Here is a 68,014-nt window from a genome sequence, read left to right as displayed (position 1 = left end):
AAGATGAATTGTTTAAAATGATTTATTTTTCTTTTATTAAGCACCCAAACTTAACTTTCAAATTAGATTTTCTTTCTCTAAAAGTTCAATTTTCATTTTGAAAACTCAAATCATTTTTCAAAATTTGTTTGTTTTCAAATTCTAATTTTGCTTTCAAAAGAAAATCATTTTCTTTTTTAATTTAGAAATCATTTCTTATATTTGGAATTCATGGTCTCAATTCCAAAATCAATTCATCATATGCATCTTGTAACTCATCAAAAGAATATGGATTTAATTCACTTGAATTAGAAGATACCTTAGGCTCTTCAAGAGCCATTAAGCACACTACCTTTTAATTTGAGAGGAGGTTTGAACTTGATGGTTCTTCTTTCTTGTCACCATGAAGTTATTCAAGTTTATCCCATAACTCATTGGCATTTGAACATGAAGAAACTCTTTGTTGAAAACATTTTGATGTTTCGATATAACAAATTAAGTTAAATGAATTTTAAGATTTTATAAAAGATTTTCTAAGTATATTTGATGTAATTATTCGATATCAAATATTACTCCAAGTGTTTCAAAGTTCATTTTAATCCTTACTAAAGTGTAAAATTGTGTTTTATACTTAAACTATTTTTAAACAATTTTACAAAGTATTTCGAACCGTTTCAAAGCCAAGAAAAATCAGATTGTCTAGGGGGTACAGATTCCCACCTGCAGGTTTTTGGCTCTGAGAAAACAGAATGTCCAGGGGGTATAGATTCCCCCCAGGGGGTATCGATTCCCCTGTCTAATGGTCGAAATCAGATTGTAATTAGGGAACCAATTCCCTATGAGGGGGTACTTATTTCCCCCACGCTCCAAGCTGATTTATTAATTGATTATCATCCCCAAACGGCTCCAAAACATCCCCAACAGCTATATACGACTTCAAACACATTCCAAGCTATAAATACAAGTTAAGTACACTTGAAGAAACAAGATAACAACTATCCAAGCAATCACACACAAGAGAAAAGTTTTTCAATCTTATTTCATCTTTCTTTTGTAAATATTTTGTTCTTGTGAACTTAATCTTGTAAACACCTACCTTAGAGAGGTTTTCTTGTTTACATATTTTATCCTTTTGTAAAGGGGAAATGTTCTAGCTTAGCCCGTGTAAAATCTAGGGAAAGGTTCTAGTTTAGCCCGAAAAACTAGGGAGTTTGTAAGGTTACTCTTTATCCTCAAAAGAAAAAATAAATTAGTGAATTTGCTGGAAAATCCTTGGTGAGAGGCTAAGGTAGTGTACGTAGACTTTGGTTGAGAAAGTAGAACCACTATAAATCGCTGTGCAATTCTCTATCTTTCAATCTCCTTACTCCCTAAACACAAAACCGTTCCGACCCTTCTTTACAAACCATTCAGGTTGTCGATTCGAGCTTCCAAAAATCCCAACAATTGGTATCAGAGCCTAACTCGTTAAGAAGGTTTAACCACCTTGAGACGATCCTAGAAGAAGCTATACCAATTCCCGACACAACCGAGAAGATGGCTTCCACCTCCGACTCGTTCCACATGGAAGACTCCCTACCAAAGGACAAGCCTCCATACTTCAATGGAGACAACTATCGTCATTGGAAGAAATTAATGAAGGTATTCATCCAATCCAATGATCTTGATGCATGGGAGATAATCGAGAATGGCTACTCTTCTCCAAAGAAGAAGGAGAAGAAGCGGAGTGACAAAGAACGGAAGAAAGCTCAACTTATTGCCAAGGCCATGCACATGGTGTTGTGTGCATTTGGTCCTGAAATCTATGAAGGAGTTTCTTCATGTTCAAGTGCCAAGGAGCTTTGGAATAAGCTTGATGAAATCCATGGAAACAAGAAAGAAAAACCAACAAAGGTGGTGTCTCTAATGGCTCTTGAAGAGCCCGATGTATCTTCTAACTCAAATGAATTTAATTCATTTACTTTTGATGAGTTACAAGATGCTTATAATAGGTTGTATTTGGGATTTGAGACCATGAATTCCAAATATACAAAATTAATTTCAAAACTCAAAATTGAAAATAAATCGATTTTGAAAGCTAGAGTTGATTTTGAAAATCAAAATAAAATTTTGAAAAATGATTTAGAACTTTCAAAAATCAAAATAAATGATTTAGAAAAGAAAAATTTTGAGTTAGAAGTTAAGCTTGAAAGCTTAACAAAAGAAAAAGAATTAATTTCTAAAAATAATCTATTATGTTTAAAAATGGCAAAATGCTCACATTGTCATTATCATGGTCATTTGGAACATACTTGTCCTTTGAAGAAAGGAAAACGTTTTAAAATTAGGCAAGTTTGGCTCCGAAAGGAACAAGGGGCATTAAAACTAACGTCCAAGGATCCAAAGTAATTTGGATACCAAAATCTACTTAAATGTCTCTTGTAGGTTTGTGGAAGCAATTGTGATGAAAATGATTATATTCAATATGCTCTAGCCACACATGAAAAGGAATAGGTAACCTCTAAGCTTAATGTTTTTAATTTTAGTTATTTGGTTGCTCATTTGATTTTAAGCATGCATGAGTTTTGTTTTTAAATAATTATACATTATTTTTTTAATATCATGTATGTTAAAAAGGTTTTATGATGAACATTTTAATGCTTTAATGATTTTTTTTAATTTTTAGTTCATCATAAGGAATTTTGGTCAAAATTTGTTTTAATGCAAATGATATCTCTCTAACAATTGATATCAACTTTTCAAATGTTTTTATTTTATAAATTTTAAAATTTTTGACCTAAAATTAAATGTTTATGCATGTGGTTTAAATGAAAATGATATATCTCTAACAATTGATATCAAAATTTTCAAATGCATAACATTTTTGGAAAACTTTATGCATATGCACTTAATTTCAATAATTGATATTGCATAAAGTATTTTAGACTTGGATGTATTGAATTTCTTGTGCTACTAACATGTTTGTTATTCTTTGTTGAAATTCAATTTTGTTTAAGTGTCAAGATCTTAAAAGCATAATTTTATTTGGAATGCATTTATTGAGGGGGAGATTTGATTTTTCAAATGATTTTTAAAATGTCAAATTTACTACTTACTCTCCAAAGTTATTTTGAACTTTAAAGATTAGAGTCTTTTTTATTTAACAAAAAAGGGGAGAAGTGTTAAGGTGTTAAAGTGGAGAAGTGTTAAAGTAAGGGGGAGTAATTTCAACTTGATCTCAAAATCTTAAAATTACTCAAATGTTTTGTTATATCAAAAAGGGGGAGATTGTTGAAAACATTTTGATGTTTCGATATAACAAATTAAGTTAAATGAGTTTTAAGATTTTACAAAAGATTTTCTAAGTATATTCGATGTAATTATTCGAATATCAAAATAGTACTCCAAGTGTTTCAAAGTTCATTTTAATCCTTACTAAAGTGTAAAATTGTGTTTTATACTTAAACTATTTTTAAAACAATTTTACAAAGTATTTCGAACCGTTTCAAAGCCAAGAAAAATCAGATTGTCCAGGGGGTACAGATTCCCCTTGTAGGTTTTTGGATCCAAGAAAACAGAATGTCCAGGGGGTATAGATTCCCCCCCAGGGGGTACGATTCCTCCCCAGGGGGTACCGATTCCCTCTGTCTAACGGTCGAATCAGATTGTAATTAGGGAACCGATTCCCCCATGCTCCAAGTTGTTTTATTAATTGATTCTCATCCCCAAACGGCTCCAAAACATCCCCAACAACTATATACGACTTCAAACACATTCCAAGCTATAAATACAAGCTAAGGACACTTGAAGAAACAAGAGAACAACTATCCAAGCAATCAAACACAAGAGAAGAGTTTTTCAATCTTATTTCATCTTTCTCTTGTAAATGTTTTATTCTTGTGAGCTCGATCTTGTAAACACCTACCTTAGAGAGGTTTTCTTGTTTACATCTTTTTCCTTTTGTAAAAGCTAGGGAAAGGTTCGAGTTTAGCCGGAAAAACTAGGGAGTTTGTAAGGTTACTCTTTATCCTCAAAAGAATGAACAAATTAGTGAATTTGTTGAAAATCCTTGGTGAGGAGCTAAGGTAGTTGATGTAGACTTTGGTTGAGAAAGTCGAACCACTATAAATCACTGTGCAATTCTCTATCTTTCAATCTCCTTACTCCCTAAACACAAAACATTCCAACCCCTCTTTACAAACCATTCTGGTTGTCGATTCGAGCTTCCGAAAATCCCAACACTCTTTCATACTCATCAGGATCAGACGCACAAAATAAGATGTGCATGGCCATAGCATTTTGTTGAAATTTCTTATGTTCTTGGTCACTCCATTTCTTCATCTTCTTCGTTGGAGAAGAATAGCCATTCGTGACCATCTCCTATGCTCCAAGATCAATGGATTGAATGAATAGTTTCATTAAGTTCTTCCAATGAACATGGTTAACTCCATTGAATTATGGAGGATTATTGATCGGTTGGGAGTCCTCCATGTAGAATGAGCCAGAAGTGGAAGTCATTTTCTCGGTTGAATAGAAAATTGATAGAGCTATTCTAGGATCCTCACGAGGTTGTTAAACTATCGATTGTAAACCACTCAAATTGATCAATTGAAATACGCCATGAGGGGTTAATTGGCTTTGATAGAGTTTGGTGGAAACTTGAACGAAAAATATAACTTTTTGGCACAAATCTATTTATAATGGTTTTACTTTCTCAACTAAAGTCTACATCCACTACCTTATCTTTCCACCACTAAAGATTTCAACAAATTCACTAATTTGTTCTTACCTTTAAGGATAAGGTGTAATCTTAAAACTCTATCTTTTCAATTACTAAGATAGAACCACTCCCCTTTTTCAAGATTTCATTTGTGTAAACAAGAAGACCTCACTAGGTAGGAGTTTACAAGATTGAGATCACAAGAATAAAAACAAAAAATATGCAATTAAGCTCTATGCACTTATGTAAAAGAGAAAAATGCAGAAAACAAGAATAAAAATTATTTTCTTTTGATCTCTAAGCTTGGATAGGTGTAGTAACCTTCTTCAAGTGTCCTTGGGTTGTTTATATATGTTAGAATGAGTTGCTAGCGCTTATGACCATTGGGGGTGAATTTTGGTCGTTATAAGCATGAAAATCTGTAATTCTACACAGAGGTTTTGAAACCACCTGGGGGTTTCAAAATTGCCTTTAAAAAATTTGATTGTTGGAATAGGAGGTTTCAAAACCTGCAAGGGAGTTTCAAAACCATAAGCTAAATTTTGGTTACTACCTTAGGGGTTTCGGAACCACCTAAGGGGTTTCAAAACCAGACCCAAAATTGTCTAATTTCACCTATTAAAATATTAAAATCTTGAATTATTTTTGTAATGTTTGAGCAAACTCAATTAAGTCCAAAAACACTTTGCCCTTATTTGTTATATCAAAATATTGGTTCTACAGTTTTTCTTGTACAATTGTTTCCATTCATGTATAATACATGCAAATATACAATCGTAAACAATAAATTCAGTGCCTAATGTACATACATATGGAATATGCATGGGAAGTATTAAAATCCCATGCCCATCATGATAAAACTTCTTCCATCAATTTTGGACACTAATATTCAACTCTTGTTACCTATTCTTTTAAGTGATTGCCACACTAATTTTATTTTATCTAATTTTTGCAAAGAATTTTACAATTTTCTACAGCAACATCAGGGCGGGTTATCATATCAACGAAACATTAGTACACTACCCCTAGTAGCCATAATGGGAAGAAGTCGAATCATTTGAAATCACAAACCATACTCCACCCAACCATTTTTAGAGTTCAAATAGTAGTGGCAAAGAAGAAAATTGAAAATACCTCAAAGTCATAATCTCCGTACAAGTTGGGATCACTTGTGTTGCCTTAACGTGAGAACTTTAATAAAAATATTTAAGTTGACTCGAATAACTCAAATAAAAAAATCAATCTTTTTTAATCGAATTGGGTTTTTTCGCCCCTGATACCAATCTCCTATAACTATATATCTACAGTAAACATAAACCCATTCTCAACAGGCCAACACTTTAAACAAAATTTAGTAAACCCACAATCTTATTTTGAACAAAATGCAATTGCACCCACCCCCAATTATCTGTTCAAGGTCAACCATCTTTTTTACATTAATAATATGTTGTGTACAAAAACAAATTAGGTATGAGGATACTTAATGGATGGAGAGGGCTGGTAGGATAATTGATGTATAAAAATTTAAATTTTAATATATTTTTTATATTTTTATCTCTTAAAATGTTGTAAGTTCATCTTGTTTAAATCCTATAAGTTCAACGTTTATAATATTTCTTAACCGTTAACAACATACATATACCTTACAGATGTAGCTACTCAAACTTAGAAGCTAAAAAAACACAACACCATATTTAACAATTGAGACCATTTGAGAAGTTGAATTTATCTTACAATTATAAGTTCATCATCTAACATAAGTCATCTAACATAAAATAATATGTCCATCTTCAATCATAACATTTTTTCCTTGATACACAAACCAAATTACTTCTTTGGTTAAAGAAATTGTGTTGTTCTTAGAGGTCACTAATTCGAACATCAATAAATACAAATATGACTGAGCATTCATTATCAAATGACTAAAAATATTTAAAACAAATATTACTTTATAATCACATTAGTTTAATAAAAAAAATTTGCCTTTAATTTTGGTTGGGCCGTGAGCCCCTACGCCCATTCCACCGTTAGAATTTTAGGATAAATTAAAGGTTTAAGTGCGTATGAATTAAGATTGTGATTTGATGTGTATAACTTGAGGTTTGATATAATTTTATTTATTTATATTTTAAAATACATTTGATATTAAATATTAATAGAATTAACAAAATTATAATAAAAATTGAAAATGGTGTATGATAACAATTTTCTTTAGATGCATGTTAGAAGGACTGATGGGCTTTGAGATTTTTGTTGGATTTCTGGCAGCTTCTGATCAGATTTTAAGTGTGGTTCCAGTGGTTTGTCTCTGGATCTGTCATGAATGACTCTTATAAGATTGATTGGAAGAAATTACTTGCGGGTACAGTTGGGCAAGCTTTGGAGTTTTATCCTCTAATTGTTTGATAAGGGGTTTCGATTGTTCAGCCTCTTCCCAAGGCCTTGGAGCATGGGGTTTTAGGGTGGAAATTATACATGGTTGATCAGTTCATTGGATCGACGTCGAATTTTAATTTTATGCAACGAATCATATAATTACTTTGGAGGAGGAATTAAATGCTAAGTTCATCAAGAATTCTTCACTCTCCAAACCTCTGTGTCTCAGAAGAAGAAATCTAGAGGCAAGGCTAAGGATAAGAAGGCTCATGGGGGTTCTTTAAATAGGTTTGAGGTTTTAGCTAGTGTTGAGGGCATAGAGGGATCTAGGAAGGTTAGAGCTACTGCTCTTGGAGTGGCTACCCTTCTCACTGATATGAAAGTTAAAAAAAATGATCAAATTGATAATTGGCCATGTCTGGTACTATTATATAGGGAGTAGTGGGGTTGTTCATTCTTAATGAATATTTTTTTTGGAATGTAAGGGAGTTCAACAATCCTCTTAAGCAAGGTAGGGTGATGGATAGGATAAGCAAGTTAAATATGGAAATTGTGTGTTTGATGGAAACCAGAATTAGGAGTTTTAATATGGCTAGTTGTGTTTTTCAGTTTAATGAGGATTGGCATTGTTGTTCTAATTATGCAGCAGTAGACAATAGAAGGTTATGGATTTTTTGGAAAAAACATTTGAGTTTCAAGATTGTTCATGAAGTAGATCAAGAGATGACTATTGTTGGGGATGTTAGGGGTCGTAGGATTGTGATTACTGCTGCGTGTGGTAGTAATTCTGGGATAGTAAGAAGGGATCTATGGAAGTAACTTAATGAGTTTAAGGGTCTGGTAGGGAATTTCTCTTGGATTATTAGAGGTGATTTTGATATTGTCTCTTGTACTGATGAGAGTTTGGATTATGAGATTTTGGACCCTCATATTAATGCTGGCATGTTAGATTTTAAGAAGTGTTTAACTGATCTTGGGATTATAGATCACCCATTCCAAGGGCCTTTGTTCATATGGTCTAACAAGAAGAATAAGTCATTTTTAGCTTGAAAGTTGGATAGGGTTTTGGTTAATGAGCAATTATTAGTGGATTGGCCTAGTTATTGTATTGAGTTTCTGTTCAATGAGACTCAGACCATTTCCCTGGCTTAGTCAAGTTGTATGGGGATAACCATGCTAACAGATCTATGCCTTTTAAAATTTTTAATTACTAGACTACTCGTACAGACTATCAGCAGATTGTAAGAACTTCTTGGAAGAGGATATCGGGGGTAATGTTAGGGAACGTCTGTTTGACAAGATGAAAAGATTGAAGCCTAGCATAAAGAACTTAATGCTAGGCATTTTACTGACATTTCTAGCAAAGTAATCGAAAGAGTGAACAATTATATTTTGTTCAGATGTCGAATCTTTCTCATCCTGACATTAGGGATTTGGGGAAGGAGAATTTGGTTTAATCTAAGTTAAGGGTCCTTGAGGCTGCTGAGGCTTCCTTCTATAGGCAAAAAAACAAGATTCATTGGCTGAATGAAGGGGATAAATCTACTAGATTTTTTCATTTTACTTTCTTGGGGAAAAGAAAACAAAATACTATTAAGATGCTTCTTGATGATAGTGAGAAAAGGATTGAAGACTTTGATATCATATCCAATGAAATAATGAAATTATTTAATGCTCTCCTTAGGACTATGCATTCTAATGTTGATGGTTGTAAGGTTGATTAGTTAAAGGAGATTCTTGGTTATCATTTGCATGTTGATACTTAAAGTATGCTGGTTAGGGGAGGTATTTGATGATGAAATTATGGAGGCTACCTTCAAGCAAGGAAATGAGAAGGCCGCTCTCCCTGATTGATTTACTGTTTAGTTTTTTAAATCTTCTTGGGAGACTGTTAGAGAGGATTTCTTAGATGCCGTGAGACTGTTCTTTTAGGAAGGTGTGCTACTTCCTGCTTTTAATGCTACAATAATTGTACTTGTTCTTAAAGTCCCTAATGTTAGCAAGGCAAATGACAGCAGGCCAATTTCATGTTGTTCAATGGTGTACAAGACCATCACTAAGATTCTTGTTAATAGATTGACTAGTTTGTTCTATGGGATGATCTTCCCTAGCCAATCTGCTTTAATTAAAGGAAGGTATATCATTGATAATACCTTTCTCGCTCAAGAAATGATGAGAGGCTATGCTATGAAGTCTATATCTCCTAGGTGTACCATCAAGGTTGACTTGCAGAAGGCATTTGACTCCATTAGTTGGGAGTTTTTAATAAATGTTCTTGCTGCCCTTGGGTTACCTGAAAGTTTTAGGAGGTGGATTAAGGCTTGTTTCACTACTTCAAAGTTCTCTGTCATTTTTAATGGCAGTCTAGTTGGATATTTTAATGGTAAGAGGGGGTGAGACAGGATAACCCTCTGTCACCTTACTTATTTGTAATGGTGATGAATGTACTTTTCCACCTTTTGGATTTTACTGTGAAGGAAGGAATTTTTAAGTTCTATCCAAAGTGTAAGAGAGTTTTGCTAACTCATCTTTGTTTTGCTGATGACATGCTGATTTTCTGTAATACGTCTTTAGATTATGTCCTTGGTGTGAAAAGTGTCTTGGATGTATTTTATGATATGTTGGTCTTCAGTTAAATGCAACAAAAACTTAATTTTTTGCTTGTGGGGTGGATTCAAGGTGCTTGGAGGGTATTCAGGTTGTCACTGGTTTTAGTATGGGCGAGCTCCCTGTAAGGTATCTCGGGGTGCCCCCAGTTACCAGAAAGCTAAAAAAGAATGAATACCTTCCTTTTTGGATAAGATAAGAGGAAAATTGGGAGTTTGGTCTTACAGAAAGCTTAACTATGGAGGTAGACTACAACTGATCAAAATTATACTTTGTAGCATTTCTAATTACTTGTGAAGGCAATTGATTCTCCCTAAGGTTGTGATTAAGAGGATAGAGTAGCTATGCATGAGGTTCTTCTAGAAAGGGATCGATTCTCATACTAAAGGTACATGAGTTGGGTGGAGTCAAGTCTGCAGTTTGAAATTTGAAGGTGGTCGGGGCCAAGGACCTTGCTTGCTGGAAGCTTGTTGTTTGCAGCTTATTAAATACATCTTTTTTGGAGAGGGGTCTTTGTGGGTAGCCTGGATAAAGGAGTATGCTCTGAAGGTTCAGAGCTTCTGGGTTGTTACTTACCGAGTTCATCACAGTTGGATCTTGTACAAGTTGCTAAAGTTGAGGGGGATGCTGAGACTCTTTTTGTTGGGGTTGTTTACTTGAGTAAGGTTGATGGTCGGTGGATTTGGGATATTTGAAATTGTTCTATAATGCTTGAATTTGGAAATAAATGGCATAAAAGACCATATTAAATAAAATAGAAAAGTTGAAATGAATTCTAAAAGAATTCATCTTATGGTTAGATTTGGAATAGAATTTGGAAGGTTGTAAAATGTATAAGGGCTAAATCACAAAAATGGAAAAAGGTTGAGAACTTAAATGACAAATATGTAATTGTTTAAAATTTTAAAAATTATATTGGAATTGGATATTAAAATATTGATTTAATGTTGGAATGTTAATTTGGGTTAATTTGTAAGTTTGTTAAGGTTTGGTGACCAAAACATAAATAATAGAATGTTAAAATGTTAATTTTGCATAAATTGTGTGTGGAAATTAGTAATGAATCTAAGTATTAAAGTACTTAAAGTGTAAATAATATAATGGTAATTCTGATGATTAAATTATTAATTAGAAATGATTTGGAAATATGTATAAGTTAAAGGACCAAATTATAAATATGGAGAAATTATGGGATAAAATAAAAATTGAGTATAAGATGATATGTGAGTTTAAAGCAAATCATAGTGATAAATAATTTATCAGAGGAAATGGAAAGATTAAATTGGCAATCAGTTAAATTGTTTAGACTTAATACAAAAATGAATGTCTGAACTTGCCTCAAAAAACATTTTGATGCCTAAAGAATTTTTTACTAAAATTAGGTGCCTAATGTTTTCATTGGAGCACTTCTAGGTGCTTGGACCGTAACGGTTCTTAAATTTGATTGTTAAGTGACACATGTCTAACCCTGGTAATTTTAAGAATTTTTTTAAAATTAAAAATATATATTCTTTATTAAAAAAACCCAAAACCTATAGCGCAATAGCAACCTCTCCCCTTTCTCCCTTCCCCTTACATGGTAGTCGGTCGGTCATCCGTGATCGTCATTGGCATTGTCGTTAGAACTGGTGTAACACCCATTTCCCGTATACGTTTTTGTACACGAGTCATAGATGTCACATAACTTTTAAAACTTTTTTCTTTTAAAAGAAAACCAATAAATTTTTGTTTCTAATAATAAAACATGTTAATTTAATAATAAAATATTCATTAACTTTTATTATGTAAACAAATCTTAAATTTCAAACATTTTATATTTTTAACATCATCATAAGTCAAATACTTTTCATAGCATTATCATAATGCTATTACATGCTAGCTAATAATATCAAAAGTAGACTTATTTTTCGTACAGTTACTGATGAGGTGACCCTTCATTTACGATGTCGATTGCACTCCTTACTCAACTCGATAAGACCTACGTGTGAAATCAACAAACGTTAAGTATTTACTTAGTGAGGCAATACTAATAATGAGGTGAAATCAATACATAAGTATATCATAGTTATCAAAATACAAATTAATTATTGCAACTCATTATAAGTTTCGTGGTGTGCACACATAGTGCTGATACGATCATTTATAAACCTTATTATGAATTTTGTGAGTTCTAAACTTAGTGTCAATACTGTCGTTCATAAACTTATTATGAATTACGTAGGTTGCACACTTAGTGTCGATACGCTCATTCATAAACTTATTATGAATTCTGTGGGTTGCACACTTAGTGTCGATACGACCATTCATAAACTTATTATGAATTTCCTGGGTTGCACACTTAGTGTTGATACGGTCATTCATAAACTTATTATGAATTCCGTAGGTTGCACACTTAGTGTCGATACGGTCGTTCATAAACTTATTATGAATTCTGTGGGTTACACACTTATTGTCGATACGGTCATTCATAAACTTATTATGAATTTTGTGGTTTGTACAATTAGTGCCGATACCGTCGTTCATAAACTTATTATGAATTCTGTGGGTTGCATACTTAGTGTCGATACGGTTATTCATAAACTTATTATGAATTTCGTGGGTTGCATAATTAGTGTCGATACAGTCTTTTATAAACTTATCATGAATTCTATGGGTTGCACACTTAGTGCCGATACGGTCATTCATAAACTTATTATGAATTACGTGGGTTGCACATTGTGTCGATACATAAAAATGCAACATATTCATTAACCAACATGCAATTATAACTCTCATTGAACATAATAACTGCACTCACCTGATTTACCTCACTATTATGCACCGATGTAGTCTGACTACTCTGCGACTTTATCCTTCCCTTTCTGTTCGCCTGACTAGGGAGCTTGATTTTGATCTACACAAGCATACATAGTCACACATACAAATATGATGTTAGTATACTTACTAACATTTATCTAAAGTACTAATACTCAAAGGTTCTATTAAATTTTGAATTCTATTAAAATTCATCCTAACTTAAAAATTCTGACTAAATATTATCGGTACCCCTTCTATGGTACTGATACTTCTCTACTATGGTACCGATACTCCTTTCAGTATCGATAGCATTTTTACATTCTGGAATCCATAGTATCAATATATTCCTCTTAGTATCGATACCCCCATAGTAGTATCAATACTACTTATATCAATATCAAAATTGTTCTTCATTTCTCCTCGAATTTAACCTTATAGTATCGGTATTGTTCTTCCAGTACCGATACCGTTACCCAAATTTTTCATTTTTCATTTCGATTGTTAACCAAATTTCTCTTAAATCTCTTACTTTTATCACCAACTATACCATTAAACTCATTATCACTTAACCCAACTAACTTTCCTCCATTAATCTTCTCACAACATATAAAATCTCTAAAGAACACTCCAAACTAAAAATCACACTAATTTTTCATACATGTTTTTAATCACTTCAAAGGCTTCTAATCTCTTATTTACTTCTTTGACAAAGTCAAATTTACTTGTAAACTTCAATAAAAATTTATATTTCATCATATCACTTACAAACTCATTTTCTTAAATCTCAAATAATTCACTAATCACTTAGTTTTAATCATCATAGAACTTTTCTTAAGACTCTATAACACTTAAGGTTTTAAAACCAACCCATAAACTAAAGGGAAAACCAACTTGAAGAAATCTTACCTTTGGTTATGGGGAGAGTACAAGACAACATGGAAGAAGAGAATGAGAAGAAGAAAAGTAACTTAGCTTTCTCAACTTTTCCTCTTTTTTTCCTTCTTAAATATCCCTAATAAAAATGAATTTTAAATCCATTTCCTCTAAAGGACCAAATGCCCTTTCATTCTTTCATTCTTACTAATTGGTCTTAAATACAATTTTCTAAATAATTTCTTATACTTTACCATTTATTCAATTTAATCCTCTAAATTTTAAATCATTTCAATATAGTCACTGACCCGGTGTTTGGGGTATTACAAATCTCCCCTTAAGAAAATTCATCCTCGAATTTTAAGAAGTACCTGATACGAAGAGGTGTGGAAATTATTTCCTCATGTCCTCATCTATTTTCCAAGTAGTTTCTTCTACTTTATGGGTTTTCCAAAGCACTTTAACTAGAGGAATCTTCTTGTTACGCAGTTCTTTGCTTTCTAAAGCCAAGATCTACACTTGTTCTTCTTCGTATGTCAAATCTGATTGGACCTCTATTTCCTCTGGTGTGATAATGTGGGATGGATCTAATCGGTACTTTCTGAGCATCAACACATGAAAAACATTATGGATTTTATTCATATCGGGAGGCAAAGTTAATTGATAAGCTACTGGTCCAACCCTTTTTAAAATCTCATAATGTCCAATGAATCTCGGACTGAGTTTTCCTTTGCACCCAAACCGTAATACTTTCTTCCAGGGTGATACTTTCAGAAATACCTTATCTCCCACTTGATATTCAATCTATTTTCTCTTTATATCAGCATAAGATTTATGTCGATCAGAGGCTATCTTCAAATTATCTTGGATAATCTTCACTCTCTCTTCCATTTCATTCATCAAATCTGACTCAACTAAGTCTCAATCTTTTAGCTCAAACTAATTTAAGGGTGTTCTATACTTTCTCCCATGCAAGGCTTCATATGGAGCCATCTTAATACTCGATTGGACTGTTATTATAAGCAAATTCCACTAATGGAAAATATTTATCCCATGATCCTTTGAACTCAATCACACATGCCCTTAACATATCTTCCAATACATGAATAGTTAGTTCTAACTACCCATCTGTCTGTGGATGAAATGTTGTGCTGAAATTCAATCGAGTACTTAATGCCTCGTGCAAAGACTTCCAAAATCTTGAAGTAAAACTTTGGTCTAGGTTAGATATTATCGATACAGGTACTCCATGCAGCCAAATTATCTCTTTTATATACAACTCTACATATTTATCCATCGAGTAATCTACCCAAACTGGAATAAAATGAGATATCTTGGTCAATCTATCCACAATTACCCATATTGAGTCCTTTTTACTAGGTGTCAAAGGTAGCCCTGAAAAAATCCATTATAACTCGCTCTCACTTCCACTCAGGAATGGATATTGGATGTAGCAATCCAGAATGTACTTGATATTCACCTTTCACTTGCTAACATATCATAATACATCTTATTCCCGCCTGGGTGCATCGTCAAAGGACTATAATGTGCCTCGGAGAGAATATCTTTCCTTAATTCTTCATTATCTAGAATGCAAAGTCTTCCACGATAATATAAACATCCATCAGTTCTGATTTCGAAGTCTTTGGCCTCATCTTTTTCTACTTGCGCAATTTTAGTCAAACATTTTCCATCTTGTCCTTTGCATCTCTTTTACCCGATCCAAAAGCATCGGCTTTAAATTAAGCTAAGCAATTAAGGCACCATATTCCTTTAAAGACATACGTACATCCAAAGCTCGTAGAGCTGCCAAAGTCTTTCGGCTAAGTGCATCAGCTACCACATTCGCCTTCCTTGGATGATAATCGATGATCACATCATAATCTTTTAAAAGCTCGATTCATCTTCTGTGTCTCAAGTTCAATTCTTTCTGAGTCAACAAGTACTTTAGACTCTTGTGATCTGTAAAAATGTGGCACCGCTCACCATATAGGTAATGACGTTAAATCTTCAAAGTAAACACAACCACTGCCAATTCTAAGTCATGTGTTGGGTAATTTTTCTCATGAGTTTTTAGTTGTCTCGAGGCATAGGCCATAATTTTCCCTTCTTGCATAAGAACACATATCAATCCATTATGAGATTCATCACTAAAAACTACATAATCTTTACGCGACTCAGGTTGTACAAGCATTGGTGCCTCTGTTACAATCCTCATTAGCATTTCAAAACTTTCTTGGCATACATATTTTTCTCTCGAAGAGTCAGAAGAACATGAGCATTATGTTCCTCTTTCGACTTTGAATACACAAAAATATCATCAATAAATACCACCACAAATTGATTCAGATAAGGTTAGAATACTCGGTTCATTAAATCTATAAATGTTGTAGGATGATTTGTCAATCCGAATGGCATCACACAAATTCGTAATGTCTGTACCGAGTCCGAAAAGTTGTTTTTGAAATATCCTCCTCTTTAATCTTCAATTGGTGGTATCCTGACAGTAGGTCTATCTTAGAGAACATTAACGTGCCTTTCAGTTGATCGAACAAATCATCAATCCTCAGAAGATGATACTTATTCTTTATTGTTACTTTATTTAACTGACGATAATCTATACATAATCGCATAAATCCGTCATTCTTTCTTACAAAAATAACAGGTGTGCACCAAGGAGAAACATTAGGTCTGATAAATCCTTTATCGAGCAACTCCTGCAATTGGGCCTTTAATTCTATTAACTTCGTTCGAGCCATTCAATACGAGCCATAGAAATAGGTTCAATACTAGGGTAAACATCAATTTGAAATTCCACCTCACGATCTAGAAGTAAGCCCGGTAATTCTTCCAAAAAAACATCTGGAAACTCCCGAACTATTGGGATATCACCTAATCTTGCTTCCGATATTCGAGTGTCTATCACATTAGCCAGAAAAGCTATACACCCTTTCGATATCATTTTCTTTATAGTCATTGCTGATATCACACTGGTGGGTGATTTCATTTTTTCACCGATTATTATGACTTCTGAACCTTCCACATCCTTAAAAAATAATTGCTTCTTGTGATAATAAACCCATCCATGATTTGGAGACAACCAATCCATGCCCAAAATAATTTCAAATTCATCGAAAGGCAATTCCATCAAGTTTACTGGAAACACAATCCCTTGAATCTTTATCGGGCATTTTCTACATACCCGAGTTACCTTTGCACTATGACCCATAGGTTTTTTTCCTATCATACACTAAAGATTTGTTATAAAGGAATTTCTCTAGATCTAACCAACTTTGTACTAATATAAGAGTGTGTACAACCAGGATCAATCAAAACAAATACAGGTTCATCAAAAAGATGGAATGTACCTCTTAAAATCTTCGGGTCATCTCGATCCTCATTAGTTTTAATATTATAAATTCAGGCCACTCCTTGAGTCTCTTGTCGCTAGTTGGACTCCGATTGTCCCCCGAATATTCCTCTGTTTCTAATAGATGTTGCTACTGATCTCTCAGTTTGCACTGATCTATCTTCGGAGCTCTTTGGACAATTTCGAGCATAGTAACCAATTTCACCAAAATTAAAACAAGCACCATTGAGTAATCTACACACTCCACGATGAAATTTGTCACATTTCTGACATGAAATAGTTCTCTCCATATGCTCTACCAGAGCTAGCAGCCAAAGATGGTGATTGCTTATTCTTCAGAGAAATAGTAGCAGAACCATCTCTACTATTATATCGAGAACTCGAACCCTTGCCTCTCTTAGCATGAGGGAAAGTTGAAGACATTCCAACTCTTTTTCTCGTCTGTATACTCTGCTTCACTACTAGAGCCTCCTCTTGAGCTCTTTCAATGGCCTTAGCTTGGTTTATAACTTCTTGCAAGCTAGGCAAGTTTAAAGCCAACATCATCTTTTTTAGCTTTAGCCCCAAACCCTCAATGAACCAATCATATCGCGCTTTATCATTGAAAACCACCTGAGTATAAAAATGACAGCTTGTTGTACTCAGCCTCGTACTCATGTAATGGTCGATCGCCTTGTTTCAGATTAAGAAACTTCAGTAGCATTGCCCACATAAACTTCTCCTCGATTTACTTGTCCTTAAACCTGAAGCTCTGATACCAATAAATATAACACCTATTTTTCGTATACATTTCTGTAAACGAGTCACAAATGCCACATAACTTTTAAAATATTCTGTTTTTAAAAGAAAACCAGTAAATTTTTGTTTCTAATCATAAAACATGTTAATTTCATAATAAAACATTCATTAACTTTTAGTATGCAAACAAATCTTAAAGTTCAAACATTTTATATTTTTAACATCATCATCAGTCAAATACTTTTGAGAGCATTATCATAATTCTATTACATGCCAACTAATAATATCAAAAGTATACCTAGTTGTCGTACAGTTACTGATGAGGCGACCCTTGATTTGTGATGTAAATTGCACTCCTTACTCAGCTCGCTAAGATCTACGTGTGAAATCAACACACGTTAAGTATTTACTTAGGGAGGCAATACTAATAATGAGGTGAAATCAATACACAAGTATATCATAGTTATCAAAATACAAATTAATTATTGCAACTCATTATAAGTTTCGTGGGGTGCACACGTAGTACCGATACTATCCTTTATAAACCTTATTATGAATTATGTGGGTTGCACACTTACTGTCGATACGGGCATTCATAAACTTATTATGAATTCTGTGGGTTGCACACTTAGTGCTGATACGGTCATTCATAAACTTATTATGAATTTTGTGGGTTACACACTTAGTGTCGATACGGTCATTCATAAACTTATTATGAATTTCGTGGGTTGCACACTTAGAACCGATACGGTCATTCATAAACTTATTATGAATTTCGTGGGTTGCGCACTTAGTGTCGATACGGTCGTTCATAAACTTATTATGAATTCTGTGGGTTGCATACTTATTGTCAATACGGTCATTCATAAACTTATTATGATTTATGTGGGTTGCACACTTAGTGCTGATACAGTCGTTCATAAATTTATTATGAATTACGTGGGTTGCACACTTAGTGCCGCTACGATCATTCATAAACTTATTATGAATTTCGTGGGTTACACACTTAGTGTCGATACAGTCGTTCATAAACTTATCATGAATTATGTGGGTTGTACACTTAGTACCGATACGGTCATTCAGAAACTTATTATGAATTACGTGGGTTGCACACTTAGTGTTGATACATAAAAATGCAACATATACATTAACCAACATGCAATTACAACTCTCAATGTACATAATAATTGCACTCACCTGATTTTCCTCACTATTATACACCGATGTAGTCTGACTACTCTACGAATTTATCCTTGCCTTTCTTTTTGCTTGACTCGAGAGCTTGATTTCGATCTACACAAGCATCCATAGTCACACATACAAATATGATGTTAGTATACTTACTAACATTTATCTAAATTACTAATACTCAAAGGTACTATTAAATTTTGAATTTTATTAAAATTCATCCTAACTTTAAGTTTCTGACTAAATAGTATCAGTACCCCTCCTATGGTACCGATTCTTCTCTACTATGGTACCGATACTCTTTTCAGTATCGATACCATTTTTACATTCTTGAATCCGTAGTATCGATACTACTTGCATCAGTATCGATATTGTTCATTCTTTCTCCTCGAATTTAACCCTATAGAATCGGTACTGTTCTTTCAGTACCGATACCTTTACCCTGATTTTTCATTTTATTTTTTACCCAAATTTTGTTTAAATCTCTTACTTTTATCATCAACCATACCATTAAACTCATCATCACTTAACCCAACTAACTTTTCTCCTCCATTAATATTCTTATAGCATCTAAAATCTTCAAAGAACACTCCAAACTAAGAATCACACTAATTTTTCATACATGTTTTTAATGACTTCCAAGGCTTCTAATCTATTATTTAATTCTTTGGCAAGTCAAATTTACTTGTAAACTTCAATAAAAACACATATTTCATCATATCACTCAAAAAATCATTTTCTTAAATCTCAAATAATTCACTAATCACTTAGTTTTAATCATCCTAGAACTTTCCTTAAGCCTCTATATCACTTATGGTTTCAAAACCAGCCCATAAACTAAAGGAAAAACCAACTTGAAGAAATCTTACCTTTCGCTATGGGGAGAGCACGAGACAACAGGGAAGAAGATAATGAGAAGAAGAAAAATAACTTAGCTTTCTCAATTTTCCCCTTTTTTTCTTATTAAATATCCCTAATAAAAATGAATTTTAAATTCATTTCCTCTGAAGGACCAAAATGCCCTTTCATTCTTCCATTCTTACTAATTGGTCTTAAACACAATTTTCTAAATCATTTCTTATACTTTGCCATTTATTCAATTTAATCCTCTAAATTTTAAATCCTTTCAATATAGTCACTGACCCGATATTTGGGGTATTACAATCGACATCGACTCCCGATCAAATCGCCGTTGGCTTTTTGTCGTAAGCTGCCACCGTTTATCGTGGAGAAGCGTTCAAAGTTTCGTCGGATTTTAAGCCATTGTAGATGTTTTTCGTCGATTCTGGTCAATCTCGTCACCACCATTGGAACCACTATCCAAATCCGCTGAATACCCATCCTCGTCGTCACTCTGTCGGTTCTTCTCTGACGTTCCATCATGATAATAGGGTTGAAATAAGATATTTTATTATTTGAGTTTTTTTATAATTTCATTAAAAGTTTGGGGTTCTTTTGTAAATAAATTAAGTTTTTTATAAATTTTTCATGAAAAATAATATTTTTATAAAAAAAATTAAAAAATATTATGGTGGGCACCTAGAAATATAACTTAGAAAATATTAGACACCAATTTTTAGCGAAATTCTTTAGGTACCAAATCATTTTTTAGGTAAAGTTTAGGCACTTAATTTTTGTATTAAGGCACTTGTTTATAACATTTTTATATTATTTGAGAAAATGAAGAATTATTATGCAAAGGTTAAAAAGTTAATGTACGATACTGAAAATTATAGTTGAATGATAAAATGTTGGATGTGAATTAACGTAGAAATTTTTATTTTAGTATGAATACGGATTAAATATGTTACAGAAAAAATTCCAGGATTTGAGCCCTGAACCTGTCGCCGGACCAGCTGCCATAGTCGTCCGAAAGAATATCATAATCAACTTTAAATCAACAAAAGGTAAAATTATCTCTTAAGTCCTCTAGAAATGTATAAAAATCAAAATGAACCCATCTTCATCTTTTGGGCCATGACCATCCCAATACAGGGCTACTAATAATACCTCTAGTCTACTAGGCCTAAATGATCCTTTAATCAATTTTCAAAAAACAATTTTAATTGAATCACCCATACTTCAGTCTACACTTGGATGCGATCACGGAACTTGGGCCGTTATGGAAATAATAAACTTCCATGCAATATAGGCATGTAAACGAATACGAACGAGGATATCTTTATGTTCATTTGTTTAATTTTAATTGAAAAAACGAATGAACACGAATAATTAAACGAATAAAATTTCTTGTTCGTGTTCGTTCAACAAGAGATGTCTGTAGCAGTTTTTTCGTTAAAATGATAGATAAGCACAAATAAACGAATGAACATAATTGAACATAAACAAAGTAAACAAACATAAAATTAATTGTGTTTATATTTAAAAAGAATTTTTGTTTTCCAAATAACTTTAGGTTTATATTTAATTTAATTGATTTGAGTGTTTTTATTTCTATTTAAAATTACCTGAATTTTAAAATATTAATGGGTTTAGGTTAAAATTTATTAGTTCTTAATATTTTAAATAGTTTTAGGGATTAAACAAAATATAAACGAACGAATGTAAATGAATATAAACGAACGAATGTAAATGAATATAAACGAATGAATGTAAATGAACATAAAAGAACGGATTATCGAACGTTCACGAATATAAATGAGTGAACGAGTTCTTTATTTGTACTCGTTCATTTAATTAAGTGATCATAAAATATTGTTCATTTTCATTCGTTTAACAAATAAACGAATTTTCCATTGAACGTTTGATTCATTTACAGGACTAATACAATACTAATAGTTAAAATTTTGGATTGCATAAACCTAAGAAACGGTCTCAAAAGTAAAGAGAATACTTCTTAGGTGACTCAGATATGAGCAGTTTTATATGTAATTATTGTGTGTCTATTATCTATATTTGAAATCGATTATAAATTTATCTTTAGATAATTTTATATTCATCTAACTAAATATTATAGTTTCGTATCATTATTAAATAAATTAAATAATATATCAAATGATGTTACATTTTAATATTTATTATAAAATATAATTCATATCCCATGAACTAGATGTGATCTAAACCGATGGTATTATCAACCGATCACTAGGGATAGATGGACTAAGAGTGAGGTGAAGATATTTATCCCGTAAAAATTTTAAATTATTTAGATATTATTTTATATATTTTCAATTAATAATTTATTTTATCCCGTACATAAAATCATGGTCATCCCTAACATTCTCCCCGGCCAGAATTGGAACCATCATGATCGACCTCGCACCCCAAAGCACAAAAAGTAAAGCCAAGCCTAGTTTGAAAGTCGGGCAAACTATAAATTTAGCACCTAAATTATTAGTTTCGATCCATTTTAATACTTAAATTTTTTAATTTTTTAAAATCATACATAATGATTAATTTTCATTTCATTTTAATATCCGTCATTGAAAATTTAACTCATTTAGTACTTAAATTATAATTTTTGTTCCTTTTTAGTACCTAAATTTTTAGTTTTTTTTTTCAAAACTTAACATTAAATTTTGAACGGGATACTAAAATGAAAGAAAAATTAAAGTTTTTAACGATGGGATACTAAAATGAAACGTAAACTAAACGTTAGGTATGATTTTAACAAAATTAAAAGTTTAAGTATTAAAACGGATGAAAACTTATAGTTTAAATACTAAATGTGTAATTTACCCTTAAAAGTATTCAATTTTGATTCCAGCCATGTATCTACCTCTCATGATTCTAAATTATCACAGATTAAAAAGTCATTTTCTGTGGTCAAAGGAGGATGAAAATGCTATGGACAACTGACAGGTCACTGTGTAACATAAAACATTACAAGAAATTCAAAATGAATCCTTTTCATCGCTGTTGTGCTAAATCTACATGTACAGTGAAAAACTGCAAAATCTCTCTTCAGCTCGAACCATACAAAATGAAATACGACACGAAATGGGAAAACTGAGTCTCTTTTGTTGATGAACAATGAGTTCGATAAAATAAATACAATACGAACGAATTTGGAGCTATTACAAAGTATACAAACAGTACATGCCATATATTTTGTGTCAGATAGTACGTATTCTGATGAATATATTTGAAAGCTTTGACATGACATTTCATTGGAAATCTTTTAACCCTTTTTTGCACCCCCAAAACTCTTTCAAGTAAAGCTGCCACCAAGATCTCGTCTCCTTGTGTTCAAGTTTGGAGTGCCCAGTACTATTTGACACGCACACCAACAAGTCATGTATTAAATTATGTCGACCTATCGCATCATTAGCTTACCTCTTTTTTTTTTCTTTTTTCACGTACAGTCTCTTCCTATCTCTGATACCAAAATCACACAAGCAGAAGAAGAACATGACACAGACTACTCTTCTTCTCTCTCAAACACACTCATATATAATATGTATATATGATCAAATATAGATTCAGTTTCTGCATGTTTAAGTGCTGCTAAGTTGAACGCCTGCAGTCATTTATTTAAACGAAACACTGAATTCAGATGATATTTCTACATTTCCCTGCTTAGAATTACAGATGAGGAGTCTCTAGTAGTACCACCAAGCTGAAAGAAAACCCAGGAAACTAAACAAACGGAGGGGCTACAAACTACAATGGATCATAAAGGCTTATTGATATTTGTTACTGAGAGGATTCATTGTCTTGTTCGTTTTCGGAACCTGCTTCATCTTCTTCATCAAAGCAGTCAATCCCATATGCCGAATGCCCAGTCCCGAATGCTTTAATATGATCTTTGAGAGATCTCTTGTGCTTAAAATCAGACCCACAGCTACAATACCAGAGCTTCCCACAGTTTTTCTCGTGTGTTCTCAAATCACCTCGCACCGCAAAGCTCTTCCCGCATTTCCTGCACATGAAAGGCTTGATCCCATGCTTCCTCTTGTAATGCGTCTGAAGGGTTCTGAAATCTTTGAGCGGCTTCGACCGAGGATGGTCGATGTTGTTCCGACACCCAGGTACGCAACAATAGCAAGGCAGCCTCAGCATTGCCGTCGGTTGGGTTCCCCTTAGTGACTCTGGCCCTTTCCTATACTGAGATCCATGCCCCCACATATGCATCTATACATATTTTTTTTTTCAGAAAAAAAAGCAAAGCAAAAGTTGAATTCATCAAAGATCATGACAGGTCCCCTTTTTAAAGAAAAGCAAAAGGGTTCTGCAAATCATGGGTTCCATTGCAAGAATATTTGCTTGCATTAATGGTGCATGGAACAAAAACTTTCAGTCATAAGTCTAAACACAGCTTGCTGAAAACAATTTCAAATAAAGAACCATTTTTTTCTCAACAGGACTGATTAGGGTTCCATTCCTATTGTGTTTTTGGAGTGTATTTTCTCCGGCTATTATTGTATGCATTAAAAGAAGAGAAAACGAAATGGTAATTGTAACTTCATTAAAAAAGGGTTTTAGGGCTTTTTGATGAAGAATCATCTGATAATCCTTGGTGGAAACTGGGATACTTACAGTTCTAGGACATCAGCCAATGTGTGGAACACAAACTTCAAGGTACCAAAAAAAGCATAAATCTTGTGTTGTTCAATCACATAAAGAGAGTTAGTGATCTTATTCTCAAGTCGACCAGCTCTAGATTTTTTCTTCATTTTCAAATCCCAACATCCACAAATCATGCAAAGGTAAAGGGATGGACTAAATGAAAGATTGAAGAAAAAATGTATTCTATATTCAAAGTGTTGAAAGCAGAAAAAAAGGGAAATACTTCATTAAAGTATAAAAAAGAAGAAAAAGAGGAAAACCCTAAGGACCCATATGTTCCTATCTTATAATCATAACCAGGCATAGAATAAAAGTGAAGTGTTGAAATAAAAAAGAAGAAAACATAGGTTTTCTCCTTCAGGTGCTGAAAAATTCAAAAGTAGTGAAAACATTTAGGGGTTTCCCTTTCTATTTTCCCTTTAGATTTAAGGTTACCTGCATGTTGTTGTATCTGTTGAAGGTCTTGAAGCAAAGTGGGCATGAAAACTGAATAGGTCCAATTAGAATCTGGGATGGAGTTGGGATCCAATATTGACCCTTGTTGAGGCTATTCGATAGGTATTGCGAAGCATTAACAGTGTCATGATCTTCTTTCTCTGCGCCCGACTCCGAGTCTTGTTGAATATCAGCAGACGATGAGGTTGTAAATCTGGAGATCAAATCAGCAGCAGCAGCACAAGAAGTAGGGCTTGCAGGTGCGAGTCCCAAATGAAGAGCAACAGTGACGGTTTCTTCATCATTTCCATTTCTTTTCTCCACTTCCATGGAAGAACTCTCTTGTTGCTCTTCATAAAACCTTGTTGGAAGAAGAGGGAGAGCTTCTTTCAGTGGAGGGGAAGAAGGGTTCCCATGGAAGATCGTGTTGGAGCAGCCATTGTAGTAGTAGCCACTAACAGGAGCCAGTGGAGACGGACTCGAAGTGGATGGCGAGTGAAATAAAGGGTTGAAAGGGGTTAGATTGAACCAGCCATTGAAGTAATTGGAGTAAGGATCAGAATCAGACATGGTCGGGGAAAGGAGGAGGAGGAGATAAGGTTTTGTTTTTAGGCTGAGACGAGGGAAACCCAAAAGTTTATTTGGGGGGACTCAGTGAGATCACCAGAAAAAACCCAAAATTATAAGACTAAACAAAAAAGAAAAATAATGGAAGTGAATCTCCGTGTATTTCCAAAAAAATCACCGGTGATCGGTATATTTATCGATCTAACACCGGTCAGATTATATTTCCCGATCTAATACCCGTAGCAGTAAAGCGCACACTCCGAACTGCGCTATATATTGATTTGGCGTCACATGGAGTATAGCGTGCCCCATGTACTGCGCTATACGCTGACATGGTTTACACGTGTGTATAGCGCGCCCCCTGATCCGCGCTATACGCCACGTAGGGGTATAGCGCGGATCAGGGGCCGCGCTATACGCCACGTAGGGGTGAATTATATTTAACGCGGTCCCTGCTCCGCGCTATATCTTTTTATCTGAATAATTACATATAGTGCGGTGCAGGTACCGCGCCTTATATGGTTATAAATACACTCCTCCGCCGGTTAAATTTCTCACATCTCCTCACATCTCTCCTCTCAACTTATAAATTAATACAACAATTCCGTCAACGAGTAATAATTCTGGCAATCTTCTCATATTTGATTTAGAAGTTCGTGCGATTTTTTGTTATAAGGTAATTTTGTTATAATTTTTTAATTATACTTATTGTTTATTATCATTAGTTGAAAAAATATTATACTAATTATTTTCAATTAATTTTTATGTTTGTAAAATTGAAAAACGGGAGCATACGTCAAAATAGTTTGCGGCGCAGGTAATAATATAAAATTATATTATTTAAATTATTTACGTTGATGTGTAAAAAATTTATTGTGTTATATTTTCATTCATATATAATTTATTTAATCAGGTTTGTTTTAGTTATTTTTTTGCAGATATAATATTGCCGCACTTTTAAACTCAAAGAATGGTGCGACTTTCAGCTATTGTTTATTATGATGGTGAAATTCGAGAAGATGAAACCGGCGTTGTTTTCGTATCAAATGAGCGTGTTTAAATATCATTCAAGAGAAACATAACTGTTGAGGAGCTGATAACGAAGATTTCGAGGAAGATTCATGTTGAAAGTAGTAGAAGAATGTCGTCGTTGCAGTACAGATTTCCAACATCATTGTTGCCATTAACTAATACAGCGTTCAAACTTTCGAACAATGATGATATTCAAATGATGGTTGAAGCTCAAAGTAATTATTCAGACGCTGTTATTGAGATGTATGAACATTTTGTTCAAGTGCGTACTATTCGGGGTCAATCATTAAACTCCCACTATGGGCTGGCTGAACAAGTTGATCAAGTTGACAGCCCGACTACAGTAATGTGTAATGATTTTAATGCCATAATGGGAAGACATTCATCCACAACTCCTTACGATATGTACCGAGGTGGGTCCACGAACAATCCGTATGTCAACACCGCGTCCAGTTCAAGGGGAAGACATTCATTTGCAAATTTCTTTGACCTTAATATAGAGATGTCATCAACGCAACAATCTGTGCAGTTTCCATTTGACACGATGGCTTCAAGCTCCAGGGGGAGGCATTCGACTGCGAGCTTTTTCGATCTCAATGTCGATATGCCTTCTAGTTTAAGGGGAAGACATGCAAGTAGTAGGTTCTTCGACCTAAATGTGGAGCGCATGGAGGAACCATCATCTCCACCAAAAGAACCGCTTCGTGAGCCTGGTGCGGATGGTGCTGAGACTGGACTATTCATTCACCCAGAATCACCGTAATTCAACTCTGATGATGATGATGTAGATGAAGTTCCAGGAAATGTGACACAAACTGACCCTCCTGCACACATGTATGAAGCTGATTATGGTGCAATGTACATGCCATAATTTGTGGATATGCCACATCTCGGTGACTATGGATATTACTCATCAATAAATAATGGTGAGTTATCTTTAGGCATGGAGTTTTCAAGCAAAGAAGAAGCAATGATGGCTATAAAAAAATTACAATATCCGTAATTCTGTTCAGTCCAGAGTCAACCGATCGACGACAAAAAAATATGTATGCTACTGTGCCTGACTCGAAAACAGATGCAATTGGATGGTTCGCGTATCGAAAATGAAGAGGAAAAACAACATATGGGAACTAACAGTATACAACGGTCCTCACACATGTTGTGCTAGAGGGGTCAACCAAGATCATCCCAACTTGGACTCTGAAATGATATGCCAAGCCATCATGCCCATGGTAAAAGCAAGCTCTCATATAGCTGTTGCAGTGTTGATTTCAGCTATACAATCGCAGTATGGGTACACTGTCTCCTATAAAAAAGCTTGGTTGGCAAAACAAAAATGCCATTGTCAAACTTCATGGCGAATGGGATACATCTTACAACGAACTTCCAGGTTGGTTTAGGCTGGTGCGGACATTGAATCCTCGGACAATTGTGGACTTCGAAACCTCCTATGCATACCATAATGATCGAGTTCTTCGCGATCGAAGCCAATTCTACCGGGTTTTTTGGAGTTACCCACAGTGCGTTAATGCTGCCAAATACTGCAAGCCTGTGGTCCAGATCGACGAGACTTTTTTGTATGGAAAATACAAGCAAGTTTTATTATTGGCAGTTGTCCAAGATGGCAATCACAAACATTCTTCCCGTTACTTTTGCTCTTGTCGAAGGAGAATATACAGATTCTTGGGCTTTTTTCCTCCGAAATTTACGTGCACATGTTATCACGAGGGAAAACATTTGTGTCATTTCAGATCGCGGAGCTGGGATCAAAGCAGCAAAGTCTTTGGGTTCAATGTGGCAACCGCCCTTTGTCCAACATAGGTATTGTCTCCGACACATTGTTGTGAACTATCATGGAAGGTACAAGAAGAATGATGAGCGTCAATTAATTGTGTGCATGGGTAAGTGAAAGCAAGTTAGTAAGTTATACATTTTTTGATCATTTTAATTTTGCAAAGAAAGCAAGTTAGTGAGTTATACATTTTTTGATTAGGTTACGAACTACTTCCTCGAACGTTTGAATCAATGCTTCAAGATTTACGGGAGAAGAACGAGGAAGAATACGATTACATCAACTTCATCGATAAAGAAATATAGACGAACGCATATGATGGTGGATATCGATATGGACACATGACGACCAACTTGACTGAGGCAATCAATTCAACCTTAAAGGGTGCACGTCACTTACCTGTAGCGGTTTGGTAAAAATTATATATTTTCGTTTGGGGGAGCTTTTTGCGAAGCTCGGGGGACAAGCTCAAACTTGGATGCAAGGCGGTCATGTCTATCACCCTAGATTAGTTGTAGATCTACAGAAAAAAATTGATGCATCAAATGGAATGTCTGTAACAAGCTTCTCTAGAAGGCATGAAATGTTTCGTGTCACAGAGTTGCCGCGACCTCTTCAAGGGATGTAAGATGTGTCATTAAGAGTAAATCTAAGGGACAGAACATGCGACTGCGGGTTTTTTCAAGCTCTGAAGTATCCATGCTCTCATGTGATAGCAGCTTGCTCGCATACACGTCAAGACTATAACCATTTTGTGGATCTCGTATACCTACTATATGAAGTTTTTAAGGTATACGAATTTGAGTTTCCCCCCATAGGTAATGACAAAGACCCTGATAAAGTTCAAGATTAGCTTCCGATTGTACCAAATCTGAGTTTATTGAGGGAGTGTGGTTGTCCAAAATCCAATCGAATTCATTGTGATATGGATATTTGAGAAAGATCTAGACAAGACAGAAGATGTGGACATTGTAGAAACCCAGGACACACTAGAAAAACATGTCCACTTCTGTTGTCATCAAGTAACAATTGATGAGGAAATTATGTATTTGTTTATCAAATAATAATTTTTGTATTTTAATTTGCATTTACTTCAAGTTAATGTCATTCAATAATCACTGATGAAGATTAAAAAAACGAACACAATCATTAAATTTTATCAACCTAATAACAATTTGGTATTTAAATACAACAAACTTACAATAAGAATTAAATGGTAAATGATAACCAAATTACAATAACTGATATTAAATGGTAATAAACAAAATTAACTGAAATATATTAAAAAAAAGTCCAACAAATTTAACAAAATAAAGTAAGTATTAAATGAGAAATAATAAAAAATTACAATTAAACAAAATAAAGTAAATACAAATATAATAAAAAAATCTATCGATGATTGCATCGTGAATGTGTTCCGCAGGGCGGTGGTTGTCGGTCTCGAGGAGGATTTCTTCGTAACACTGGTTCTGACTCCTCGCTGTCATCATCATCGTCGTCGTCGTCGTCCTGAGCAGGCACATTAGGTTGATGAGGAGCTGATGACGATGAAGCACCTCCATAGAATAAGGACCCTGGAGGTGTATGACTGACTATCCCACCGGCCTGCGAAAACTGGGAAAACCCAGACATCGCTGAGTGTGAAAACTGTACAGGAGGTGTCTGTGCTGCGGCCATGGGTGATAAGGATGAACCTGCCAAATATCTAGCATATGAACCCCAAGTCGGATCTAAAAACATAGACCCATAATAGCCTCCAGGAGGTGTCATCTATGACGGTGGCGGCGACGGGGTCATAAAACCAGGTGAAGGCGGTGGCGGTGACATCTGGTAATGGAAAGGCGATAGTGGCATCATATATGGTTGCGGCATCATATATGGTTGTGGCATCATAAATGGCTGCAATGGCTGCTGTGAAGGTCCTGCTGGTGCAGCTGAGGATGAACCGGAAGCACTTGCTCTCCGTCCACGAGTCGGGGAACGATGGTGTTGTATTGGTGAACGTCTCTGTCGACGTCTTGGAAAGTTCTGCCCTCGTGCGTCCTCGGGAAGTAGAAACGGTTTCCCGTTACTGTTGAACCACTCATAATAATCCTCAGCATACATAAAGAATTCAGTAAAAATGGGTTCTTTACGTGGAAGGCGCCGATGTCGATTCTCCCACAACACGACCCACTCATGATGCCTCACCAGCCAATCTGTATATGTCTTGCCACGTCTATCTAAGCTATGCAACTCATCCATATTGCGAGGTGCTTCCGGAATTGGTTGAAAATAACCAAACTGCCGGAGCACGCGATCAGTAGAGTGCCACTCGACGGTCGCATAACAGATCAGTGGGACCATCGCCATCCAAACATCTGATGGACCCCTCAACTCAGGTGGGATCACCGCCCTCACATCATCAGTAGAATATGGCACCCATTCAAACTAAAACAAATAATATATAATTTTTATCAAAATAATAATCTAATTATATAACTATAATCTAAAATCGATTTTTAAACATTAAAATTCATACCTGTGTGCCAGCCTTTTGATCGATTAACACCCTAATTTTTTCTAAATCATCAGGTAGCTCCTGATGATTTTTCCTATCAGTAGACCACTTATTCAAGGAAAAAATTTATTATACGCTGTATAAAATTATTAATATACAAAATCAGTTTTATAATTACCTCAGAAGTAGTGGAAATACGAATGGGTTCTTCACAACGAGACATAAAAAGGGCAATCGATACCATGCCCAAGACTGCAGCAATAGGAGACATTCGTTGATAGCATTACGCCTGTAGTCAGTGGCTCCACACATCTCTCTGTACAACAAAGCCAAAACTGCCGAGCCCCAACTGAATGATCCGGCGAGATGAAAGTCGCTAAGATGTCGCAACCACATGCAGTGAACTAGGTTGCGTGATTTGTCCGACATCAACAACCCTCCTATCAACTGCAATATGTATGCCCGTGCATACATCTTAACCTCATCCTCAGAGGCGTCTACGCTAAACTCCCAAAAATTGGCATCTAACCAATTTAACGGTATCCTACCTCCGATAAAACTTTCCGGGACATGTCCTAGATTATCCCGACACAAAGTAGTCCAAGAACCGAAAGCTATCCCTGATATTACATCTCCATCCACCGGAAGCCCTAGGTGCATTGCAACATCCTCAAGCGTGATCGTGCACTCTCCGCACGGAAGATGGAATGTATGGGTCTCCGGCCTCCACCGCTCTACTAAGGTAGAAATAAGGTCTGGTTCTATCTTACAGTGACCCTGATATCTACCTATGTAACCAAATCCAGCCTCTACTAAATACGGCAAGACACGACTAGGTATCACTAACTTAAGATTCCTAATAAAAGGATCTAATACACGGTCCTTCTCCTAAAACTAAATAATTATAAAAATTAATTCTTAATCTAATAATCATGCATTAAATAAATCAACTAATTATTACTAATAATTTAAATTAAATTAAAACTTTAAAATGTTACCGTATCAGCAAAGTGTCGAGATATATGATTTCCATCCAAGCGAAGTAGACTGCCTTCCATTATATATCTACAAAAGAATTATATTAGTAAAATATTAAATAAAGTAAAATACTTAAATAAATTAAATACATAATATTAAAAATATTATAAAATATACCTTAAACAGAGAGTATTTAAGAGAAATTGAGAGAATTTGGTGTGATGAAAGTGATTGAGGATGGGAGTATTTATAGGGAGGATTGGGGTGTGAACGGGTGGGTAATTAAAGGTATAGCGTGCCCCCTGTACCGCACTATACCCCACGTGTTAGATAACCAGGTATAGCATGGCCCCTGATCCGCGCTATACCCTTACGTGGCATATAACGCGGATCAGGGGCCACGCTATACCCACGTGTAACCCATGTCAGCGTATAGCACGGGGCAGGGGCGCATTATACCCCACGTGGCACCAAATCAGCATATAGTGCGGGGCAGGGGGCGCGCTTTACTGCCACGGGTGTTAGATCGGGAAATATAATATGATCGGTGTTAGATCGGTAAATATACCGATCACCAGTGATTTTTCAGGAAAAACGCCGTGAATCTCGGAAGTAGAAAGAAGAAGATAAATGTTGAACTGGTAGTACTTACTGTGGGAAAAGTGCAAAGAAAAAATGGTAAGTACAAAATAGAGGTAAAAATTTAATGCTGGGGAAAGGAGTAAGGACAGTCAGTAATTGGTTTTATAGTTTTGTCTCCCCTTGTTACTCTCTATTAATCACTAATAGACACAATGTGCAAATTATTGTCTGCCTAGTCATTTTGTCATTTGCTCCACTATAAAATATTTCGTAATTTTTTCATTTCATAATTATTGTATGATGAAAACAGTTATTTAACCGACCATCAACATGTATTATTAATGTGATATTTTCATATATGTTAAATTAATGATATGATACACACAATATTATCACTTTAGACCACACCAACAACTATATATAAGAAAGAATCACGTCAGCAACATACATGAAATCAATTAACTTATAGTTAACTAACGATTTTCATTGAATATAAATTATTTTAATCAAAATTTAAATAGTAAAAACTAAAATACTCAATAAAATAAAACTAAAGTGATAATTCATATAAATCTTGGGTACTAGTTTCATCATCATGTCAACTTTTAAATGAGAATAATTTTGAAAGGTAAAATCTATTAGATGTATTCTATGTTAAATACATTGGCAGAATACAATAGAGATCAAAGGACCATGAATTTTAAAATTTAAACTCCTTAAATTTTTTATTTTGACATTCTTACATTATTTAAAATTATGTGTAAAGTACACAAATGGGCCCCAACTATAAGATATTGTTTTAATAAATCCATTGACTATTAAAAGTATAAAATGATCATTTGACTGTAGAATGTTGTTTTCTTGAGTCATTCGGCTATTGAAAGTTACAAAATTGTCACCCGGCTATTTATTATGTTACAAACTCATTCTTTTTCGCTAAAAAATTGACAGATGTTTGAGCTAAACGTCAACGTTATCGAAACGGTCCTCAAACCTTTTAGGGCTTTTTGGGGATCGATCCAACTTAATTTTTGGGAAAAGGTTGGATTTTAAAATAAATGTGAAAATAAATAAATTTGAAGTCACCATCGACCTTTGGGTTAGGTAGGTCGAATACATAATATACATTTTAAAATAATTTTAAGAAAAACAATTTTAAAAGATAAAAAATTGATCTGCGTTTAACCATAAATTTATTTTGAAAAATGGTTCGGGAGTCGGTTACGCGTGAGAAAGGATTAGCACCCCACAACGCCCGAAATCGGTATCTAAGCGATTATACATCATCTAAATATTGAAATTGAAAAACTCGAATAACATTTATTATGATACGTTTTAGAAAAATAAAAAGGGATATTATTTTATACGAATAATACTAAAAAAATACCTTCCTAGTCAATTAAGGGGTGTTTTTATGGATTCATCTTACAAAATAGTAGTACCCTAAATATTAGATACAATAAATATATAAAAATAGATAAAAAATAAATTTTTATTTAAAACATAAAAAATATTATTTTATTCGAGCAATTCTTAGAAACATATTCCTTGTTAGTAAGGGGTATTTCTTTAAATTACTAGTATAAAATAATATATGAAAATTTATTTTAGTAAAAAAATTATAAATATGTACATTATTCAAAATTAAAATTAAAATTTGTAGATTAAACTGCAAAGAAAACGAAAATTATGGCCATAAATAAGACTAACATGCAAAATAGGTAATGGCAGCATAATTTAACCATCATCATTATGAAGGATTAAAATAGAAACTTATTAAAATATAGGGACTAAATCCATATTTACCCAAAACACATGTAAATACAATCAGTGACTAAAATAGAAACAAAATAAAATATGAAATTCAAATTAAAATAAATAGAAAGTTATTACAGTGACTAAAATGAAAAATTTACGAAACAACAAGGACTACGGGAAATATTTTCTCATCACCCAAAAACACGAAAAACCCCCTTAAAACGACATAGTTTGGTGGAGGGTATAAATACCCAACATCCGACCCAAAATTGAGCCATCCTCACATTTTCCATTTTGTTTTCTCTCTCTAAAAGGAGAGAAAGCCCATTTCTCTGGCTTCTCTCTTCCTTCCCTCGTCGGAGGAAGGTTAGCAACCTCCGACCACTGCTCACTGAAACCTTCTTCATTGCCCACGGCGACCGATGACCTAGAAACTTACCCCAAAACGTAGATCTCCATAACCTAAACCTAAATCCGACCACCCCTAAGACTAAAAATTCCTACATCACCCTAGATCTACACAAAACCAAAGGTTTTACCTTCAGGTAAAAGGCGGCCTCCGGAGACGTTCAACTCCTACGGTGGTAAGCTTCTCATATCTTTTTCCTTTCTTTTTTAGGTTGCTCTCGATTTTTGTTGATGTGTTTCTCTCTTAGTTGGTTGTTGTCTCAAATGGTTGTTGTTCTTTTTTTTCGTTGTTTGTAGGTGGGTTCTTTTATAGCCCTCGTGGCTCTCCCTTCGGACCAGTCGAAGAGGAGAAGCCCTGTGAGTCACCAAGGCTATGACGGTGACTCACGTAGGGGCTGCGTCGATTTCTAACTGGGTGCATTTAATGCACCCAGATCTTTCAGATTTGGCCGGTGATATTGACAACGACAACGACTATGGCTTGAGGAGTTGGGCGCATGCTCTTCACGCATGGCAGGTGGATGGTCCATATGAACTGGCGGCGGCGACGAGCTACTGGGTATTAGGGTAAAAAACCCTAATTTATTTAAATCAGGATCGTTGGATCTCTCACAGATCTAATGGTTGAGGATGGAGGCGAATGGAAGCTGAGTGTGGAAAACCCTAGATGGGTTCTAGGCTTCTCCTGGGTCGGGTTGAAAGTCTTGGTCTTGGATTTGTTGTAATTAGGCTTGGGTTATAATGTAAATTTCAATTATTTAATAATAATAATAGGGACAAAAACCACTGTCTACAGCTGTCTTTCTTTGCTCATTCTTGTGTTAACAAGAATAGGGCAAAGACGAAGAGACAATGAGTTTTCGTCCAATTGACTTCATTTTTAATGGGAAATCCACTCCACTGTAATTTCAGGGTAGATCAGACTTAATTTGTTCCTCTTTTTCGGGTAGTCAGATCTGAAGGAAGACAAGTTTGCTCCACTATTCTTTAAGGGAGATCAGACTCGAGAAATATTTGCTCATTTCACTGTTCTCCAGGGAAAATTGAACCGAGGTTGATTTGCTTCGCTGTTCTTCAGGAAGACCAAATCTGAAAGAAGAAGAATCTGCTCCACTACTCTCTAAGGGAGATTAGACTCGAAAAATCTTTGATCCACTTCGTTGTTCTTCAGGGAAAATTGAATCGAACTTGATTTGCTTCGCTTCTCTTCAGGAAGACCAAATCTGAAAGAAGAAGAATATGCTCCACTACTCTTTAGGGGAGATCAGACTGGAGAAATCTTTTATCCACTTCGATGTTCTTTAAGGAAGATTGAATCGAACTTGATTTGCTTCGCTGTTCTTCAAGAAGACCAAATCTGAAAGAACAAAAATAAACTCCACTACTCTTTAGGGGAGATCAGACTCGAGAAATCTTTGATCCACTTCGCTGTTCTTCAAGGAAGATTGAATCGATCTTGATTTGCTTCGATGTTCTTCAAGAAGACCAAATCTGAAAAATTGACTTCTCTTCACGAGGAAGTCAATGGTCGACTCCTCTTCGTGAGGGAGTCAGGAATAACAAAGACTTACTTCTCTTCCCGAGGAAGAAAATAATAATAAAAAGTGAAAACATCCTACCCGAAGGTCTTACGGTTGGCCCAAAGGACTTATCTTCTTGCTCAAAAGACTGACAGATCACCCGAAGGATTTAATCATCATGCTCAAAAGACTTATTGATGGTCAGAATTACTTACCAATTTAGGAAATAGTTTACTGGGTAAGAAACATTGGTAATCGCTTTCTTACTTTTCAAAAAATTTCTCAAAACATTAAACGAGAAACTTTGAAAATCGTTTTCTCATTCATGTGAAAACATCATACCCGAAGGTTTTACGGATGACCCGAAGGACTTATCATCTTATTCGAAAGACTTACAAATGACCCAAATGATTTAATCATCATGCTCGAAAGACTTACTGATGGCCGAAGGACTTACCAATTTGGGAAATAGTTTACTGTGTAAGAAAGTTTGGTAATCGCTTTCTTATTTTTCAAAACTTTCATTTTCAGAAATGATTTAAATGAGAAATTTTGAAAATTGATTTCTCATTCATGTGAAAACATCCTACCCGAAGGTTTTAAGGATGTCTCGAAGGACTTATCATCTTGCTCGAAAGACTTACAGATGACCCAAAGGATTTAATCATCATGCTCAAAAGACTTATTGATGGCTCGAAGGACTTACTAATTTGGGAAATAGTTTACTGGGTAAGAAACTTTGGTAATCGCTTTCTTACTTTTCAAAAATTTCATTTTCTGAAAACATTTAAATGAGAAACTTTGGAAATCGCTTTCTCATTTTCATGTGAAAACATCATACCCAAAGGTCTTACGGATGTCCCGAATGACTTATCATCTTGCTCGAAAAACTTACAGATGACCCGAAGGATTTACAAATTTTGGAAATAATTTACAGGGTAAGAAACTTTGGTAATCTTTCTTACTTTTCAAAAATTTCATTTTCTGAAAACATTAAATGAGAAACTTTGGTAATCACTTTCTCATTTTCATGTGAAAACACCATACTCGAAGGTCTTACGGATGGCCCGAAGGACTTATCACCTTGTTCAAAAGACTTACAGAAGACCCGAAGGATTTAATCATCATGCTCGAAAGACTTAATGATGACCCGAAGGACTTACAAATTTTAGAAATGGTTTACTGGGTAAGAAACTTTGGTAATCGCTTTCTCAAAGCCACTTAATGGTCGGGTAACATGCCCTATTTCAAAATAATGCTTCTTCTATGGATTGAGCATATCTATTCTTCAGGTCTTATCTCTCCTAATGTGATTCTTGCATTTAAGGTTTGAATTCTACATTCCACGTGTAAAGATTTTGACATCATGAATCTTCTTTTTTCACATGAATATCTATAAACACCATGTGTTTATGTGAAATACAAATGCAATTAAATGTATCAATGTAATGTATTTTCTTTTATGCAAATGATGTTTTCATGGATGCATAAATATTGATTCAATTTTCTTTTGATTCCTAAGTAGCAAACTCGGCCTTCTTCCACTTGATCATTCATTTCCAAGGTTTACTTCAAATATCAGTGTAGCAACTTATAGTTTCAAGCTTGCATTTTGAGAGCCATCTGATTAACTTATATCTTTGTGTCTTCTTTGCCTCCCATTTTATTAAAGTCTCAGAAGAAATATTTCATTTTTGGAATTTTTGCTCAATCAAAATTATGACCTTGATGTCTCTTTTTGTCCCTGAATCAATTGCTCTATCAGAGTTGTTTTTCAAGGAACCTACAATTAATTGATGCTCGAATGATTTTCTCTGTAAGGTATACTCTTCTTAAATTCATGGTTTATCCCTGACACTCCAAGTTGTGAGGCGCATTCTCAATGTCTTTTTGGTCTGAACCTTGTTATCCCAACATGATCAAGACTTTTGGTCATGCCCCAATGTAGGTACTTTCATGATTCATCCTTATTTGTGTGCGAAAATTTCATCCTTGACTGGTCTCACCCTTGCATTACTAAACAATAATGTTATGATGTGATGAACACTTAAAAGTAATCACTTTTAGTAACAGAAATGCTATGAGCTGAGATATGTGCCCCTTTCAAATAGGGTGATTATTTACTTCTATATGAGTTACCGTCAACGTTACCAGGAAGTGTTACAAGTTCTATCCTCCTGGACTACTTGCTTCCAAGATCGTGGAATGCTTCATTATTCTGACATCGCTTATTCTTTTCTCCAATAGAGGCAAAATGGTCATCACATGCTTTAAGGACCTTTCGTATTTGAGATTGTCCTGTTTGAAAATGTTTTTCTTCTTCTTTTTATTTCCAAAAAAATTGAAAAATATCAATTAAAAGAATTTTGAAAAATGTTTTAATTTTTTTTTGAAAAATATCCCCCCTTTTTATGTTTTACAATTGAGACAAATCATAAAACAAGAGTTTAATGAATATCAATCAAATCAATTACTCTTTTAATCTTTCAAAAAAATCATAGCCCATTGGCAAGTGTCAAAATTACTGACAAATTTAAGGTGTAGATTGATTCTAAAAAGGCAAGGTCTCTCAGGTTGACCTTTTTATTACATCATATCTGTCTTTTGGGCGTCCACTGACTTGAAGAAGTGGTTTTTATGCTAATCTTCTGGAGATACTGATTGGTTTCAAACTCTTTGGGACACATTTGAGATGTGCAGTGCTTCGTCAAGAGCTTTATAAAACCATCTCTTATGTCTTAATTGCACAATTTCATATTTAAGCTGCCCTTTTAGGGTTTCAACTCGAATCCTCCTTTGGCTTCAAGACATTATTCAAAATTTTATGTCTTGAACCCTCTTTTATTATTTTTCCTATCATACATTAAATGTTTTAGAAAACCAATTTTTGCAAAAAAATCAATCCTGAGAAACATAATGAAATCTGAAGATAATCTCTTTTACTTAGAAATCCATGTATGATTAGAATGAACTTTTTAGTTATGTAACGTAGGCTAAGGCTCATGGTTACGAAAAGGAATAAATAGGCCGCAAGTGTTTAAGGGTAATTGAACCAATGATCAACTCATTCTGATGCCTTCAATCTTGCCTTGCTTGGCATGGATCTGCTTGCTACTTTGTGTCTTTTATCTTTTTTTTTTTGGATCCCCCTAGACTGCCCATTTTTGGGTTTTCATCCAAGAGTTCATTTCCTTATATCTTCAACATTTCTTGCTCTTCTTGTTGAATATGAATCTTTGAAATAATTGCACTTGATCAACCTTGTGGCTTGAGGCTCAATGAGTCACCCATCTTAAAATACTTGATTTATTTTATTTCTCCTTTTTTTCTCATTTTTTCTCCTTTTTTTCTTCTTTCTTCTTTCTTGTTCTTCTTTTTTATCTCTTTATTGGATGAGTATATGACTCCAATTGCTTTGAGCAACTTCTTTTCCTCTTTGTTTCTTGTATTTGGAACTTCTTTCATTGTTCTCGACTAGATTTGATCTACCTTGCGATTCCTTGTTATTCATCTTTATTTCATGGAGACTTGCCTCTATAATAAAATTGAATTGATGATTTTTACTTTTGAGAGAAGATACCCTTCACCTTACCCCCCAATATGAAGGGTGATCCTTGGTTAGGGTTGAATCCAAAGAAAAATAATTTAGGCCCAAATGGGGACAACAAGGGATATATATTTTTCCTTTTGTAAAGGGATAAATGAAAGAAGGACGTTCATCATTTCATACACAGAAATCCTTGTAAAAAGTGGTATCTCTAGGGGGATGAATATTCAAGATGAACTTTTATTTACGTGAAATAATGTAATTAATGCATGATATAATTATTTAAATCATTCCCTTTATTTTTTCTTTTTCTTGCTTCGATCATGCCCCAATTACTCTAGCTTCTCTTCAACAAGTTGTTCCATGATGCCCCATCTCAACTCTTCTTGCAGAAAGATTCACAAACAAATGAAGGTTTTGTACTTTGAGGCCTTTTGGTTTTACTGATATAAAGAAAAATGATTGTTTTGTATCTGAAAAGACAAAAAAATGTGACTTTGAAGTCATGTATATGGGGGGAAGGTAATGTTATAAACAGATCGGCTCTACCCGAGAATGTAAAAGTATGGATTTGGTGTCTCGAAAAAAGGTAAAGGTATGACTTCGGAGTCTCTGATAAATGTAGTGTCAAAATATGGTTTTGGTGATGACAAAAAAGATTGAGTAATTGTATTTTTGGCTTTGGACGAGATATGAAAGGTCTAATTTTACCACTTGCCAAAGATCTATAACTCTTGAAAAATTAAAAGAATTTTTAATTCACTTGGTATTAAAAGAACTTCAAGATTAAAAAATGTAATTCATTGTTCATGACCTTAAAAAGTAGCATAAATTATTAAATAACCTTACAAAAAGGATGAGAAAGGACAAAAGCAAATTCAAACAGGATGCTGCAAGTGGAAGAAAGTTCCATGATGGATGAAATGATTTATTCCTAATTTAATTATGATGCCCTATTACTCATCTAATATAGTGGCACTTTTGTGAGAAGATACCCCATGATGGATTGAATCTCTATTAAAGCACTTAATCTTTATTACACAAGAATTTGATCTATCAATAGCCTTGGTTGCCAGCACTTGGATAATTCGATTTGATTCCTTTTTGTAGAGAATTCAATGTTTGATTCCTTATATCTTGTTGTAACCTGGTCAACTGCTATTGCCATTGATCTTGTGATTCCTCATTAAATTACTCTATGATTTCCATTTGTTTGTTCATGATGATGAGACATGACAACTGTCATTTCAATTTTAAATAAAAATTATTCTTCTTAATTAATAAATAAAGGAAATACGTAGTATAGAGAAGTAAGGGTCGATTCCACAGGGACTTAGAAAATTCTGGATTTTTTTCTGAATTATTTATGCCAGGCGTGATATAGTGAATGGGGGGTTTTGATAAAAAATGATTAAGTGATAAAGAGTTTCAAAAAGGACTAATTAAGGTAAAAAAATAAGAAAATAAAGATTGTAAATGGGTATGGTAAAAAAAGCCTCAAGCTTTGCTTTGACTCAATTTCCTTTAGATCATCGAATTAGATTTTCCCTTCGGGATTCACGTCGGTTACTTTGTCTACAAGGGAAATCCCTGTAAATCTATTTGTATGCCGAATACCCAAGGCAATCTTTGATTCTGACTTCAAAAATAGATCTAATCAACATCAATTGTCATAGATCAATTACTGTTTAAGTTCATGGCGACCGACTCGGTTTGTTGCTTCTATAATTGTCAATTCCGATCTCAATTCCCTCTTGGCGAAGCTATCTCACCAAGTGTGTTCCCAGGAAGTCGAATGTGCTTTCCATAAGCTGAATCTTCCTCCCACACGTTTAATCACAACAACAATCTATATCAAAGTCTATCTTTGATTTTGAAAACTGTTTTGATTTTGAAAAATAAGCGCATAGATTGAGAGAGATATTCCGAAGATATTAAGGGCATGTTTCAATTCTCCCGTTGGAATTGAGTCATCGGTTCAGCTCTTGGCTTATGAAAAATTTAGCTAAGCATGACAAAAGTCATACTTAGCATATTTAAAAACAAAGCTTTAAAATAAAAAGAAGAATCGAAAAAATTGAGAAGTAAAATAAAAGAGAAAGATTTAATAAAACTAGAAAGAAGAAGAGAATTGTAATCTGAGATGTGTGTTTAGGCTTACCCCAAGAGGGTATTTATAGCCTCTCAAAGCCTAAGGATAAAAAAAGAAATTAAAATAAAATAATCCTAAAGATTATTATTTTTTTCTAAATTCAAACTTTAAACAAGTCTCCTAGTGCAACTCTGCTCGTCTATCTTCCAGTAGGCGCGCTAAGTAGATCTTCTAGAAACCACCGCTGATTGGACCTTCTAGAAACTACCAAGTCAGACCGTGTCGTGCCCAGAGTCGTGCCCATGTCTCCAGACGTGACCAAATAATAAAAAAATGCATAATGAGTTCGTTTTACCACTAATTCTGAAAAGTAAGGCCCTGCATAAAAACAAGCATAACATAACCAAATCATCAACAATAAATCCATAAGATCGAAAAATTAACGAGAAAATACTACCGATTCTGAACACTCATCAAATTTCCCTCACTTATCTCATGCTTGTCCTCAAGTATGATATAATCAAATAAGTCAAAAATTCCATTTACCATTATTTGTCAAATTTAACATTCTAGGAAGCAAGGTAAAGACCACAATAATTTATTCAAGTCAAGACATCAATCAATTGAATATCACCAATCGAAACAAGTTAAATAAATTGTAACATCCATTCATTCATCAATTTCAATGCCCATAACTCAACAACTTACTGGGATTCACTCAAATCACTTAATGTGTTTGGGGAATAGAAACGCTCAATGTCAAAACCGACACGATATTACCATATGCATGCAATAAATCAAATCTCTACTACTAATAAAACAAGATGCATAAATCAAAGGGTCTTTTATTGGTTGTAACGGTGCTTAGGTAAAGGTGGGGAAAAGGCTAAATATATGGCTAAATATTCAAGGAAAGAACTAACAAATAAGTTCAATTCCATCAAAACATTAAGCACAACAAGATAAAAAGACAACCTATCAAACAACAAATTTCTTTTCGAAATGCATTGGATTCTTTCTTTGTTGTTGTTTTGTGTTCCATTTTTTCTTCTTTTTTCATGACTTTTTCTCTATTTTTTCCGGACAACATCTTTTTTAACTGCTTTTTTTCGATAGAGCATACAATGATTAAATTATTCACTTGCCCTTAAAAGGGTAGAAAAGAGGGATAAAATAAAATGGCTGGGTTTATGAATATGGTGAAAACAAAGAAATGAGAATGGCTCAAAAGTGGTTAACTAGGGGAAAATGCATGGGTAGGCAATTTAGTGGGGGAAAACAGAATGGTTAATCCTAAGGTACCCAAATCATCTTAAAGCATCATGTTCATGTGTAACCTGGACAATATTTAAAATGCAGGTTCTAGAATACCAATGAAAAATTCGACACACTCAATCCAACAAAATGAGAGCGAAAATGATATGCTCGTAAAGGCTCAAATCTCACCAAATTGTTTCATGCATTGAGCTAAGCACATTTCAACCAACAAAATCATTGAATATCTCAAAAATACCAATTTGATCACAATTCAAGCTATCAAGAACATCCTAACCTAAACAATCATGTGTTCCTAAACAAGCATAACATTCCAAAAATTTTCAACAAGACAAAGAAATTCAATGAAATTTCCGCATATCCAACCAATCACATACTAGCATCAAAACATAAAGATAAGCAAAAGGGAAATTCAACCTACACTCTACTCCCTCTCACTTAAAGCATTTTGCCTCAAAACGTAAAATTAAAGTGCTAGAGAAGGAATAGAGTACTCACTAGATTTAATGTCAACGCGAACTGAAAACATGATCAGGTGGCGTCGTTAGTGGAAAACCAGTATCAAAATTCTCTATAAAACCACAAACGAGATAATACATTAGTAGTTGAACGAAAATATGATTTGAGTTTACCTTAGGAGTATTATCTGATGCCAATGAATGATTGTAACACAATGGGAAATCTAATAAGCGTGGTCAAGAGGAAGAGGTAGCCATGGTTGGCATGGACTAGAAGGACAGTGATGGAAAGTGTGGCAGAGACGACGAACAGTGCTCGGTCTGGGGTAGAAAGAGGCAGTGGATTTACCCGATTGTGCGTACCATTGTGAGTGGAGAGGTTGAAAACATGTTAGCAAGGGCGACGGTGAGGAGAGGAAGAGACGTTGAAGCGTTGTTTGGGGAAAGGGAATCAATTTGGAGAAGAAGAAAGGAGGTTGGGGTTAACTTGTTTCTACCATTCATGGGGGTAGTAGAGTTTGAGTATAATAGAGTTTTGATGGGTTAAAAGGTGTGTTTAAAATTAAAAAGGTGAAGTGATAGGGAAAGGGGTGGGTCTACGGTCAAAGAAAAAGGAAGATAATAGAGGATTGGAAAGTGGGGGCGGCAGAAAGATAACAAAAAGGGGGAGAAATTTTTTAGGTTTTTCTAACGTGCGTCGATCTCCTTATAAGCGTGCTAACGTGTGCCGTAGGGAGTCAACGATATCGATATCGTCAGAGGGGTATCGATACTACTATATAGTATTATGGATACCATTTAATGGTATCGGTACCATTTTTCGATTCTGTTTCCACGGTACCGATACTGCCTAAGCAGTATTGATACTACAGTTTAATACGACTTATTCTACTCCTGGTGTCCGAATTAGCACTGTTCGGATGATAACTTCGCAAATCTTTGTTTAAGTTTGAAAAACATTTGGTTCCTGCAAAATAAGAATAAAAATTAAATGAAACATGCTTAATCAAATAAAAAAAAAAAAAATGTAACGGAATTAAAAACAATGAGTTGTCTCCCATTAAGCACTTTTGTTTAACGTCATTAGCTCGATGACCTGATTCAGACTATAGATTCTTAGACAAATACTTCTTCCACTTTATACATTTTTTCCAACTAAGAATTTCCTTATGAGAATTTCTACGATCGTATAATTCTTTTATCTTCTCCTTGTAGAATTTGGCATTCTCATAGATTTTTCTTCGGATTTTATTTAGCATTGAAATCTTATCCGAAATAATTGGTGAAGTAGCATTTCTCTCAAAAAGGAGATCTTTGGCATTTGTTTCAGTTCTATCTCAGGTGCCTGCAAAACAAAAGGCAGAACATTAGACTTCACAAGAATCAAACATAAATCAGAATGAACAGAAAATAAATTTTCCAACTCCCTGATTTTCTCATTATGGTCTTCTAACTCGCTGCATAGATCAAAAGATACATTAGTTTCTATAAACTCATTTTCCAAAGGATCAATAATATCAACATAATTTATGCTCGCCATTTTATCTACGTGTTTCATTTTCTTATACACATCAAACTTAACGACCTCATCGTCAAATTCCATGGTTAAAATTCCTCTTCTTACGTCAATCTTTATGTGTGTAGTACTTAGGAAAGGACGACCCAATAGGATATCATAAGATGTGTTTGTGTGATCATTCTCCATGTCAATTACATAAAAATCAGTTAGAATATTAAGTTGTTTACCTCAACTAGCACATTTTCTAAGAGTCTTTTCGGGTAAATGACAGATATGTCGGCAAGCTGAATTGATATTTTTGTATCCTTCAAGGGTGTATTAGTAATCATATTGTAAATAGAGAGAGACATTATATTAATAAAAGCACCAAGATCACACATGGCTCATTGTATCCCAACTTTACCAATTTTATAGGGTATTGCGAATTTCAGTTTCGGTGGTAACGTTTGTTGGAATACGACTGAGACATGTTCTCCTAAATTTACCTTCTCGTTCCCGGTAAGTTTTCTCTTTGTTGTACAAAGGTCCTTCAAAAACTGGGAATACCTTGGAACTTTTCGGATAACCTCAAGAGATTTATATTGATTTCCACCTTCTGAAATACGCCTAGTATTTCCTTTTCCTCAGCTTGTTTATCCCTTTTCACTAACCTCGATGGAAAAGGTAGTGGCACGTCATAGGGAGATGGCGTTGGATTTATTTGTTCTTCGTCACTCTTATTCTAAGATCCTGAATCATCAGTCTTCTTCTCTTTTTGGATTGCTTATCTGATGGAACAGGTGGCGTCACTACTGTACCACTCCGAAGAGTGATGGCGCTGACATTCTCCCTTGGGTTTACCTCAGCTTGAGATGGAAATTTACCTTGTGATTCTAAGCGGCCTACGGTTTGAGCCAATTACTCATTTGTTTGTCTATTTCTTATAAGTGGGCTTCAGTACGAATCTGGAATTTTTCCTAGGAAAGTGGTAACCTCTCGATAATTGACTCTAATAATGTCTTCTACGACTGTTATGGTGGTGGAGGTGGTCTCACTTGATAACCTTGATTCGATCTTAAGTTCTGAGCATAACTGAAATTTGGATGATCCCTCCATCATGGGTTGTAAGGATTGCCATAGGGATTCTAAGCTCTTTGGGGAGGTCTTGGAAAGTTTCCAATTGCATCGACTTGAGCTGCTACGCCATCTTGGATGAATGGACAACTGTCTATTGGATGATCAGGTAATGCACATATTCACACGATCTATTTGTTCTTTCCTTCCTGCAATAAGAGAGTTGACGACTTCAGTTAATTTATCTATCTTATTTTACAAAGAAGATGAACTTATCTCATTAACCCTTCGAGGAGGTTTATTATTTGTGCGAAACTGTTGGGAATTTACAGCCATTGTAGAAATTAAATCCTTAGCTTCAGTAGGAGTCATATTCACCGAGGCTCCGCCACTGGCAACATCGATTATCTTCATTTCCAGGGGAGTCAATCCTTCATAAAAGTATTGAATGAGTGTTTGTTCAGTTAACCCATATTGTGGGCAACTAGAACATAACTTTTTAAACCGCTCCTAGTAGTCGTAAAGTAACTCTCCATCAAGCTTCTTGATTCCAAGTATTTTCCTTCATAGTTCACTGAATTTCGCCGCAGGAAAAACCTATCAAGAAAAAGACGAGTCATTTGAGCCCATGTAGTAATAGAATTAGGGGTAGATAAAATAACCACTCCTTAGCCGAATCGGCTAAGGAAAAAGGAAAAATTCTAAGTTTTATATGATCCTCGGTAACTCCCTGTGGTCTCATGCTGGAGCAAACCATGTGAAATTTCGTGAGATGTTTATGTGGATTCTCGTTTGGCAATCCGCAGAATGTAGGGAGGAGATGAATAAGGCCAGTTTTTAACTGGTACAGAGTTTTGCCTTGAGGAAAATCAATGCACAAAGGCTCTTGTTCAGTAGGTGTTGCTGCTAACTCTCTGATAGTAGGATCGGCCATCGGAATTGGTTATGTATAAACGGATTCACCTAAATTTAATTCTTGTTCTGGATTTGATTGTTGTCTCATTCTTTCCCGAAGCGTCTGTGCATGAAGTCTCCTAGCTCTAGCTTTGATTTTCGGGTCGTACTCCACTAATGCGCCTGGATTAGTCCTGGTCATAAATCAAATGCAAATAAAAAATTAGTAACTTTGGCAAAGTCCCCGACAACGATGCCAATTTGACAATTGTCGTTTCGATGTCAAATAAAAGCCTTTTTCTTAATTAATAAATAAAGGAAATATGTAGTATAGAGAATTAAAGATCGATTCCACAGGGACTTAGAAAATTATGGGTTTTTGTCTGAATTATTTATGCCAGGCGTAATATAGTGAATGGGGGGTTTTGATAAAAAAATGATTAAGTAATAAAGAGTTTTAAAAAGGGGTAATTAAGGTAAGAAAATAAGAAAATAAAGATTGTAAATGGATATGGTAAAATCAACCTCAAGCTTCGATTTGACTCAATTTCCTTTAGATCATCGAATTAGATTTTCCCTTCGGGATTCACATCAGTTACTTTGTCTACAAGGACAATCCCTGTGACTCTATTTGTATACCGAATGCCTAAGGCAATCTTTGATTCTGGCTTCAGAAATTGATCTAATCAACATCAATTATCATAGATCAATTACCATTTAAGTTCATGGCGACCGACTCAGATTGTTGCTTCTATAACTGCAAATTCCGATCTCAATTCCCTCTTGGCGAAGCTATCTCGCCAAGTGTGTTCCCAAGAAGTCGAATGTGCTTTCCATAAGCCGAATCTTCCTCCCACACGTTTAATAGCAGCAACAATCTAGACCAAAGTCTATCTTTGATTTTGAAAACTATTTTGATTTTGAAAAATAAGCGCAGATTGAGAGGGATATTCCGAAGATATTAAGGGCATGTTTCAATTCTCCCATTGGAATTGAGTCATCGCTTCAGCTCTTGGCTTATGAAAAATTTAGCTAAGCATGAAAAAAGTCATACTTATCATATTTAAAAACAAAGCTTTAAAATAAAAAGAAGAATCGAAAAAACTTGAGAAGTAAAATAAAAGATAAAGCTTTAATAAAACTAGAAAGAAGAAGAGAATTGTAATCTGAGATATATGTTTAGGCTTACCCCAAGAGGATATTTATAGTCTCTCAAAGCCTAAGGAGAAACAAAGAAATTAAAATAAAATAATCCTAAAGATAATTGTTTTTTTCTTTTCTAAATTTAAACTTTAAATAAGTCTCCTAATGCAACTCTGCTCATCCATCTTCCAGTAGGCGCGCTGAGTAGATCTTCTAGAAACTGCCGCTGACTGGACCTTCTAGAAACTGCCACATCAGACCGTATCGTGCCCAGAGTCGTGCCCATGTCTCCAATCATGACCAAATAATAAAGAAAATACAGAATGAGCCCGTTTTATCACTAATTCTTGAAAGTAAGGCTCTGCACGAAAACAAGCATAACACAACCAAATCAACATCAATAAATCCATAAGATCGAAAAATTAATGAGCAAATAATACTGATTCTGAACACTCATCAAGACAATATTATGAATGAATGATCTTGATATTACTGTTACAAAACCCTCCGTAAAATACTTAAGTAAACAAATGTGATGCAAATGCATGTAAGCAAAAGGTATAATTCCAGAGTGACCATCTTAAAACAACTTCATTAAACACAAAAGGTTTCGTACATCAAACGAAATTTACAGATAAAGAATAGCTTTAACTCCTAACTTCTCTATCCCTCTTAAAAGCCAAGTTAATTTCCACTCATATTCGGGTTTTGAGTTGTCAATATACTTTAATTCTCTCATAAAGCCAGCTAAATCAATCAGTTTATGAGCCACGTTATTTGCTCGGGCAGCAACTTTATTCATGACATTGTCTTTTTTTGCATCTTTTGAGTCAACTCTTGGAGTTGTAGACAATGTTGTTCATTTTTCTTTGTAAGAAAATCTTTGTGGCTACAAAGTTCCCATACAAGATTTCCATAATCATCTACAAACTTCATCAATGTCTTGTTTTTGGCCCTAGTGGCTTCTAGTTCAGCATCATGCTCACTCTTGTGGCACTGATATGAGGCTTCCACATTGGCTATAGTCATATTCAACATCTGGTTTTCGATTTGGCATTTTCCCAAATCAATAACATTTATATCGCGTCTTTTTTCTACAATCCGTAAATCATAAGAGAACTTATTGGCTCGACCTTCATGCATCTTGCCATTCTTTCTTCATTGCTCAGCATCATTTTTTAGTTTAGTGACTCCTTTTACCCAAACTTCAGGGGTATTTCCTATACCAACATTTTTAATGGATAGACTGATCCTATGAAAACATCACTCATGGCTTCCATCTATCTATTCAGTTTATCGTTTTCATTCCTAAAATGACGAATTTGAACGTCATATTTTAACAAATTTCTTCCTTCTGGATGCCCCCACTGATACCCTTACCATTGAACACTTTTGGCATTAATCTAACAGAATAATCAGTTACCAAACTAGGTCGATCTTTTATTTCAAACTCTAAGATTCCATGATCCATAAGATGTTGGACTCGATGCTTGAAGGCGGTGCAATTCTTAATAGAATGTCCTTGAGCTCTGGCATGATATTCACAATGAACATTGATGTCATACCAACCTGGATATGGAGACAGCCGGGGTTTCACGTAATGCAAAGTCACCTCTTGAATTTCTAGTAGCTTCTTGTACAACTCCTTATATAATATAGGGATATAATCAAAATGAGAGCCACATCTCGGTTTGGATTGAACATTAGTCTCCGATGTTGGGAACAGACTCTTAAATACCAATAAGTTTTGATTGCATGACTTCTTTTCATCTTAGGGAACTTCCACAGTTGTTACCATTTCTTTTGTATTTCCAGATAATTTGTTGATATGAATGGTGACTATACATGATTTCTCAGATTGACTAGGATCTGCTTGTTCTAAAGTAATCCCTTGTGCATCTGACATTATAGGATTGCGTTTATCGAGATCTTTTTCTCCTTGTGCAGAAGTCTCTTTTCCTTTGTCTAAAGCATAAATTCTATCCATCATCTTGGACATTTGCCCTCTCATCTCTCGTATCTCCTTTTGCTGTTCATCGGATATACAATCTTTTGGTGCATAGATCTCCACTATTTTCGGGACTTCCTCAATATGCCATTCCCTAGTTGTGTTATAGTTTACTTGATCATGAAACCCTTTATCCATTATGAAAACTTTTTACTATGATGAACACTCACAAATCAACACCTTTTGATTATGTCAAGATCATGCAATGCAAGCAAAAAGAAAGCAACATAAAAACAAGTTTGTACAAATAACAAAATAATTAATTAATAAGCTAATGCAAAACAAAAATTGCAAATACAAATAAGAGACAAACAAAAATAAGTCAAGAGGAATGGTTAATACTAATCAATTAAAATAGTAGGAAAAGATTATACCCAACATGGTATCTACCCTGACATGCTTTTATCAAATAACAATCATATCCATACATGTTTTCTACCCCATGCTTTGTTATTTAAAAATAATCCTAACCACATGATATCTAATTCACAGGCTTAGTGTAGTGATATAAAACCTAACCACATAATGTTCTAGTTCTCATGCTTTTGGAAATCACATAAATAAATTCGAGGAAAAGGTTAGAGTGAATTTCCATGTTGTGACTTTGAAAAACCGTTGACAGAGATTTAATATAAAACGAGTAGAAACTCGGTAATACTAACAGGGTCCTCAAATTATCCTTTGCTAGTGCCCCTTGGGCCTGTCAGACCCTTGATCCTCACCCATTATAGGTTTAAATGAATCGAGTTCAATTCGAGAGAATGCATTTCTCCATGTCCATATTAGGAAACTCGATGTTTCACTCATAAACACAAGGCATATGTACCCCAGAGGTTACTTGCTAAAGCCCATGAGAGAAAAATATTTTTCTCACGTAAGCATAGCGTTCACCCCTACCTAATTGGACAGTGAATACCCTAAATTTTGTCTAGTGACTAAAATATAAGTTTTGAAAGTTTAGTAGCTAAAGTATAAACTTTAAAAAGTTTAGGGACTAAAATTGTAATTTTTAAAAGTTATATATTTTAGCCCGTAAATAAAAAGTTTGGATTAAAACAGATATTTTAGTGGGAATCGTATTTTTGGTACGAGAATTATGTTAAAAGTTATAAAGCAGTAAAGTTCGGTATTGAAATCAGATAATCAGATCGAACCGGAATTTTACAAAAATTTAAAGGATGTTATAAAATGATTGGAAATATCATTTTTATATTTTAGATCAGAGAAATTTCACTCAGAATAGTGCAATTTTTCAGATTTGACCGAACAGTGGAATTTTATTGACTAAAATGCAGTTTTTGAAAATTGCATGCCAAATTCGAAATTCAAAGCTATGTTGATTCATCTTTGACCAAGGAATATTTTATTGGAAGATTTTACAATGGCATTTGGTAATTTCAAGATTTATTAAGAGTATTTTTGAGATTTTTCATTAAATGAATATTAAATTCAATTAAATTGTTTTTTGCCAAGTGTATCAAGTATTATATACTAGAAAACTCAAGAGAATTCAGGCATTTTCAGCATTCAACCTCTTCAAGGCCAAAACTCCAAGTTCTCCAAGGTAAGATTTTTATTTTGATTTTGAAGTAATATACTTGATTTTTTGGATTTAGCTATTAGATAGAGAATTAATCTACATGAAAATCTCTATCATTTGGTACCAATATTTCATGGTAAAGATTATTATGTGATGATATTTCATGATTAGGGTTTAAGGAGGTTTAGTGATCTTGAAGAATTGATGAAGGATTTTTATGTTTTTGATGTTAGTGATTATTTCTAAAGCATGTATGATGATTAAAATTAATTGTACATGCATAAATAAGGTTTGGCTTAATTAGGGTTTATGGAAGTGTTAGGATTTGGATTCAACTTGATGTTATGGTTAAAATAGTATGAAAATGATTCAAGGAAGATGAATTCATGCTTGAAATTGAATGAAATCTTTTCCCTTTTTCATTAGATATATTTGGCCAAACAATGAAATTTAGGGGGGAAATATTGAAAAATTTCCTATGGTATAAAATGATATTAGAAGTATTCTATGTGATTTGGGAGTTCATTTGGATCAATTTGGGAGCATAGATAAGAAAAATGACTAGTTTCCAAGTTTTGAGAATTGTGAGACTTTATTTTAAGAATGTAATTTTTGAAAGGTTCAATGCTGATTTTCGGTACCTGAAATACTGGAAATTTAATTTGGAAAGTTGAGTAGAGCTAAATTGCAAAATTTGGAATTTTTAGGTTGGAATTTGAAAAGCCTTGACAATACAGGGACTTGGGTTTTAATTTTTAAATGTAAAAGTACTATTTGGGCGAGTTAGAATATTTCTGGAAATTTTGGAAAGTGTGTTGATTTTGGAGTTTAAGTATTAAGTTGGGATTGTATATAAAGTTTATCAAGTTGTAAGGTTGAAATTAAAAAGTCTAAGAAAGTTTAGGATGAAATTGTAAGCTTTTGAGTGTTGAAGTATTGATTTGAACTTTTATTTTAGTTGCTGTAAAATTTATATATTTAATGGGAAATGATCATAATAGTGAAGAGCTATTATGAAATTAAAGGAAAAGTTGAGTTGAATTCTAGAAAGAATTTAAAATATGTGATTTGATTTTATAATTGGTAAAAGTTGAAGAATCATGTTGGGAATAATTATTTATGGAATTTAAGAAGTGTTTCGAGAAGTTTGAAGTTATAATGGAGTTATGAGTTAGGTTAATATCGATTTAGTTATCGATTTTATTTTATAGATTTTCAAATGTTAAAATAAGCTTATGTAGAACGATACTAATATATAGTTTGAACATTTTGTGTTATAATTTGGAATTTTCAAATTACAATAAATCTAACAATCTGTACGATCTGAAAGGAAAGGACAAAGCTCTTGACTAGGATTATTGTATACAAGTTTTGTAGTAAGGCAAAGGTGAGTGCAGTTTATTTATTTAATTATTCTTATTGCGGAAGATTTGCGATAAGTCAACCTCATATATCTTTTAAGCTTATGGTTTTATTTTAATCATTGAATATTTCCATAATGACATATAAAGGATTTCAGATTATTTTGGGTATGAATTGCCCATGTCATGTTTTACAAATGTGAATTAAATATATTTTGATTCTGATATGATTTTTATCAAATGATTACGAAATGAACTAAAAGCACAATGTATGTTATATTGAGAGTTAAAGGTACAATTGGCATGCCATGAGGTAGAGTGATTATCTGTTTTGATTCTGATATATTGTGGTGTACCAGAGTGTACACTAGTATATATATTCTGATTTGAATGCACTTTATGTGCATATTGTTATTTCTGATGTGAGAACATTGTGTGTGCTTATCTATTCCAACTCTGATGATCTGAGATATGTATTGCGCACACTTGTCTGACTCACGTACCTTATATTCCCTTAAAATATACTTTAGGCTATAAAAATGAAATACGAAAGTTCTAAAAAGTGTCTGATTACAAAAGAATATGGGCTGATTATTATGTTTGATTTGATTTATTATGATTTTGTGAAAATTATCAGATGATTTTTTCAGGTTTCTGATAAAGTTCAGTACGAGATATCCGGTTTGAACATTCTAAAATTCAGTATGTTTTATTTTTAGTGATTTTATATATATTTCGATATTTTATTTATTTATTCTCACCTTTAGTATTATTGCATCACTAAGTTATACTTAGCGCGTGATGATTTTCATGCGTAGGGTCGAATTGAGATACAAACGTTTTGTGAAGAGCCTTCCAAGCATCGTGTACAGATCATCCATAATATCATTATCAGTAAGACATCATTGATATTTCTGTTGATTAGTAGTGGCATGTATATTTATGTTATCAGTCTGTTTTATCAATATAACTACATGGTTTGAAATAGTAAATTATGTTTAATTTGACTAGTTTAGTTTATCAGTATATGATATGCATAATATATATAATAATATTATGTTTTTAAATGGTACAAAATTTACAAGTGAATATAAATAGTTTTAAAAGTTGAAAATATGAATGTTCTAAAAAGAAACAATTTTTTTTGAGTAAATGTGAATAGTAAATAATAGTCATTTTGATATGACATCTATGGCTCTTATTCCTAGATGTTTACGGGCTATAGGTGTTACATTTATTAGTATCAGAGCTGTAGGTCTAGTCGATTCTCGACCTAAACCGAGTCTATGCTATATCAGAAATATTTACATGCCACTAGGATGTCAAAATTACTGATATGGTATGGTCCGATGATTTTATTTATGATATTGTTCCTTACTAACGTAAATTTGTGATTTAGTTTAGATGTCGAGTTCGGAAAGCATAAAAGGGGCCACCGAATTAAAGGTTCCCGAGGGAACCAGTAGTGGGAGTAGTAACGAGGTAGAGTGTATACATCAACGACAGGGAGCATAGGCACATCAGAGGGTGCCTATTCTAGATCAGGGAACGTTTTTGCAAGATCTGGAGGCTATTCTGGCTCGTTATTAGCCAACTATAGCAACTCTCCTTTCTCCACCTCCTCTAGTTTTAGGAATAACAGTTCTGAAAGAATTAAAAAGTTTAGGAACTGTAGAATTTAAAGGAGAAACAAAGAAGGCCCGGTAGTGGCATATATGTGATTGAATGATGCGAAAATAATGTTTGAAAGTCTTCACTATTTTGATGATGAAAGATTGGATGTAATAGTTTCACTGTTTCGAGGCTAGGTTCGTATGTGGTGGACGAACGTAATGACACGTGTTCCTCCAGATCAGATTACTTGGCAGTTTTTCTTAGAGGCATTTCAAAAGAAATATATCGAGATGGTTCCCACTGAAAGAGACAAATGTCAGAAATTTATTCGATTCTCCGTCTGAGACTCAAGGAACTTCTGTTGGCTGCGAACTTGACCACTTTTCAGGAACTGGTGAACAAAGAAAAGGATTTGGAAATGGCACAAAATGAGAGTTATATGATAGAGCAAAGATGACAAGCTAAAAGATCAGGAGCATCATCCTCATTACAGTCTAAAAGAGGTAGAGGTTTCATCAGTACTAAAATAAATCTAAAAGTGTACTTTCTATCTTTATGATGAGCCTGTATTTGCTTTGATTAATCTGGGCATTCCTATGTTAGTTCGGAATTAGTTAAAAAAAGAATATTCTGTTAGAATCTATCAATAGTGATATGATAGGTATAAATCCACTGAATCATAGTGCTCGAGTTATACTGATTAATAGAAATTGTCCGATAAAGATTCAATGGGTTGTATTCTCGGTGAATCTTTTGGTGATATCGTTTGACGAATTTGAGATTATATTGGGTATGGATTTATTATCTCGACATTATTGTAAGGTAGATTGTCGCATGAAGCGATTATTTATAAATGATGTTGAGGGTACCGAGATAATAGTAATTGAAGAAAAAGTGAGATATTTTCCTAATGTGATATCAACAGTGACGGCAACAAAAATGATGAAAAAATGTTGCACAACTTTTTAGCAAATGTAATTGACACACGGACATCTGAAATTTGATTTGAGGATATTTCGACAGTTCAAGAATTTCCAGATGTATTTTTCGATGAATTACTCGAATTACTTCCTGATCGAGAAGTGGAGTTTAAAATTGAAGTTTTCCCGGATTCATTTCCTGTTTTAATGGCTCCATATAGGATGGCTCTAACGGAACTCAAAGAATTAAAGGTGCAATTACAGGAGGTACTAGATAGAGGTTTTATTAGCCCGAGTGTATCTCGTGGCGTGCACCGATACTTTTTGTTAAAAAGAAAGATGGCTCGATGCGATTATGTATAGATTATCGTAAACAAAATAAGGTGACGATGAAGAATAAATACCCTTTTCTGAGGATAGATGATCTGTTTGATCAACTCAAGGGTGCTTCAGTATTTTCGAAAATTGATCTTCGATTAGGGTATTATCAGCTAAAGATAAAAGAGGAAGATATTCCAAAGATGACTTTCAGAACCCGATATGGTCATTATGAGTTTGTTGTGAGGCAATTTGGACTAACCAATGCTCCAGAAGCTTTTATGGATTTGATGAATCGGGTGTTTCAGCTGTATTTAGATCAATTTGTGGTCGTGTTCATTGATGATATTTTGGTGTATTCTAAGACTAAGGAAGACCACAACGCACATATATGTAACATACTTCAGACATTACGAGATAAATATTTATATGCTAATTTATCAAAATATGAATTTTGGTTGTCAGAGGTCGCCTTTCTGGGCCATATGATTTTAGCAAAAGGAATTAAAGTGCAAGCGATAGTGGAGTGGAAACCTCTGAAAAATGTCTCTGAAGTCTGAAGTTTCTTGGGATTAGCTGGATATTATCAAAGATTTGTGAAGATTTTTTCAATAATTGCATCTCCACTTACCAAGCTACTTCGGAAAGATGTACCATTCATCTGGACTGAAAAGTGTCAAGAAAGCTTTGATATACTTAAAAAGATTTTGACCGAGGTCCCAATATTAGTGCAGCCAGAGTCAGGAAAAGATTATGTGATCTATAGTGATGCGTCCCATAATGGTTTGGGATGTGTTTTAATGGAAGAAGGTAAAGTGGTAGCATATCTTCAAGACAGTTAAAGGCACACGAATGGAATTATCCGACACATGACTTGGAGCTAGCAGTTGTAGTGTTTGCTCTGAAGATATGGAACCACTATTTATATGATGAGCGATGCTACATTTATACAGATCATAAGAGTTTGAAATATTTGCTCACTCAGAAGAATTAAATATAAGATAAATGAGATGGACTGAGCTTCTCAAAGACTATGACGTGATTATTGATTATCATCCTGGGAAGGCTAATGTGGTAGCCAACATACTTAGCCAAAAAACCTTTGCTGCTGTGAGAGCATTAGATGCACGACTGTGAATAGAAGAAGAAGATACATAAATTGCAGAATTAAGAATGAGACCTACCCTATTAGATTGAATTAAGAATCTTCAGAATAAGGATAAAAAATGTCTAGATAGAATGGAGCAAGCAAAGAAATGAGAAATGACAGATTTTGAAATTAAGTCTGATGGATGTTTGTATTATCAGAATCGGATTTGCGTACCAGATGATGAATAACTGAAGAAAGATCTTCTTACCGAAGCTCACTATAGTCCTTTGACTATGCATCCAGGAGGAAATAAAATGTATCAAGATTTAAAGAGTCGATATTGGGGGCAGGTATGAAAAGAGATATCACCGAGTTTGTTTCTAAATGTCTAACCTGTCAGCCGGTAAAAGCAAAACCAAGTACCTTCGGGGTTGTTACAACCTATCTCCATTCTTTAGTGGAAATGGGAACTAGTTACCATGGATTTCATGATAGGTTTACTTTCGATACCTAGTAAGAAAGATTTGATCTGGGTGATTGTGGATAGATTGACAAAGACATCACATTTTATTCCAGTTTGAGAAGATTACTCTATGGACTAGTATACTGAGCTATATATCAGAGAAATAGTACGACTTCATGGAGTACCTTTTTCGATAGTTTCAGACAGAGATCTGAGTTCACTTCAAGATTTTAGTAGTCTTAGCATGAGGCATTGGGAACTCGACAAAGTTTCAGCACGACTTATCATCCTCAGACAGATAGTCAATCTGAGCAAACTATTCAGATACTTGAAGATATGCTAAGGGCGTGTTATTGACTTCAAAGGATCATGGAAAAAGTATTTGCCTTTAGCAGAATTTGCTTATAACAACAGTTATCAATCAAGTACCAAAATTGCTCCTTTTGAAGCATTTATGGAAGGAAATATCGAACGCCACTGAATTGATATGAATTAAAAGATCGAGATGTAATTGGTCCAGATCTGATTAAGGAGGTGGAAGACAAAGTAAAAGTAATTTAAGATAATCTTAAGATAGCTCCTGATAGATAGAAACCTTATATTGATTTAAAGAGAAAAGAGATTGAATATCAAGAAGGTGATAAAGTATTTCTTAAAGTGTCACCTTGGAAAAAAGATTTTGAGATTCGGCGCAAAGTAAAATTGAGTCCAAAATTTATCGGGTCATATGAGATTATAAATAGAGTTAGACCAGTAGCTTATCGGTTGGCGTTACCTCCAGAGATGGACAAGATCCATAATGTATTTCATGTATCGATGCTTCGATGGTATCGATCAAATCCTTCACATGTGATTACACCGGAGGAAATTGAGATTCAACCAGATTTATCATACGAAAAGGAACCAATAAAGATTCTAGCACATGGAGTCAAAGAACTGAGAAATAAGACAATTCCACTGGTAAAAGTTCTCTAGCGAAACCATAAAGTTGAAGAAGCAACTTGGGAACGAGAAAAATATATGAAGTAAACGTTTCCTCATCTATTTAATGCAGGTATATAAATACGTAAAGAAAATTCGAGGACGAATTTTCTATAAGGTGGGAGGAATTGTAATACCCCAAATTTTGTCTAGTGACTAAAATGTAAGTTTTGAAAGTTAAGTGGCTAAAGTATAAAATTTGAAAAGTTTAGGGAGCAAAATTTAAATTTTTAAAAGTTATATATTTTAGCCTTTAAATGAACAATTTGGATTAAAACTGATATTTTAGTGGGAATCAGATTTTTTTACGGGAATTGTGTTAAAAGCTATAAAACAGTAAAGTTCGATATTGAAATCGGAAAATCCGATCGAACCGGAATTTTACAAAAATTTGGAGGATGTTATAAAATGGTTGGAAATATTATTTTCTATTTTAGATAAGAGAAATTTGGCTCAGAACAATGCAATATTTCAGATTTGACCGAACAGTGGAATTTTAGTGACTAAAATGCAATTTTTGAAAATTGCATGCCAAATTCGAAAGTCAAAGCTATGTTGATTCATCTTTGACCAAGGAATATTTTATTCGAAGATAATACAATGGCATTTGGTAATTTTCAAGATTTATTAAGGGTATTTTTAGATTTTTCATTAAATGAATATTAAATTCAATTAAATTGATTTTTGCCAAGTGTATCAAGTATTATATACTAGAAAACTCAAGAGAATTCATACATTTTCAGCATTCAACCTTTTCAAGGCCGAAACTCCAAGTTCTCCAAGGTAAGGATTTTTATTTTGATTTTTGAAGCAATATACTTGATTTTTTAGATTTAGCTATTAGATATAGAATTAATCTACATGAAATTCTATATCATTTGGTACCAATATTTCATGGTAAAGATGATTATGTGATGAGATTTCATGATTAGGGTTTAAGGAAGTTTAGTGATATTGAAGAATTGATGAAGGATTTTTATGTTTTTGATGTTAGTGATTATTTCTAAAGCATGTATGATGATTAAAATTAATTGTACATGCATAAAGAAGGATTGTCTTAATTAGGGTTTATGGATGTGTTAGGATTTGGATTCAACTTGATGTTGTTATGGTTAAAATAATATAAAAATGATGCAAGGAATATGAGTTCATGCTTGAAATTGAATGGAATCTTTGACCTTTTTCATTAGATATATTCGGGCAAACAAGGATATTTAGGGGGGAAATATTAAAAAATTTGCTATGGTCTAGAAATTATATTAGAAGTATTCTATGTGATTTGGGAGTTCAATTGGATCAATTTGGAAGCATAGATAAGAAGAAGGGCTAGTTTCCAAGTTTTGAGAATTGTGAGACTTTATTGCAAGAATGTAATTTTTGAAAGGTTCAATGCTGATTTTTGGTACTTGAAATGCTGGAAATTTAATTTGGAAAGTTGATTAGAGCTAAATTGCAAAATTTGGAATTTTTAGTTAGGAATTCGAAAAGCCTTGATAATACAGGGACTTGGGTGTTAATTTTTAAATGTAAAAGTACTATTTAGGTGAGTTAGAATAATTATGGAAATTTTTGAAAGTGTGCTGATTTTGGAGTTTAAGTATTAAGTTGGAATTGAATTTCAAGTTTATCAAGTTGTAAGGTTGAAATTGAAAAGTCTAAGAAAGTTTAGGATGAAATTGTAAGCTTTTGAGTGTTGAAGCATTGATTTGAACTTTTATTTTAGTTGCTGGAAATTTTATATATTTAATGGGAAATGATCATAATAGTGAAGAGCTATTATGAAATTAAAGAAAAAGTTGAGTTGAATTCTAAAAAGAATTTAAAATATGTGGTTTGATTTTATAATTGGTAAAAGTTGAAGAATTATGTTGGGAATAATTATTTATGGAATTGAAGAAGTGTTTCGAGAAGTTTGAAGTTATAATGAATTATGAGTTAGGTTGATATCGATTTAGTTATCGATTTTATTTTATAGATTTTCAAATGTTAAAATAAGCTTATGTAGAACGATACTAATATGTAGTTTGAACATTTTGTGGTATAATTTGGTATTGTCAGATTACAATAAATCTAACAATCCGAACGATCTGAAAGGAAAGGACAAAGCTCTTGACTAGGATTATTGTATACAAGTTCTGTAGTAAGGCAAAGGTGAGTGTAGTTTATTTAATTAATTATTTTGATTGAGGAAGACTTGCGATAAGTCAACCTCATATTATCTTTTAATAGTATGGTTTTATTTTAATCATTGAATATTTCCATAATGACATATAAATGATTTATAATTATTTTGGGTATGAATTGCCTATGTCATGTTTTACGAATGTGAATTAAATATATTTTTGATTCTGATATGATTTTTATCAAACGATTACGAAATGAACTTAAAGCCCATTGTATGTTATATTAAGAATTAAAGGTACAATTGGCATGCCAAAATGTGGAGTGATTATCTATTCTAATCCTGATATACTGTGGTGTACTGGAGTGTACACTAGTCTATATATTCTGATCTGAATGCACTTTGTGTGCATATTGTTATTTTCGATGTGATAACATTGTGTGTGCTTATCTGTTCCGACTCTGATGATCTGAGATATGTATTGCGCACACTCGTCTGACTCACGTACCTTATATTCTCTTAAAATATACTTTGGGCTATAAAAATGAAATATGAAAGTTCTGAAAAGTGTTTGATTAGAAAAGAATATGAACTGATTATTCTGTCTGATTTTATTGATTATGATTTTATGAAAATCATCAGATGATTCTTTTCAGGTATGATAAAGTTCAGCATGAGATATCCGGTTTGAACATTCCAAAAATCCAGCCTGCTTTATTTTTAGTGATTTGATATATTTCGATATTTTATTTATTTATTCTCACCTTTAGTATTATTGCCTCGCTAAGTTATACTTAGCGCGTGATGGTTTTTATGCGTAGGGTCGGATTGAGATACAAACGTTTTGTGAAGAGCCTTCCAAGCATCATGTACAGATCATCCATAATATCATTATCAGTAAGACATCATTGATATTTCTTTTGATTAGTTGTGGCATGTATATTTATGTTATCAGTATGCTTTATCAGTATAACTAAATGGTTTGAAATAGTAAATTAAGGTTGTTTAATTTGACTAGTTTAGTTTATCAGTATATAATATGCATAAAATATATATAATAATATTATGTTTTTAAAAGGTATGAAATTTACAAGTGAATATAAATAGTTTTAAAAGTTAAAAATATTAATGTTTTAAAAAGAAACAAAAAATTTAAGCAAATATGAATAGTAAACAATAATCGGTTTGATGTGACATCTATGGCTCTTATTCCTAGATGTTTACGGGCTATGGGTGTTACATTTATTGGTATCATAGATGCAATTTTAGCCGATTTTCAGCCTAAACTAACCCTATGTTATATCAAAATATATACATGGCACTAGGATGTCGAAATTACTAATATGGTATTGTCTGATGATTTTATTTATGATGATGTTCATTGCTAACGTAAATGTGTGATTTAGTTTAGATGTCGGGTTAGAAAGTCATAAAAGGGGACACCGAATAAAAGGTTCTCGAGGGAACCTGTAGTGGGAGTAGTAACGAGGTAGAGTGTATACATCAACGACAGGGAGCACAGGCACATCAGGGGTTCCAGATCCAGATCAGAGAATGTTTTTGTAAGATCTGGAGGCTATTTTTGCTCAATATTAGCCAACTATAGCAACTCTCTTTTCTCCACCTCCTCTAGTTTTAGGAATATCAGTTCCGAAATAATTAAAAAGTTTAGGAGTTGTAGAATTTATAGGAGAAGCAAACGAAGGGCCGGTAGTGGCAGATATGTGGTTGAAAGATGCGAAAATAATGTTTGTCAGTCTTCACTATTTTGATGATGAAAGATTGGATGGAATAGTTTCACTGTTTAAGGCTAGGTTCATATGTGGTGGACGAACGTAACGACACATGTTCCTCCAGATCAGATCACTTGGTAGTTTTTCTTAGAGGCATTTCAAAAGAAATATATCAAGATAATTCCCACTAAAATAAACATATGTCAGAAATTTATTCGAGTCTCTGTCCCAGACTCAGGGAACTTCTGTTAGCTGCGAACATGATGACTTTTAAGGAAGTGGTGAACAAAGCAAAAGATTTAGAAATGGCGCAAAATGAGAGTTATATGATAGAGTAGAGATGACAAGCTAAAAGATCAGGAGCATCATCCTCATTTCAGTCTAAAAGAGGTCGAGGTTTCAGTTATCATTACTAAAAGAAATATGAAAGTGGTACTTTCTATCTTTATGATGAGCTATATTTGCTTTGATTGATCCGGTTTCTACGCATTCCTATGTTAGTTCGAAATTAGTTAAAAATAAGAATATTATGTTAGAATCTATCAATAGTGATATGATAGCTATAAATTCACTGATTCATTGTGTTAGAGTTACACATATTAATAGAAATTGTCTAATAAAGATTCAAGGGATTGTATTCCCGATGAATCTTTTGGAGTTACCGTTTGACGAATTTGAAATTATATTGGGTATGGATTTGTTATCTCGACATTATGGTTGGGTAGACTGTCGCATAAATAGATTATTTATAAAGGATGTTGAGGGTACCAAGATAATAGTAATTGGAGAAAAAGCGAGATCTTTGCCTAATGTGATATCAGCAGTGACAACAACAAAAATGATGAAAAAAAGGTTGCACACCTTTCTTAGCAAATGTAATTAACAAGAATTTCTAGATGTATTTCCTGGTGATTTACCCGGATTACTTCCTGATCGAGAAGTGGAGTTTACAATTGAAGTTTTCCCGGGTACATCTCCTATTTCAATGGCTCTATATAGGATGGCTCTAACGGAACTTAGAGAATTAAAGGCGCAATTACAAGAGCTACTAGATAGAGGTTTTATTAGATCGAGTGTATCTCCGTGGGGTGTACTTATACTTTTTGTTAAAAAGAAAGATGGCTCGATGCGATTATGTATAGATTATCGTAAACTAAATCAGGTGACAATGAAGAATAAATACCCTCTTTTGAGGATCGATGATCTATTTTATCAACTTAAGGGTGCTTCAGTAATTTCAAAATTTGATCTTCGATCAGGGTATCATCAGCTAAAGATAAAAGAGGAAGATATTCCAAAGATGACTTTAAGAACCTGATATGGTCATTATGAGCTTGTTGTGAGGCCATTTGGACTCACCAATGCTCCAGCAGCATTTATGGATTTGATGAATCGGGTGTTTCAGCCGTATTTAGATTAATTTGTGGTCATATTCATTGATGATATTTTGGTGTATTCTAAGACTAAGGAAGACCATGACGCACATCTCTGTATCATACTTCAGACGTTACAAGATAAAAAGTTATTTGCTAATTTATAAAAATGTGAATTTTGGCTGTCAGAGGTCGCCTTTCTGGGCCACATGATTTTAGCAAAAGGAATTAAAGTTTATCCCAAGAAAGTGCAAGCGATAGTGGAGTGGAAACCTCCGAAAAATGTCTCTGAAGTCTGAAGTTTCTTGGGATTAGCTGGATATTATCAAAGATTTGTGAAGAATTTTTCAATAATTGCATCTCCACTTACCAAGCTACTTCAGAAAGATGTACCATTCATCTGGACTGAAAAGTGTCAAGAAAGCTTTGATATACTTAAAAAGAGTTTGACCGAGGTCCCAATATTAGTGCAGCCAGAGTCAGGAAAGGATTATGTGATCTATAGTGATGCGTCCCATAATGGTTTGGGATGTGTTTTAATGCAAGAAGGTAAAGTAGTAGCATATCTTCAAGACAGTTAAAGGCACACGAATGGAATTATCCGACACATGGCTTGGAGCTAGCAGTTGTAGTATTTGCTCTGAAGATATGGTGCCACTATTTATATGGTGAGCAATGCTACATTTATACAGATCATAAGAGTTTGAAATATTTGTTCACTCAGAAAGAATTAAATCTAAGGAAAAGGAGATTGATTGAGCTTCTCAAAGACTATAACGTGATTATTGATTATCATCATTGTAACACCCATCTACCGTATACCTTTCCGTACACGAGATACGACTGTTACATCACTTTTTAAAACATTTTATCATTTAAAAACTCGTAAAATTTCGTTTCAAAATTTAAAATTAAAAACATTTTAGCATAATTATAAAACAATAATCGAAATATACTACAAATTTCCACTTTATATACATTCCAGATCTTTTTTCTTTAAATTCGATTACATGCCAAAAATTGTTCAAAAATAAAAATGATTGTCTTACCGTTATTGATGAGAGTCAACCTTAATATATGAAAGCTGCTGCTACTGCTACCTTAAGCAACTAATCTTTGCCTTTACCTACGCCTGAAAAAACACACGTTAAGTATTTACTTAGTGAGACATAATATTGCTAGGATATTACAATTATATGACAATGTCTTAAAAAAATACTGAATGAATAATTTAATTTCAGCAATAAGAACCAGTTAAGCCCTTCTCAGTTAAACCATAATTCTTTCATACCATTATGGAAATTATTCTTAGTATTTCCATCATACTTATCCTTCTATATATTTTCTTTCTTTATGATTTATTTACTTTGTATACATTAAATGTGAAAGTATTATACATGTATTGCACCAAGGTGCTAATTGGTCATGTATCTTTTATAATTATTATGGTGACACCTTAAATACTGTTAATACACCATTTGGTATTTTCATCTAGGTATCTTTCATGCTCATTATGAACTGTTTACATTTTCCTTTATAATATCCCTTCATACTAGTTATGCATTATTGTACATTATATATCTTATCACTTATATACCATTCATATTACATTACATTATAATTCCTTTATTCTTTTACCCCCAAAGGTATTTATCTTTTCACTTAACTTTCATATTTGACATTTTTCTGTCAAATGCATAGCTAGTCTATTATTCTTTTATTCAACAGTGTTTGACTTTTCATATTTTACTCAACAGTATTTAATCGTTCATCTAACTGCCAAAATTAACACCTTTCTGCCAATTGCACAGTTATGCCATTATTCTTTTACTTAACGATCTTTAAACATTCATCTAACTGGTAATTGACACCTTTCTGCCAATTGCACAGTTAGGACATTATTCTTTTACTCAACAGTTTTTAACCGTTTATCTAGCTAGCATAATTGATACATTTCTGCCAATTGAACAATTAGGCCATTATTCTTTTATTTTGGACTAGTTTCTACACTAATAATTATTTATAATATCAATTAACTCTTTATAATTTATTATAAACCTTATACATTTGCACTCTTAGTGCTAACATGGTAATTTACCAATTTCCTATTCATGTTCATTTATTAAGATGCACAAGTAGTGCCTATACAGTAGTTCATCAACTCATGCTGAATTCTGTGGATTTGCACACATAGTTCCTGTACAATTATTCATCAACTCATGATGAATTCCTTGAAATGCACACTTAGTGCATGTAAGGTTATTCATCAACTCATTATGAATTCTGTGGAATTGCACACATAGTGTTTGTACGGTTATTCATCAACTCATGATGAATTCTGTGGATTTGCACACATAGTGCCTCTACGGTTATTCATCAACTCATGATGAATACCGTGGATTTGTACACATAGTGCATGTATAGTTATTCATCACTGATGATGAATTACGTGAAATGCACACTTAGTGCCTGTACGATTACTCATCAACTCATGATGAATTCTGTGGATTTGCACTCATAGTGCCTGTACGGTTATTCATCAACTCATGATTAATTTCGTGAAATGCACGCTTAGTCCCTGTACGGTTATTCATCAACTCATGATGAATTCCGTGGATTTGTACACATAGTGCATGTTTATTATTCATCAACTCATGATGAATTCCGTGAAATGCACACTTAGTGCCTATTTGGTAATCACCACATACATATTAAAATATCATACATATATGATTAATGCAACATATAGTGACACAATTAAATGCACTCACCTGACTTTCCTCGCTATGTATCCAAAACGTAAGGTTGATTATTCCGGTACTTCACCTTTACCCTTAATTTTGTTTGTCTCGAAAGCTTGGTTCCAATCTACTCAAGAATCAATTAAAACTTGTACCATATCCAATGTTAGTATATTTCCTAACCATTATACTTTATGAATATTCAAAATATCATTATCTCAATTTTTATAACAATTTCAACCTAATTGGTCGTTACAAGCTCAATAGTATCGATACTACTACCATGGTACCGAACTTCCATATTATGGTACTGATACCCCCTTTTGGTATCGATACCCATTTTAGGTTCGATGTTGCCTGGTATCGATACCCTTATCATGGTATCAATACTACCATACTATGGTACCGATACCCCTTCTGGTATCGATACCAATTTTAGATTCAATGTTTCCTTGTATCGATACTACTAAGCTAATTCACCCCATTTAAGCCTATAGTATCGGTATTGTTCTATCAGTACCGATACCTTACCCAGTTTTTCCAGTTTTTAACCTGATTATTAGCCAAATTTTGCCACATTTACCCCTAACAATACTATATAACTATTCTCTACTTAACCATACTAATTTTCCTTCATTTAGATACTTAAAACATCTAGAATCCCTCAATAGCATTTGATTCTAAGAATCACACCACAATTTCTAACTTGTTTTTACACCTATCCAATGTTTCTAATCTTTCATTTACCTTATCGACAAGTCAATTCTACCAATAAACATTAATAAACCCTCATATATTAACATATCATTATAAAACCCATTTTCTAAAATCTCATTTATTTCCCTTATCTCATTGTTTTAATCCAATATAAACCTTTCTTAAGCTTCCATCATATACAAGGATTCAATAACCAACAAAAATTGAAAGAATAAACCATTAAATTGAAAACTTACCTTTGAGCTATGAAGGAGCTTTTCTACGGGGAAGAAGAAGAAAATACAGAGATGGCTTTTGATAATTTCTTTTCCCCTTTTCCCCTTTTTCTTTAATATCTTATTACAAATGAATTTTAAATTCATTTACCCTTAAAAGGACGAAAATGCCCTATTAATTCATCTATTGATACAATTTAGTTCAACACACTATTCCAAATCATTTTCTCATCTTTTACCATTTAATCAATTAAATCTTCAAATTTCCAATCTTTTCAACATAGTCCCTAACCTGATATTTGGGATATTACAATTCTCCCCCTTTAATAAAATTCATCCTCAAATTTAAAGACTTTATGTGTTTAGCACAATACTTCAACTAGAGGAATTGTTTTGCTACACCAATTCTGGATTTCCCGAGTCCATATCTATATAGATTCTTTTTCATAATTCAAATCTGATCAATTCTCTATTTTTTCCAATGTAAGAACATGCATTGGATCTTATCAGAAACTAATAAGCAATGACACATGAAAACATTTTAGGTGTTGACCATTTTGGGATGCAAAAGCTAACTAACACAATCTCATAAGGTTCAATAATTCTCGAACTCAGTCCAAACTGCAATACTTCCTTCCAAAACAATACTTTTAGAAAAAACTTTATCACTTTCTTTCTACTCAACTACTTTTCTCTTTAGATCAGCATAAGACTTTTATAATTAGCACAACTATAGCACCGCTCAGTATACAAATAATGACGTCCATTCATTAAAACAACTCGACTGCTACCAACTCTAAATCGTGTATAAGGAAATTCCTCTTGTGAGTCTTTAAATTTATTGAGGCATATGCCATAACTTTACCTTTGTGCATAAGCACACTTCCTAACCCGTTGATAGATGCATTAGTAAAAACTACATAATATTTACCAACTTCAGTTGTATAAATATTGGTATCTCTGTTACAATCCTCTTTAGTATTTCAAAACTCTCTTGACTCTTTTTCGTTCTACAAAAAGACATATCTTTCCTTAAAACTTGGTTAGCAGTAAAGCTAACGTCGAAAAGTTTTTCACTAACCTTCAATAGTAAACAACAAGCCCCAAAGA

General features: G+C 33.8%; 1 protein-coding gene across 1 annotated transcript; it reads right to left on the bottom strand.

Annotated features, from left to right (window-relative positions):
- Positions 1 to 23,138: 23,138 nt before the first annotated feature.
- On the bottom strand, positions 23,139 to 25,225 carry LOC120200676 (zinc finger protein WIP2-like). Its single transcript, XM_039201448.1, has 2 exons — positions 24,591 to 25,225; positions 23,139 to 23,720 (listed from the first exon to the last, which is right to left on the bottom strand). The coding sequence occupies exons 1-2, from the start codon at positions 25,158 to 25,160 to the stop codon at positions 23,283 to 23,285; spliced, it is 1,008 nt and encodes a 335-aa protein (XP_039057379.1). The 5' UTR covers positions 25,161 to 25,225; the 3' UTR covers positions 23,139 to 23,282.
- Between the last annotated feature and the right edge of the window lie 42,789 nt (positions 25,226 to 68,014).

The sequence above is a fragment of the Hibiscus syriacus genome, unplaced genomic scaffold, assembly GCF_006381635.1.
Source record: "Hibiscus syriacus cultivar Baekdansim isolate YM2019G1 unplaced genomic scaffold, ASM638163v2 tig00006405_pilon, whole genome shotgun sequence".
NCBI lineage: Eukaryota > Viridiplantae > Streptophyta > Magnoliopsida > Malvales > Malvaceae > Hibiscus > Hibiscus syriacus.
This window is presented reverse-complemented; position numbering and strand designations above follow the sequence as displayed.

Coding starts and splice junctions, on each gene's coding strand:
- LOC120200676 (XM_039201448.1), bottom strand. CDS start 25,160: ATGTCTGATTCTGATCCTTACTCCAATTACTTCAATGGCTGGTTCAAT. Junction 23,721..24,590: donor ACAGATACAACAACATGCAG/GTAACCTTAAAT, acceptor AAATATGTATAG/ATGCATATGTGGGGGCATGG.